Source organism: Lagopus leucura, unplaced genomic scaffold, assembly GCF_019238085.1.
Source record: "Lagopus leucura isolate 7727_CA_CO unplaced genomic scaffold, USGS_WTPT01 Super-Scaffold_100008, whole genome shotgun sequence".
Lineage (NCBI taxonomy): Eukaryota > Metazoa > Chordata > Aves > Galliformes > Phasianidae > Lagopus > Lagopus leucura.
The window spans coordinates 432612-500910 of NW_024962265.1; the positions used below are offsets into that span (position 1 = coordinate 432612).

The 68299-nt window shown below is 45.6% G+C and overlaps 1 protein-coding gene across 1 annotated transcript; it reads right to left on the bottom strand.

Annotated features, from left to right (window-relative positions):
- Positions 1–2440: 2440 nt before the first annotated feature.
- Positions 2441–13828, bottom strand: NET1 (neuroepithelial cell transforming 1). Its single transcript, XM_042872708.1, has 10 exons — positions 13680–13828; positions 9527–9634; positions 8570–8737; positions 7724–7786; positions 7196–7292; positions 7005–7081; positions 6232–6489; positions 5811–5981; positions 4534–4720; positions 2441–4199 (listed from the first exon to the last, which is right to left on the bottom strand). Exons 1-10 carry the CDS (start codon positions 13770–13772, stop codon positions 3796–3798), a joined length of 1626 nt encoding a protein of 541 aa, XP_042728642.1. The 5' UTR covers positions 13773–13828; the 3' UTR covers positions 2441–3795.
- Positions 13829–68299: the final 54471 nt, after the last annotated feature.

Sequence of the window (68299 nt, forward strand, 5' to 3'; positions counted from 1 at the left end):
TCCATCCATCCATCCATCCATCCATCCATCCATCCATCCATCCATCCCTCCCTCCCTCCCTCCCTCCATCCATCCATCCATCCATGCCTCCCTCCCTCCCTCCCTCCCTCCGTTCACCCCTCCACCCATCCATCCATCCATCCCTCCACCCGTCCATCCGTCCATCCGTCCATCCATCCATCCCTCCATCCACCCACCCACCCATCCATCCCTCCATCCCTCCATCCCTCCACCCGTCCATCCATCCATCCATCCATCCATCCATCCATCCATCCATCCATCCACCCCCCTCTTTTTCCCATGTCCCCATAATGGCCAAGTCACTTCTCCAGCTGGACCAGGGTACTAATGGGACCAGATGACCAAACTCTGCAGCAGAATACAATCTGACTTTCTTGTCTACAAGAAAACAACACCACTTTTCCCCATTTTTACCCCGGTGAGGAAGTAAAGCTGTGAGATTTGGATGGAATGTCACGAAACAGAAGCAAACTATGGGACAGCATGGGAATTGCATTCTCCAGACGGGACAGAGGTTGGGAGGAGAGCACCTAAGAAAAATCTCATCTGGAAAAACCTCTTGGCACGTTCAGGCGTTGCTGGTAGGAATGGGCTGGGCCATGGTGGAAACCTGTCTGGCGAGAGGCATGGTGTGTTTCGGGGAGGGGAGCCCTTGGGAGCTCCTCTTGTGCAACAAGCTGCTCCCTGATTTTCCATCTAACTGCCTTCTCTTGCTGTTCTGCTCCAGGATGAATCAAAACTGTTGTGAAAGAGCCCCTGGGAGGATGGGAAGAGGAGGGAACTTGGTGGAGGTGACTGGGAGAAGCAAACACCATCAGGCAGCTTCCCCATCAGCACCGTCCATTACCTTCCCATTGACCACAGCTGCTGGGAGAAGGTCGGCCTTTGATGTTGACCACACTTAACTGCAGCCTCATTAGTTCAACGGGGTAATTAACCTCGTCAAACTGCCTTCTGGCCCATAAAACCCCGTGGTTTATGGCCGGGTCCTATTTATCGCATCTGGGAGGACAGGAAAGCAGCTCTGGTTTCCCTGGGTCGCGTCCAAGCGGGGCTCGAGGGGTCGATGCTTTGATGGAGGAGGGAGACGAGGCTGGTGGGTGCGAGTGGCTCAAGTTCAAGCCTCATGAAGTGTTTTCCAGGCGTTTTCTCCTCTCAATGCCTGGCTGATCCATGAAACAGCAGCAAAAAAAAAGCCCCCAAATGAGTGGTTAAAAGCACCCAGACGATTACCCTGAGCCGGCGTGGCTTGCGGTGCGAGCACAGATGTGTGCGGCAACGTCTGGGTTTGCATTTGCAGACGAGGCAGAGGGAAGGGGAGGCTGAAGAATTTGTGGAAAAAAGAGAAAGTTGGAGGTGGAGAGCAAAACTGCTCTGGCAGGGAACCTCCATGGGGCCTCTGCATGAGCCTGGGCGTGCTGGGGCCGGTCCTACCTGTGCGGATGGGGAGGAACAAAGCCCAGGAGGGATTGCATTGGGGTGCAAGGTACAAAAGAGGATTTTGGAAAGGGTCTCTGGGGGTTCGGTGTGGTTTGGGGACGCAGTGCTGCTCCAGGTCCCCCTCTGCTATCCCACCGCTGCGTCCTCGCATCCCTTGGCAGCAAGGAAAGGAGTGGCTGGGAGCCCAGAGCAGCCAGGAATGCCCGTGTTTAGTCTAGTGCAGTCTGCACATCCAGCCCTGGAGCGCGCGGGTTCAACGCCATCAGGGAGAGGAACCACTGGGACGTGCTGGGGGGGGAAATGAAGTTCTTGGCTGCTTGGCTGTCTGCCGCCCGCATGAAGACCAGACCGACGTTGTGATGTGCAGGAGGCTCAGTGGGCTCACTGCAGGATTTCCTCTCCTTTGAGGTCCAGCCATGCACGCCCACAGCTCATAATGTCTTCTATTTTTTCTGCCAAAAGAGCCTTTTTGTCCACATCGTTTTGCTCCTAAACGCAGAGGGCCGGGCCCCCTCCAGTTCCAAACTTACTTTCAGTGGGCAAAAATGGTGTGCAAACCTCTGACACACAGCACCGAGAAACCCAGGGCAGCTGGCACGGAGCTGTGCCCTGTGCTGCCATACACAGTCAACCTGCGGTGTCTGGGGAGGGAGCAGTTATCAGGGCTGCTTCCTTCTACCCCAGAAGGTAGAGCAAGCTCTGCAGGCTCTGCAGTGAGTCACGGAGCTGTGCCCTGTTTTACAGCACACGGAGGGCGGTGTCAGGCCGTGTGCTGGGCCATAAACCATTCGCTCATCATTTCGGGGAAAAAAGGGAGAGGATTGTGACACAGGGCTGCTTTCTTGTGAATTCAGCGTGCAGGAGAGGCTGGGGGCAGAAGTGCAGCTGTGAGCTTATCTCTTCTGTCTGAGCTCAGCCTTACAGCCCCGGTGGCATTAACCCGTCCCACCCAGGCAGCGACTCACACAGACAAGCAGGAGGCCGTCAGGAATTTAATTGTACTTGGCACTTGAAACTGTACAAAGCCATTTACAGAGAACCGTGCGGGTTTCGTGGCTGTGTGCCCCCTCTTCCCATTCCCAACAAAACCAGAACCTCATCCGAGACTCAGGGCTCCCAGGTTGGTGTCACGGAGGGCGGTGGGATCAGCCATACTGCAGGAACAACCTTTTGGCTTTGATCAGAGCTGTCACCACTTCGTTTCCTACAACACTTTGCAGCACAGGTTCCAAGCTGGCATCTCACGGGAGTCTTTGGATCACTGTAGAACATGGCAGTGCTACCATTGTACACCTATATACAGCCGTATCTCTGTCTGTAACTCATCAGCTTCAGCTGCTTTCTTTTCTCTACGCTTTCTTTTCTCTATGCTTTCTACCACATGCAGTATCCTCTTGGTTGCCTCCAACCCTGCCTCTCACAGGCAGTGAGAGGCGTTTCATTTGCAAAAGACAACAGAACAATAAAGCTACTCCTGCTCCCTCTATTCCTTCTATCTGCTCTTCCCCCTCCCCAAACCCTTTGCAACGTGCCTAAAACCTTCCTACGCCCCGTACAACCCAGTTCTGTGAGTGACGTGAGAAGCAATTTGTACATCTCTGAACAAGAAGGATGGAGTACTCGAAAGGAAATGCCAAGTCTGAAAGACTGAAAGATGACAAGAGCAATACAAAAGTAAAAAAAGAAAACCACAGAAAAACGGAACAAAAACCCCAAACCAACCCGAAACAAAAACAACTAATTAAAAAAAAAACAACAACAAAATTAAATACGTGGCAGGTTATGTGAGTGAAAATGAGGAATGTACAAATGGACACTCTAAAATGAAAGATTCCAGTAGGTAAATTGAGAACCTGTTGAACCTGGGGTCTGTTTTTTTTTTTGGTGGGATGGGTGGTGATAACCACACACTGCAAAAGACAGAAAGAAAATGGTGATTTCAGCTTCGGAGTGCTTGAGGGGATTCTCACAGCACTGATAGGACTGCGAGGAGGGGCTCTGCCAGGCTCCAGGTGAGGCACAAACTTCTGCTTTAGAAGCCTCAACCACCACACGTGAAAATCTTCCCCAAACCAACAAGGTGTTCTTCACAAACCTGCTGTAAAGAGGTCAAAATGCTGCCTGGCAGTGGCAGAGCGGGCTCAGACTGCTCCCTTTTGTAAAAACAGACTCCGGTTCAACAGTGTTAACTGCATACCAGTAGCTGCCATTACAACATACAAAAAAAAGACACTTCTGTTCAGTAGAGCAAATCCAATCGTGCTCACATGACAAGGAAAATGTACACGTTATTTATAAATAAGCAGTTCCACCAGGATGGCACTGGGCTCCTCCCTACACCAGTGTTTCTTTCCGCTTGCTGCTGAGCTGCTTCTCCCTGGTTTTCCTGTGCCCAGACAGTGTTCTGTGTGTTTTCGTGCCCTTGGCTGCTTCCTCTGAGTCCAGGACGGAGCCGCACTCGGCTGCGCTCTCATCGAGCTCCATCTCAGTGATGCCTGACATGGCAGATTGCCTCCTCTGCGCTCTGACGTTGGGCACGGAGGGGTTGTTCTCCTCTGACTCCTCGCTGAGCTCTGGCAGCTCCTTCAGCTCCGTGGCAGCAGCGGGTCGCTGGAAGGGGGCAATGGCGGTTCGGATGCAGTTCACCCACTGCTGCTTGTGGAAGATATCGTTGGCCTGCAGCGTGTGGGACTGGCCTGGGGAGGGGTCTTGGAAACGGACTCGGAAGATATTTTTAGCTGAAGGTAAACATAGGAAAAAGCAGATCAGTCCTGAGCTCAGTATTTAGATTCCGTTATTGGACCCAATCTGCCCTGTTTTGCTTCAGGGAAAGCGTTCAGCATCTCCCCAACATCCTCCCCCTCCTCCGAAAATCCCCAGCACTGATACGTTGAAGTATTTTCTAATCTTAGCACCGACTGCAAGGCGCCATTTCAAAGCTTATGGCCTCTAGATACAACAGTGCAGAGCTCAGCAGTGACAGCACTGTGGTGGATCCATAGGGATCCGTGCCCGGACGTACCCTCCTGTCCTCAAACAACCCCCACACGGAAGGGTTGGGTTGCTTTGTACCTTTATCTGAATTGCCAAACGCTCCTCGGAAAGAACCTCCCATTTTCACATCGCCATCCTGCAGGTCTTCCAGGATCAGCTCCTGCACAGGGATGGGCTGCCTGTACACTTGGTAGGACTGACGCTCGTTGCGAGTGACCGGCCGAGTCAGAACCAGGATGTCTTGGAAGAGGAAGACGTAGAGTTTCTGAAAGGGAAAGCGTGTGTGAGCATGAGGAAAACATTGAGCTCTATATGCCAGGTGATTACACACCCTCTGCAATTCAAGGTCACATTATCTCAAGTCTCACCCACGTTAACTTTCAGATAGCTTTCTGTTGCAGTCACGTAGAGCTCTGACAGCGATGGCATATGCAGGATTTACATTAACAGGTTTACTGTCTTGTTACCCTTACATTGGATTATGATGTGCAGATGGCAAGGATAAAACAATGAGAACCAATACCTTTCCTGCCTATGTAAAATGATCCATAGAATCACAGAATGGCCAGGGTTGGAAGGGACCTCAAGGGTCATGAAGCTCCAACCCTCCTGCTGCATGCAGGGCCACCAACCTCCACGTTTAATACCAGCCCAGGCTGCCCAGGGCCCCATCCAACCAGGCCTTGAACACCTCCAGGATGGATGGGGCGTCCACAACCTCTCTGGGCAGCTGTTCCAGCACCTCACCACTCTCTCTGTAAAGAACTTCATGTCTCCTGTGGCGTAATGAGTGAATTCAACAAACCAATCAATCACACACAAAAAAAACCCAAAGAAAATAGAAAAAGATTTCATGTTTAAACTGAGGCTAAGTCAGGACAAAAGGCAGCAAACCCTTGAGTACAGCAGGGTCTTTCAGGGCTGCTGCAGAGGGAGATAAACTCCTGGCAGTTCATCTCAAAGCCAAACAGGCTTTTGCAGGAACGCTTTTGTTTGGAAGAACCGTGGCCAGCGTTCACAATGGGGAATGTCAGAGCACCTGAAAGTAAACAGCCGGCAGGAAATCCCTTCTGATGGAGTGCTGGGGCACGGAGCATACTTTCTACAGTAATTTTGTGCTAATTATTTTCCAGCTCCTGAAGGCCAATTGTCAAACTGTCAGCAGGAAACTTTCCCTTACACCCTGTAACGCGCTCTGCCATCAGGTCCTTTCTCTTCTGCTTCTAAAAACGTAGCTAATTGCCCAAACTAAGGAGATAAGAGCTCCTGGTCATGTTATGACAGACAGTTTCAATTGTTTCTGAGGGTAAGGTTTCAACGTTGATTATTAATTACCATCAACTGAAGGGACTTACATGCCCGTTTTTGTTCTTCAGCTCCCCATGGCACAGTAAAGCTTTGCTTCCTTCAATCCTCGGGTCCTTCTGCTTCTCATCCAGATACTCCAGTTTGTCAATGTAATACTGGCATTCCGACTCTCCCTTCTTTAAGTTGATGTCAGAGAGGACTCCTTGGATTATAGATATCTATAAAACAAAGCATTTAAAAATGATTCAATAAGGATTTACGCTTGAGCATCTTCCATCGAAGCGCTACTAAAGAAAAATCCCCATGATGGAACCCGTGTGGACTGACTGCTCCTTTGCTTTCAGAAGGGGTTACAGCCACAGGTTTAAACCACTCCACGAAACTGCTGAAGGTTTAAGAAAGCCTTCTTTTTCCTCCCAAATGCCACGGCACTGTCAGAAGCCCAATCCCACAACCGCTGTTACTTACGGCTTCTTCCAGAATCTGAATATCAGGATGGTCTTTGGGAGTGTGCCTCAGGATCTCCTTTAGGAGCAGTGGGTATTTGACCAGCCGACTTCGAGGGATGTCCAAGAAGCTCCAGAGGTCCAACTTGCGGCTGAAAGGAGACTCGAGGCAACGCTGCAGGAAGTCCTGCACCCTTCGGTCCTGTTTCTTCTGATCCAGCAGTGCTTTGGCTGCCAGCTGATTGCTGCAGTAACCTTTGTAGGCATGGAGTCGTGGTAACTGCAGGAGAACACAACCATGGAGTCAAACCAGGAGTCAAACTCTGCACGGCAAAAGCAAATTGCATTAACACGTCCAACTCAGGGAGTTCTGCTTCCCATTCTGCTTGCCAGGCTTTCCATTCTTGGCCCAATAAAAAAGCTAACAGAGCATCTTGTATGTGTAGCTACTCTTGAGTGAGGAGAACAGGGCGTCCTCCATGCAGTGCCTTTGAAGTTCAGATGTTTACTACTGTTAGCACTAACGAAATCACATCAGCTGCAAACAGCCCAGAAGATAGAGATATTTCTAACATAAATCACTAAGTAATTGTAGTCACACTAGTGCGAGCCTCCCAGATGAAACAGTGGCCCATTAAAGCTGACAGAGTCCCATTGTTTTCAGTGCAGTCAGGATTTCCGTTTCAATCTTTCACTCCACGCCACAAAAGCCTGTGAGCTTTTCAGCTTCTAGCTCTAAATGTTCTTTAATCTCACAATCATTTTCAGCCTGGTGCCTGACAGTTATGTACTTACCCACTTCACAAGGATGGGCCCGATCTGCTCCACCGTTCCATCTGGTTTTGTTGCTTCTCCTAAACTTGCCAACAAATCTGGAATTGAAACACACAAACAGAAGTTGCCACAATGCCCCAGCTAACTGTTCTGATGTGAGAAAGCACAGAGCATCACTCTTAGTCAGTACGTCATGTTGGCTTAGCTCTTACCTTCGTGCAGAGGAATGTAAGAATCCAAGTCCCCAAATATGTGGGTGAGTTCCTCCTCAGACATGATAGAGAGTTTCAGCATAGGATCATGATAAGCCTGTCAAAGAAAGTCAGTATTAAAATACATCCAGATCTTGGAAGCCCAGAAGCTGACAATATTAATACAATATTAATGGGAGGTGTAGGGAGTGCAGGACAGATCTGAAGTGGAGCTGGTTGGAAGAGTGACTTGGATCAGTGCAAGACACAACTCTGCATAGAGGTATCAAGGCCTACAGATGAAATGGGCTTTCCTGTCCCAACAGGAGGAGTTCCCTTAGTTGTACCCAGGACTGCAAAGCTACACCTGCTTTTGGATGAGCTTGCTGCAATCAAACCAGTATTGCCAGCACTGCTCACTTCAGCTTTCCAGGATAGTTTTCAAAAGGTGGATGCTGGGCCTGACAAAGGTGACGTGCAATGTTTGCAGGTGTAAGTACACTTCTTTATTTACAGTATGATTACTGAGTGCAGGAAAAACTCACTCACCTTCCTGGCAAGCTTCAGATCTTCAATCAGGTCCTGTTCTCCTCTGGACATCTCATATATTGCCTGTGAGGAGGGGGATAAAGCATTGAGAGTCATTTTTAATCCCAGTCTTCCTCTGAAAGAGCCATTCAGTTCACATAATGTACATCCTGCCTTGAACAGGCAGCTTTGCCTTCTGAATCACTCTATGCCACCTGGGCACGACAACCTCGAGTCAATCTGCCCGCTTTCCCAGCTTGGAGAAAGCTGCGTTCCTCACAACTGTGTGAAAGCTCTGCCACTCACACACAAGCCAAATTAAATATTAGCACCTTTTAAATCACTGCTTTTACACAGGCGAGTACGAAAAAGAACAAAACCCAGAAAACCGCAGAGGTCAAATCCCAGGCGCCTTTAAGTCAGCTTCTGTGTTGTCATTAGAAGATTTGTCTAAGAACTACAGGAAAAAAGCAAGCCAAGGCCTTGCTATTTGGCTTGCAACCAATTGTCAAGAGCTTTAAGAGAAAGACAGCTGGCTGCACAACCACCCGACTTCGGGTCTGCTGCAGAGCAACCAGTGTGGCTGGGGCTCAAATTTCAGCAATGCTGAGCACCCCCGTGGAAAGCGTTTGGCATCTCTGAAGGGTCAAAGAGGGGAGAGTAACTCCCCAGTGACTCACTTTGAGGGAGAAGCCCGCACCTTTTCCCGTGCCTAAAGCCGAAATAAATCTAACAGCTCAGAAATGAAGGTGGGGAGGAAGATACAACCACCCAGAGATGCCCGTTTCTCCTTTTCCCACCCAGGCAATGGACCCAATGGAGGCTTCAGCTGCCTTTCCCTGCCCTGCTGCTTAACGGGCAGCTTACCTCCTGGCGTTTGATTTCTTTGGTGCTCAGGGATTCTTTCATGTTGACATCTAACATCTCAGACCAAAGGACGCTGTTTCTTCTTTTAGGAGGGGTAGGGGCAGCAGATCTGCTACATGACTTCTGGGTACAGCTGGGAGATTTGCTGTCACTGCGAAGGGCAAATGACTACAGGGATGGAAGAAAAAAAAAACAACAAACCACAACAGTAAAAAAATACAGTTTGGAGCCAACATTTCAGGAGTGCAGAAGTGTTATTCTATGCCCCTCCCAATCTTTCATCCTCCTCTGTTGTGCAGGGCAGGAAAACACACCCAGACACTTTTCCCTCAGATAAAGGAACACTTTAATCAAGTTGCTGAGAAGGCCCCCAGAGCCCTGAGGTTGGCAGCCTTTTCCCTGTGCCTCTCTGCACTGATCCAGCAGCACTGAGGAGGAAGGTGGGCTGCTAAAGCGTGGGTCTCTTGCCAAGGTATGAGGAAGTAAGACGAATCAGAATCATAATTCTGCTTTTAATGGGGTTAATCAGGAGCCACTTGAACTTTGCTCTCCTGATCTGCCATGTTGTTACAACACAGCCTGAGAAGCGATCTTATCTGAGTGCATGGGGTGTGCAGCTCCTCAGACAACAATTCTCCAACCTTATCACTAAGCAGTGGGGTCATTTCACTTCTAGGCACACACTTCACGTACTGCAAGAGTTCAGCAACACATTTCTCCCTATGTGAATCAGGCTTTATTTTTCTTGCCTCCCTAAACCTTCTATCACCTGGTATCTAGCAAGCCACCTCTGAACTCCTGAACTCTTCTTCGTCCCCCAGGCAAGCTTTGTGTCCTTGCATTAATCAGACAGCAGATTTTCCTAACGATGCCTTGAAATCCCAGTGCCTGCTTCGCTCCCACACAGCCAGCATGGCCCTGTGTCTCCACAGAGGACCAGAAAGCTCTGCTTTTTACCTGTATCGTTTGCCCAAAGCGCCGAACTGCACCATTTCTTACAGGAGAGATCAAGTTGGCCAAGGATGTGACCCGTGCTAAAGGCCGAACCCGTTTATTGCTTGGCTCCTGTAAATAAAGCAGAGAACAAATTGTACTGGCTGCGACTCCCACTTCATTTCTCAAGCTGTCCGGGCAGGTTTAGAAAGCATCAACACCCTTAAGGAGTGGGAAACACTGCAAAGAAAGCATTCTGAAGTAGCCATTCATCTTAAATGGAAAGCAGAGGCTGTAAATATTTGTCTGAACTTTAGGGTTACAATTGGATTGCAAGGACCTTGCCCAGCGTGAGGGAGACAAGATAACACACACGTCAGAACTGAAAATAAGGCTCAAACTGGGACGGTTATGGGACAGAAATAGACTGAAGTGCTCTCCTTTACAGGGCAAGCGACTCATCTCAAGATGGAGCTGTGATCCGCTCCTCCCTTTTATCATGCTTTCCTTTGTAGAACTAATGTGCTTTTCCATTTTTAATTCTGTTTTGGAGAGAAAAGGAGCAGTCGGAGCCCAGCACAGCCTCACAGCTCTTCTAACAAATGGCAAACGACGACATGCTGAACATTCCTGCGGGGGATACGCACGCATGAAGCAGATGAAGTTTAAAACCTTTGGTTTCCCAAAGCTCCCCTCCTCCTCCTGCTCTCCCCCCCACGGCAGCTCATTGTAATTTTTCTCCTGCGTTGTTTAGATTGGAGAAACAGCTTCTGCTTCTCTATGCCACTTATCTGTAGTGTGAGCCCAGTGTGTGCTAAATGCTGTCCTAACGCTGCCAAGAAAGAGGAAATGGCCCCAAGAAACCTACTGGTGCTTAAATTCACTCGTTAAAACCATGCTGGTGACCCCACATATCCTGGATCAAAAGCACTGTGCTGTAAGAACTGTAAAGGAAAGGCGTGCAACTCCAAGAGGAACTTGGAGCTTGAGGCTGGGAGAAAGGCTGCAGAAGGTGCTCTTAAACATCTGGCAAATAGCTGGACTTGACTCATCAGGACAATCAAGCCTCTCAGCATGAAGGCAGGACGAGTTGATGGAAGCTTTTTCTTTGAATTGATCTCAGCTGAAGTTTTACCATAGCTTTATTAGGTGGTTTCGGTTTTTTTTCGTTAATTGCAAAGATAAGGAGCCCAAACCCTTTGCTTCTGTATAGCAACGGAAGTGACAAATGCTGGGAACTGAAAAGGGGGAATAGGAACACACTGAGCTGGATTCCAGTTACAAGGCTGAGGAAGCATAAAGGCTACGTATGTCAGATCTGCTTTCAGTAATGTGAGCCCAGGGCTGCCCTGCCTGCCTGCCTACAGGCAGCGTGAAGCAACAGAGGAGCTTAACTCACACTGAATTAAGCCTTCAAAGTTGGAGGGGAGAACATGAAAAGAAACCATTTATGACTGATGCAGAGCAGAAAGAACCTCTCTGGCACAGCACAAAGGCTGTTCGAGGCTGTGCTTGAAATGCTTGGGTAATCTCAGGGCTATGAAATGGGAAAAAGCTACCAGAGCACCCTGGAGCCCAGGCCCCGACCCTCAGCTGGCTGTAGGTACAGTGCTGAAGTCACTTCTCTCCTTCCAGCCTGAAGATACCACATTCAAGAAGGAGTCAGCTGGGAAAAGTGTTATCCAGATGGCTGGGAAGTCAGGCTGGGCACTTTAATTAACGACAGACACTTCTGGCCAGAGTAAAAGAAGAGGTAATTTAGTTCTATAAAACCATGTAACTGCGTGCTGGAATAAAGGGATACGAGCCAAGAGAAACTGCAGGAACGTAAGCAGACAATATACAGACACAAACCATCCACAGCTATGTCAAGGCTAGAGATATAAATAGCACAGCAAAGAAAAATGTGACACTGAAAATTAACAACCTCAGGACTTCGGGATGCTTGAGGGCTGCTTTACAGCTTGCTGTAGGAGGGTCAGCTGGGCATCCTTTCCAGCTATGAGACACAAGGACACACTATCTGGCCACGGGACGTGTGGGAATGCCTTCCCAGCACATCTGTGCCAGGCTGAGGGACACGTGCATATGCACACTGTCTTGCAGGAGGCATTCCTGCCTCTGCTTTGGGATGGGCAGCACAAAGGGGCTCCCTGTTCCCGTGGGATTATAAAGCAGCAGTTGATACTGAGCCACGCAAAGACAGGCATGGAGCAAACAAGAGCAGCGCTGCTCGTTTGGAGGATTTTGCATGGGCTGGTGAGACCAGAGCGTTGCTGTGCATGCGATGCACTTCCTCGGGGTGTCTGGCCAGCAGAAAAACCTCTGTGTGCTATAAATTCAGTTTAGCACAAGGCCATTTCCTATGTCTTAAAGAAAAGGTAATCACGCTTTGTGATGTCTCGGACTCAAATGGCTCGACTGCCAAAAAACGGCATCTGTTCCTTCTTCTCTCCTTCTGATTGCATCACTTGACCCAAAGCAGAGGGGGAAAATTCCTCCTCCTTAGGACCCTCTCTTTCTCTGAGGTCTGCATTTCAGTTTGGGGTTACGTCCTCCCCTTACAGACTCGGCTGCGATGGAAGCTGAGACTCAGCACAGTTCATCCTATGGATAACTTTGGCTCAGCACCATTTGTTTCTTCTCAAAGCTCTGTATGTGCAAACAATGAGCAGACTGTCTCCACGCTGTATTACTTACGGAAGCCCAGATTAGAAGGAAGCCTGCAAAATTTCCTTCACAAGTTGCTGGTGTTAAGCATTACAGCACCGAGAGATAGTTACAACCCCCAGAGCTCAGCAGCACTCTGCTTCCATTCACATGTTCTTCTATTTCCCCAAAAACTCTATTAAAATCATATATACCTATATACATATAAACTCAGAATTGGACTAGATGACCTTTAAGGGTCCCTTCCAACTCAAGTGATTCTATTTCACAAAGATACACACAAAATCTCTGAGTGCTCCCACTGAAGGGCAAGGCTTCCACGTTAAAGAGGAGCACTTGAAGAAGCTCCACTAAAGTGTGGGGTTCCCTCGTTAGCGCAGCTTAGAATCATAGAATCCTTAAGGCTGGCAGAGACCTTTTGAGGTCACCTCATCCAACTCCCCTGCAAAGCACAGGGACATCATCCAAAGCTCCATCACCTGAACTTCTTCACTTTGCATTGGGAAGACTTTGCCATCTTGCAGCCTCTACACCTGAACACAGAAACGCTTCCCCTCAGCAGCACGCACGCATGCAACCTTTACCTCTCTGCTAGGTAATAATTAGTGGTTTTTATAGGGATCATTTACTAGAGGACAATGTTCCAAGTGCCAGCCCCATGGCAAGGCACACAAACACGGTGACAAATCCAAAAACCATGCGTGGCCAAACTCCTACAGAGCAAAAGATGACCACAACCATCAGCTCGAAGGATTCCTGCTGGAAGTCACTGCCACCTGACTCTACCTGTAAGATCCACGTGCCAGCTCAACCCGAGCCATCACACTGCCATGGAGTTTTCCACCCACTGCCTCTGACCACCTCAATGGGGACAATCCAGCCCTGATAAGTTCAGTGGCTCCTGATAGCACTGTTGGCTTTGGGGGCTTTGCTCGAGCCCAGACCCCCCCAGTGTCACTTCCCCAAATTACACCTTCCAGAAATACACATTTTTTTTTTAACAACTAGAGGTGATTTGAAAGACTTTGACTCCTATTGGTTGATTTTACTTCTCTCTCAGGACCTGGTTTGCCTTTGATGCAGTGCAGTTGCCCAAATTTGGCTGTTTTAAGGCTGGATTTTCAGTCAGGGAGCTCAGAGCCCCCAAGCTGCCTTCTTTCTGCTGCTTTTTTTCTACTTCCCCATAATCTCAACAAAAGGCCCAGCCCAGGGCACCCTATGTCCGTGCTGGACTTTTTACCTGCAGATAATCTACTAGAAATGCAATTAACTTCATCTGCATAACAACGCAGCATAGAAATAACAACACTTCCAAACGAGTGAAGCAAAAGAAAGGAAACCCAAAACCAACACTTCCTTTTTCTTTTTTGGTTTGAAAAGCAAACAGCCGCCTTAATAAGGAAAAAACCCCGCCAGCCACCCAAATGCACCGTATCTACCTTAAAAAAAAACCCCAAACTCCCCCCAAAAACACACTCCCAACCCTCCGAGCCCCTCTCCTCCTCACCTCTTGCTCCCTGAAGGACTGGTTCTGTGAGTCGATCACCCGGATAGTCCTTTTGATAGGCAGCAGCCCCCCGAGCTCATCGTGAGCCACCATGGCGCAGCCCCCCGGCCCTCAGCGCACCGCTCCGCTCTCCGCGCTCATCCCCACTCTGCGCCCGCAGCCGCACCGCGCCCCGATCTCACCGCTGGGGGCGGGGCCACGACCCAAAGCCACGCCCACTCAGTGCAAAGCCACGCCCACCCTGCGCGTGGCCCCGCCCCCTCGCTCTGCGGTCCCCCTGCCGGTGCTCGTGGGGTGAAGGTTCAATGGCGTCTTTACCTGCGCTGTTTGTCTCCCCAAGTCAGCTTTCCCTGCGCTGTTTTTTTCTCCTAAAACTCCCATAAGAGAGGCTCTGCTTTAAGGCGGTGTGATGGCAGCTCCCTTCGAATGTCAAGAAGGGCGTGCCATCACGCTGTGTGATAGAAAGTTCTTTGCTATGAGAGTGGTGAGGTGCTGGAACTGCTGCCCAGAGAGGCTGTGGATGCCCCGTCCATCCGTGGAGGTGTCCAAGGGCAGACTGGATGGGGACCTGGGCAGCTATGAAATGTGGAAGTTGGTGGCCCTGCATGTGGCAGTGGGGTTGGAGCTTCATGATCCTTGAGGTCCCTTCCAACCCGGGCCGTTCTGTGATTCTGTGATCTGTGAAAGTGTTTTGGAAAGCTGAGATTTTCCACTCTCTGTGCTGAAAAAAAAAAGGTGAAGCAAAACATTTGGGTAGTGAAGCACCGGCACAGGTTGCCCAGGGAAGTGGTGGGTGCCCCATCCTTGGAGAGACCCAAGGTCAGGCTGGACGGGGCTCTGAGCACCTGATGGAGCTGTAGGTGTCCCTGTTCATTGCACGGGGTTGGACCAAATGATCTTTAAAGGTCCTTTCCAGCTTAAATGCTTCTGTGATTTCATGTTTTCTGGTCTTATTTTCCTCTTCTTTTTGTTCACCATCTCACAAGGGCAGTGCGACATGCTCCTCCTGATGGCAGCGAAATCATTTGCTGCTGCAAATTGTGTTGCTTATTTTTTTGTTATGGTTTTTACCCTCTTGTGTTCAAAAAGCTGAATTCTTGTCTAGACCTGTGCTTTGAAGTCTGCTCTCAGCTTTCAAGGCTCTGCTGGCACCGCTCTGCTAGCCAGGGGCTGAGCCTCTCCCCCTCTGCTAACAGGGCAGCCTGTCCTGGCAAGCCTGGCTTTGGATGCAAAGGGTTTTGTACTTTTGTTTGTTTGTTCGAGTTATATTATTCCTGGCACTGCTGCAAATCTCCAAAGTAAAAGGTCTCTTGAGCTGGTAAAAACACACTGAGTTTATTTGGTGGCTGCGTGGCTGCTCATAGCTGCTGTTTGGAGGGGGAAGGGTGGCAGGAGGATACAGTGATAGGACAAGGGGGAATGGCTTTAAACTAAGAGGGGAGGATTTAGGTCAGATGTTAGGAGGAAAGTCTACTTAGAGGGCAGTGAGGAAGTGGCACAGGCTGCCCAAAGAATTGTGGGTGCCTCATCTGCAGCTCAAGGCAAGTTGGATGGGGTGGTGGGCAAGCTGATATGGTAGGGGGCGACCAGCCATGGCAGGGGTGGGGGCTGGGTGGGCTTTGAGATCCCTTCCAACCCAACCTTTCTGTGGTTCTGTGATCTTTAAGGTCCCTCCTAACCTATGATTCTATGATCTCTAAGGATATTTCCAGCCCGACCATTCCATAGTTCTGTAATCTTTAAGGACCATCCAGGCCATTCTATGATATGAATATTTGATGTGTTGGGATAAACCTCAGCTGAGAGTGGGATGTTTGGGGTCATCCAACACAGGATTCTCACAAACTCAAGGCACGGTGAGTTCCTGCAGACTCTCTGATGGGGCCAATCCTGTTTTTAAGACAGCAAATAACCAACAGGACTGTGACTCTGGCAAACCATTCACTGAGTTTCATTAGGGTTTTCGGGAGTATCTAAATGCTTGCTTCCCCTTATAACCTAAAGACAGAGGTTTGTTAAACTCACTTTAAAGATCCAGGGTCTGTGATCTAGGGGTTGAGAGGAGGGAATGCTTATCAACCTAGACGGGCAACTCTTTCTTCATAGATGTAGTTGGGCTGTCAACTAAAAATAGGGCACAAACAACCAGGACCCTGGAGGGAAGGCATGGAGCAGTTGCATGCACAAAGGCAGCACTTACACGAGTCTTGTTAGGACCAGAACGTGATGTCCTCCTGTGTCCTGAAGCACTTCATGCCATATTAAGTGGTTTTTGTGACGTAGGAGTTAAATTGTTCCCCTCCTTCCAGAGCCTTTGGGGAAGGGACAGCTCACGGGCAGGGAGATCCCTGTTTCACCACCTGGTGAGTGTGGCTCATCCGTGGTGATGCAAGCCCTGGCTGATGCAGACTGCTGAAGTCATGTTATGGAAACTTAAAGCTCTGGCCTGACACATTGGGGCTCCCTGTTTGCCTCCTGGTATGGCACGTGCAATGGGTTATGTGCCCTGGACAATGGGTTACATGCCCTAGAAGATGAGTTATTGCCCTGGATGAGGTTATTGCCCTGGACGACTGCCCCTTTGTTCAAAGCAAGGTGTGGTTAAGGCTTTAATACAACACAGTGAACAGCAAGCATTTCCCAGCTGCCCCTATAGCAGATGGGATGATTTCTGTACATCAGTTTCAGGGTAAAATCCAACTGCAAGTAGATCTGTAATGGGTACTCCCTGAACAATGTGCAACACTGAGCATGCAGAGAAGGGAGTAAATCTGGAGAAGCTTAAAGATAGCAAGGGTGGAAGGTGAGCTTGCACAAGTTCCCAGGCTCATGCTGTTCTCTCAACAGCAATGCCATCAGTATGACCTTCAAGCAGCTCAGAGCGTGCTGTGATACCTGTGCTTTGCTTCATTGCCTCTGCTCCACTTACAACACAAGCAAGAGGCAGTGAGCAAAGCTGTGGTACTCCAATGAAAGCCAAAACAAATGAAAAAAGAAAGGAAAATCATTCCTTGTGCAGCAAAAGCAATGGAGCCTGACTTACGGATCTGTACCCTACACAAAATCTAGCCCAGATGGTATTTTTCTATCCAACCCCTCTGGGCTCTGGGTAGGGTCTGGCCCACGCTGCGGATCTGAAGCCACGAGAATGCTGCCTGGCTGGTCTCTGCATGGGGTGACGGAAAACAGACGAGTTCTTCCTGCTCTCCTGCCATTGAGTATTAATAGCATTCCTCACCTATACTCAAATGTGAATTTTCACTTCTAGGAGTGAAATACCTTGGTGACTCCTGTCGTGCTATCATCAAATTAGGGTGTCAGGAAGAGTTTTGAGTGACAGAGGAATCACCTGGATCTCACTGATGCTCATTTTTAGCTTGGGTTTTTATTTCCATGGAGAAGAGTGGACTGCTGTTTCACTGAGAGTTTGCCTGTAGTCCTGGGCAGCTTCACACTTACTACTTTCTTTGCTCCTGTGCTTTATTCTAGGTGGGGTCGCTACTAAATAAAAGTTACCTCGGGGGATACTCACGTGTTCTTTTGTTATTTTAGCCCCAAAAATGTTGTCAAATACATTTTAGATTAGAAATGATGAATTCCAATTTCCAGTGTGCAGTTCCTGACTGATCTGAGTTTTCACTGCTAAAAAAATACCCGGTTGCTTAAGCAACATGTGGTATCTGGCTAGAGCCAGGGGGTACCAAGCATGCCCTGCAGACCTCTCATGGCAGCAGGAGTGCTGCCCTATGGCTGAATACATCCTCCAGCCCGTGTCCGGGGTGGCCAGCACTCAGTGACCTGATATCTGCCTCTTCTTTTGTCAGCACTCAAGGAAATCACGTGTGACAACAGCAGGCAGATGCAATTAATAGAAAATCTTAGCAGATCTGAAGGTGACTTTCGGCCTATCTCCAAAGGAGGTTATTACAGCACTCTCAATATCCTCGCACCTCAAGTCTGCCCAGGTTACACAGCCCAGTCATCAGCCAGGACACTTCAGGTTGCTTTGTTTTATACCTAACCTTACGAGAAGGATGTTTGCTGCTGCAGACAGGAGCCAAAGACAAAAGATCTCAGTTCTGCCACTGCCCCGGGGTGAAAAAGACCCGAGCTGGTGCACAACAGCAGCCCAGAGGCAGGGGGCATTCCTCAGTGGGCACTTTTCCCAGTTTTCACAGGTCCCGGATGCCTCCAACGTGACTGACATCTGGATTCAATTTCTTCAAAGAAAGAACCTGCGACATTTTAATCCCTTTGGCGGCTCGAAGTCTCGCAGAAAACGAAAGCATCCATTACATTCGTGGCGTATTCATTTCCATTGTTGTGTGCGTACAGTTTGAGATGTCGCTTACTAGGAACTGAAATCCAACTGAAAACTACCATTACAGCTATTCTTAATGTGCCATATATAGCATAACACGCAGAACATTCGAGGACTGGAATAAATAAGAACTCCACGGGCAGTCTTCTTCCTTACATTTTCACGTCCTCGGAGCAGTCAGACCCCCGCTGCTGTACACAACATTGTTTACTGTCCATGAGCTGTGTTTAACATTCCACTCCCTGATATTTATATTCAGAGTGGAATTCGGAGCAGTATTCTGGAAAATGAGCAAAAGTAGGCTATGACCCATCCAGACACTGTTGGGTCATCTGAAATGTTTATGAGCCGGTCTGGAATCTAGCATTTATTTTGGATGGTGGAGGTCACTATAATTAGCTGCCATCCAACTCCATCATTAAGTAGGAAAAAAAAACCCCATCCCACAAAGCAGATTGCATTTTTACTGAAACACAACCTACAGCATTTTGCAGAGCTTGCTAGAAAGGGTTACCTCAACTGAATGTTGGTGCGTTCAGGCTAGCAAAGCAATTTCCATCTTATGAATATGAATGCAACACCAGAAAACACAAACCTTCCGAGCCTGTGATATTATTAAACACAACATCTAACCTAACAACAGGGTAATGGAGCGAGAAGTTGACTTCAGCTCCCAACCTGCTCACGTGCCAAATGTTGTTTTTCAGTTGCAAAGCGCGGCCAATGCCAGCGATGTTCGTTTTGATCAAAGTCTGTTTCCAAATACAAATTGGTAACTTATGCATGGGCACGTTCCTGCATGAATCAGACACGCCAATAAAATTCCCATAAAAGTCCTCTGCAGCCGTTGTATCTTTGGGAAGGAGAAATGGAGGAGGGAGAGACTGTTTGTGTTCTTTCTTTAAAGCTTGTGGATGTATATTCTGAAGAAAGATGTTACAGCTGCAGTTTCTTGCATTATTTGGTGATGTTCTTTTGGCTGTGTTATCTCTGCCTCAAGCCAAGCTGCTTCTGGGGATTCCGACCATGGAAAGATACTTACTGGTGGCTCTCGGTGATCTGGACCGAAAGAATGCAGACATGTAGGGATTCTCTCTCCCCCTTCCTCTTCTTTCCAAGTCATTTTCTACCTTAAAAACATTCGTGGTTTATCTGCCTTTCCTGGGGAGATGGTTGCTGTCAGCTTTATCATCACAGCCTCTCTCTGCTGCCAACACCAGTACAGCTCCAGGGCTTGTTTGGGCTGGACTCCTCTCTCATCCAGGATGAGTAATATTCACACAGCTGGTCCCAGGAGGTGAGTAAGGCTTGGAGAGGCCACAACATGGAGGTTCATGTAAGGGTCTTCACTACGATTTCACTTCCTCTGCGGAATCCCTCCTCCTAAGCCTTAAAAAGACATCCTATAACCACCAGAAAACACCATCCAGACCAGGCGTGATTCTTCCAGCATTACTCAGCCTGGCTTCGTTTTGCCTCAGGTAAAATACACTATCACATCCGTGTATTCCTTGTCATGCACTGAAAAGTATTTATCCAGTTGCTAACAAACATCAAGATATACACACACCTTCAAAAAACACAGTCCCGCTTCCTCCCGTGAATCATTCACCACCTTAATTAACTGTGGGGTAATATGCAATCAATTAGCAAAAAAGTAGCTCAGAAACCCACCTGAAATGCAAAAATACCTTTCAGTATCACAGCATGAAGATCTGCTTAACAAATTCCTGTCCTCAATTTCTTGTTTGGTTCCCTGCACTGCAAATCTCCCTTCTGCCTGACCCAGACAGTTATCAATAATGCAACTTGTATGGAAATGATCTGGGGAGAAAATACCTTCATTTCTCCTGAATGATGTGTGTTACTGGCACACAAGAAGGGCTGGGCTCAGCACTGAAGGAAGCAGATGCTCTACCTGCCTTCTCAGGTTATAACTTCTCACTCATATTTTGGTAATCTTTGGAGTGTTTTAGGCTGTATGTCAAAGAAGAAGCTTAGCAGGCCTAAGAGATCTGGTTTATTGTGGAGCAGGACTCTGGGGCCAAGGAGTAGGTGAACAAGACAAAATAAACAGGAATAGCCTGAGCATTGCAGACCGTCTGGGCTGGTGTCATCTCCCCTGTCATTTTGCATATCATCTTCCTGGTATGTGGCACAACTATCTACAGTATGTGAGTTTTAAACATTATTAAAGGACTGCTCAACTGCAGGTATACACATTCAAATTAAATTAAACCTTCTCTACTTATATTGGAAAAACACTCAGTGGGTAGAGTGCCAGGTTTGGGTACTTCGGTGCTCCAAAACAAGATCATGATTCTACACGAGGTAGTTTTGTCAGCACAAGTATGTCTAACAGGAGAGTAAATGCAGCATGCAGGCAAAACTTGGTGACAAAACAGCAGCTTGTCAGCTGAGCTATATTTGCTGGGTGAGATAGTGGAGCTGAAATAAGAGATACGTGATGGAGTTAGACACTTAATATAGACAAACTCTGAAAATCAGTTCCCATGTATAAGATGGGGGTAAACAATGTATGACCTAACCTACACATAACATCCTTAAATTATCTCGAAATTCTTTTGAGACCTTCTTTCATTAATGAAACAGATACATCTGTGTCTGCTGGAGCTAAATTTTAGCCTATGGGGTCACCCTCATAAAACCTAGACAGAGCAAAACATAATCTGTACTACTGCATAAGTGCGTGATGAGCCTCTAAAGTCCCAGTGACGTGTTTTGAAAGTGTAACTATAAATAGCTGATAGTATTGCTTTTAAAACTTTTAATAACCTTGAGGACTGGAGTCAAAAAAAAGCCTGCAAAAGACAACCCAGTCCGTACCATTAACGTATTTTAACAAGGCTAGAGTGTGTTTGGTGGGTGTGCCTTAAGCTCTTAAATATCCCCCAGAGCCTGACCCTTTCAAAACAATAAGGTAAAAAGTCAGCTAGAACAAAAGCTGCAGTCTGAACTTTGACTGTTTTAGCCTAGGGATTTCCCTTCTTGTTGGAAGGTTCCAGTTAAAACTCTTAAAAGGCGAGTACGCAAACTATTGTTGATATTTCAGTTTTGCTTTCAAGCGATTGCTATGTGGGAGAATCTCTCATTTACCCAATTTTACCCAACACCCAAAAATACAGCCCAATTCAACAGAAGAAAAAAAAGAAAATCCTCTTCCCTGAGGGCAGCTTTCCTAGCTATCTGCATCAGAAAACCATGAAGACCTGAGAAAGGAAACAAGCCCCAAAACACACTCACTTCAGAGGCATCAGCGCTGCTGTGTCAGAGCTCTCTGCAGATAATCTTTTCCCTTCCCTACTAGGTAATGACAGTATACACAGCGATGGTCTTATCTGGAACAGAAGATCTAGTCTAGAGCCGTGGAAGCCCAGAGTTAGGACAGTCAGCCATGGAACATTGCCAGCAGTAGCCAGGCTAAATTAGGCTCATAAATAATGCACAAATGCAAAGTAAATGTCAGCTACAGAGGATGAGCTGGTCATTAGGTCAAGCAGGAAATTCCCCACTAACAAATCACTTTTAACTCCAGTTTATTAACTGTAAAACCCACTTGTTAACTCTCACCTTAATAGCTCCTATTTCTCTTCCTTCCCCTCTTCAGATAAGTGATGGTGAGATCTTCGGGGTAGATGGAGAATTGGAAGCAGTTTCCCGTTAAGGAAACCAAGCTTGGGTTGTCCTTGGTAAGAGATACAATTCCTTACCCTCAACTTTTTAAGTCGCTTTAATCCTCAGCTTTACAGACAATTTACCACCCAGCCAGTCCAGCTTGTTTGCAATACAATGAAGTGCATTTGAAGGGCTTCTGCACAGTTTTCCTTCTGATGCTTGAAAATGCTTATGTTCTCCCTAAGTGCAGTTTACACACATTCATTTCACACAACACTAAAACTGAGGTGGATTTAGGATTCAGATGATTAAAAGAGGAGATCACAAGCCGTGTTGTGGATATCCACAGCAGAACTCAGCCCACCCCAGAGGTGTAGCCGAGAGCTAACACAGCTGTACCTGTCTCTGAGCTCTTGATGGTGAAATGCAAGCACAGAAAGTATGGCATTACCCAGTATAAGCCGCTGGGGTTGCACAATACTTAAGAGCAATGTGTTTTCCTTACCTTAAAGTCAAGGCTGCAAAGACTGACAACATCATCGTCTTTGTCTCGGCGTTTCCTCTTCTGTAAGAAATGAAACCAAGTTATAGCAGTGCACTTGATTTGCAAACAGAAATTAGGCTCTGTTTTTTGCTATGGTCAGCGATAAACTTCAGCTTTTTGAAAGAGTTAGATATCGAGGGGGTCAGACTTGCTGATCATTAGGATTTGAGGTCTCCAGGAGGACACCGGATGATACCGTATCTAATTCTCATCATGGTTAATCATCAGCCTGGCAGGGGTTCACGAGTGAGGGATCCACAGATTTTGTCCTGCATGAAGCAGTTTAGCACTAGGTTGCTTGAAGAGCTGTACGCACGTATGTGAGAGCTTTTAGATCTCCTATTTAATTAATTACAGTGGACAGGGCCAGCAGACAGCTGTGGCTGAAGCATCCCTGTCAAGGATGCAATGGGCTAAGAAAATAAGCGTGTTTGTGGAAGAAAGATGAGGCTTTTGGCTGGGGTGCTCTCAGCTATTTTCCTTTCTGAAGAGCACAAGCTGGTGGAACCATGATCAAAGACATCTGCACTGAGCTTCCTGATGTCTCCCACTATTTCTGTACTATCTGGGTTTCAATGTTATTTTTACACTATCCAGATAATGGAAAACTAAACATGGATTCATCCTGTTAGACTGTGCCATCTTGGAAATCACCCCTTCTGGAAAAAAACATGGGTGATGGCATAAATTGTTTGGTCACCCACAGAACAAGTTGTTGATTTTCATCCTGTGTTTGACCCTCGTCGATCAAAATTAAAGGATGAGTGGAGGCCACCTTCTTCCACTTCACTAAGAACAATGGAAATCAAAAACAATGTTGTGTTTTGTCCCTGCCTATGGGGGGGAACTAGATGATCTTAAAGGTCCCATCCAACCAAAACCATTCTATGATTCTGTATTGGTCTAAATGTTACTGGCCTGTAACAGATTAGACATTGACCTGAAGTGAGAAGAGCTGCCTTTCAGCAGCTGCAGAGGGAACCACCACCACAATTCTGCTCTGAACTTCAGCAAATTTCTGTTCCTTGTGCTCTCCCAGTCTGACAGGTGCAAATAGGCAACTTCTTTTTTCTTAGAATAAGCTATTCTAATAACTTAAAAGTTACAGCTTTAATTGGTATCATCACTGTAAATGTATTTGACTGCAAGTGTTTAAATTACTTTTAAACGTTGATCCGTCCACCTCCCATGGTTTCTCTGAAAATCTTATGCTGTTGAGGGGACGTCCAGTTTCCCTGCAGGGTTTTCACAAACCTGTCCTCTGGTTTCCTAGTCCCTTTAGATCAGGTTAGGCTTTCATACCATTCTTAGGCTCTAATGTGTTTTCTCACCTGTCCTCCTTATGCTGGCTCTACCATTTAACTATAAAGTTAAATACATGTATTTAAGGGTGAGATATTGAAGCTCGCTGACAAGTTTCTTTTATTTGGGGTTCTGGTGTGGTGGTCTTTTTTATTTTTTTTTCCTCTCAATTGATCAAACTTTGCTCAATAATTGGATTCAACGACAAAGTTCTCCAATTATTTCAAGCAGTGTTTCTGTTTTGTGTTTGGGAAGACAAGATACTGCTTCTGTTACGTCACAGAGCCCCTTCCCTGACACTTGCTAACTGCAGAGGAAAATTATTCTCATGTTAGACTTCTGTCTGACCAAACTGTAGTGTTGACACGGAATTAATGTCCCAGCACACTCCATCCTTTCTGAACAGTATTTTGGCAGGCTTGAGAACGCGTGGAAACGCAGACATTTGTTTTTTAGGTTTAGTAAAACATTCAGGGTTGGTTATTTATCAAAACCTACAATAAAAGACTGCTATAACCACACCTTTTTGGTCTGCAGATTATTTTTCCCATATGTAAGTCAAAGATATTAGCATCTATTTAACAGAAGAGAACTTGCAACAAAGACACCACGCCTTTCTGGTCTGAATATTATTCGTTCCTTATGTACTTGAGTACATTAACATCTTTAACATACAGCTCCAGACCAAAGCCCAGACACGAAAGGAAGGCCAAGGTTTTGTTTTTAAACTGGCTAGACTGATGCAATAAGTACTGCATTGGCTGGACCCCATTTCCTTTGCCCAATATAGTTTTGTACAAAAACTGAGACGTTTGAGTAGGGAGCCAGCTGTATCATTCCTGTTCGGTGCCAAAACAGAAACAGATTCCAGGAAAAACTGCCTCTTCAGCCTGCTCCAACCTGGGTGTTTAAAGCCACACGACAGAAAAGCAACGGCCCTGGCCCTGTTTTCTCACATTTTTGAGACGGTCGCAATCAAAGATCTGATACGTTCTCCTTCTCATGAAACTCGAGTGATGTGGAAAAAGTTACTTCGACGAAAGTTATTAAACTGTAAAAACCGTGAGACCTGATTTAGGCTCTCAAAGAGGTATTGTAAAGGAGAAGCCTTAAAAAAGCAAATCAGGAGGGGAAATCTAAATATTCATAGAACCTTTTGAGTTCGAAGAGACCTTTAAAAGTCATCTGCTTCCCTTGCAGTGAGCAGGGACACCTACACCTCCATCAGGTTGCTCAGAGCCCCATCCAGTCAGACCTCGGATGTCTCCAAGGACAGGGCTTCCAACACCTCTCTGGGCAACCTGTTCCAGTGCATCACCACCCTTATTGTGAAAATCTTCTTCCTTGTATCCAATCTAAATCTCTCCTCTTTTAGCTTGAAACCATTTCACCTTGTATTATTTTAGAGAAACCTAATCAGTGCCGTGAGCACGAATGTTAATTACATTTCAAGGATTCTCTTTAAAGCTCCAGGAGTGCTTTTTAAGAATCTGCTGGTTTTCAGTTTGTAAATCATTCTAGTCATTTAGTTTTCCTCACTCAGTACTAAGAGTTTTTGCGTGAAAGCAGAATGCTTTTTTAAATAGGGATCAGCCTATTTTTGTGTTCATTACTGACCACTTGAAGTTATAAAACACCAGTAAGGCACTGGGTGAGGAAATGCATCAGGACTGTTAAAACAACAAAGATCAAGTGATGGTTTCTCATAAGTGCATCCTTCTTAATGGAGAAGAAGAAGGGAAAGCAGACCTTGAGTAACAGTGTTTCCAGTATGAAGCCATCCAGAGAGGTGGTGGGTGCCCCGTTCCCTGAAGCAGGCTCTGGGCACTGTGACTGTGTTCTAGGTGTTCCTGTTCATTGTAGGAGAGCTGGACTAGATGACCTTTAAAGGTCCCTTCCAAATCAAACGATTCCATGATTCTGTGTTTTGCCCTAGATTGCATTGGTCTTGTCTTAGCATTGTGTAGCACATGCATTGGTCCCTCTCTTTAAACCCACTCCATCTCTGCAGGCATGAAAACAACCTTAAGGACTGTATGACGTTTGGCTTGGCTACCCACTACTCCTGAGACTCAGGCCAGGTATGTTTTACAGGCTGTTGGCTGAAGCACTGCACAAACTAAGGTAGGAAGAGATGCTGTTTTGCTCAGTACTCGAGTACTTGGTGGTGGCTGTGGGGAACAAAATGCCTCGTGTGTTGCACATGGGAGGGATGACAGGGAAAAGGGCAGTTCTCACTTGCCTATGGGCTGCTGCCAAAAGAAAGCTTTGGTCAGTAAACGTCAGCGTAATTACACCAGCAAAGCCTCTGAGCAGAGACCTGGTCCCAGGCCACGTAGCAAGGGTATGTCTGCTCAGCAACTGAGATGCACTCTCCTTCAATGTTTATTCTCTCTATTTTCTTACCTGCCAATGGTAGGTTTATCTGTCCAAGATTAACTTCCAGGAAAGCTGGGATCTCCAGATAAGGTCTGGAGCTCAGGGGTGCTCACTGTAGCTATAAATAAAGCTATTTGGGCTCGGAGGGTGACGTGGAAGACCAGGATGATGAGGGACATGATGGAGAAATGCAAATAAGCAATCAAATCCTTCAAACAGTTTCTTTGCTTTTTGCAGTCTGTGTTATGACTACAAAGCCTAGCAAGAAGTTCTAACTGTAACAGAGAGTTTAACTGAAGATGAGTATAGCCAAATAAAAGCACACTTAAAAAACCATAGAGAGAACAAGAATGACTTGAAATTCAGTCAAAATACTTTTAATTTCTGATGATACAATACAATATTTTTCATTCTGAAAGAATGCAATTTCTAGGGCTTGGTAATATTCAAATGAATATGTTTAATGTAGCTGTAGTCACCAGATGAAAGTTCCTTAAATTAAGTGAAAACCATCAGGTCTGGTTTTTTCCATTCCCACGCTGGACTGGTGTTTGTGCAGCCTCAAAATTGCACATGGCTGCCCTTCAAGGCGCAGGCAGAAAAGTGTCTGTCTACATACGTGCTTGCATAAGAAGCTCCAGCTGATTTGAGATTGGATTTCCTTCATAAAAGGTAGTCCTGCCCTTTTCCCCCTCTGGAGATGCTGTCACACCCTTCCTCGTGCTGACACTGGCACGAGAATAATACAGCTTGTGCAGTCATCTGGATCAGCTCATCTAAAACATCTTGTTTTCTTTTTGGTAAGGCAAAGTTTTTCAGCCAGGTCATTTTTGCTGGTCAATGATGGGATCACTGCTTCTAGGGACAGTAGGGTCAGGTCAGCTTAGGTGGCTCATGGAAATGAGCTTTAAGATAGGATGGCATTTCTATACACAGCACCTACTTCAGCTGACTAATCACATTGCAATCCTCAGTGCATGAAGGGGACAGACTTAATGAAGAAGCATAAGAGATACCCAGTAAAAGTGCTCTGCATCATTCTCCAGGGTGGTCTGTCTTTGTCTATCAGCTCTAAAAGCTGAAGCTAGATATGAACCACCTCCCTAATAGGGGATACCTGTTAGAGAATGGAAAGCAGAGTACAAGTCTTACAGCAGTAAGACCACACATTTGTTTTAAGCAGTCTCTATACCAAATAAAATAGATTTTTGTATTTAAGAAAAAGAATCTTCACTTCTACAGCATGATTTACATCTCGCATTGCTAGTTTGGTTAGCAGAATTTGTTTTTTTCCCTTTTTTCAGTTTGGATATTAGGACAAATTTCTTGTCAGAAAGAATGGTGAGACATTGGAACACACTGCCCACGGAGGTGGTGGAGTCACTGTCCCTGGAGGTGGACAGAAGTGGCACTGGGGGATATGGTTAGTGGGCATGGTGGTGATGCACTGACAGTTGGTCTCGATGATCTTAGAAGTCTTTTCCAACCTTAATGATTCTATGATCTGCTGAAACACATCAGAAAGTAATCATAATCTCCATGACATCCTGTCTTCTCTTCACCTATGTGTGAAAAGCACCCTCCAGGAGCCCGAGTGGCTCAGATGTGTATGTATAGCCAGGGAAAGGGAAGAATATGATGATTTTCTTTTCTTTCTCCAGGAAGCGGGACCTTCACATCCCTATTCCTGATTTTGTTCATGTGCACCCACCAGTGGTTTACTTACCAGGGTGAAGTCCCAGTGTGGTCCTGGAGTGAGAAATGTGAAAGAGCTGCCTCGTCTCAGTGGGCACCTGTGAGCAGAAAAAAAGGATTAAGGTAAATAACTTGTGGTTTGCTGCATTAATAAACTACATCTGTTTTCCACAGCTTTGATGGTATCACAGGCCCTCAGCTCCAAGCCCCAGAAGTCTCAAAGGTAATGACATAGAACAGTCTTTGGGAAGGAGAGCCAAAGGGATCGTGAGTATTCCCTGTGATAATTGCAGGAGTTAGATTAAAAATCCTGACTTACTCCAAGAAATGACTCTGTGCAGCAGAGGCAGGCAAAGTCCTCCCACTGAGCCCTCTTTGACCACAAATCTAGCAATTGTTTTAAACCCAACCAAGAGGAAGGATAAAAATAATAATAATAACAATAAAAAATAATAATATTCTGACCTCATTTTCCAAGGTTAATGAAGCCGAAATGAAAGGAAGCACCAAACGGCACCTTTGACAATGCAGCCTTGTAGTTTCCCATAAAGTTACAACCAGGAATTGAGTCGTGGTCTTTCATTAAGTCATTCTCCATCCAAGAAAGTTAAACCACCAGAAAGTAATACATACAATGGACCGTTTGTATAATCCATGCTCTTTGAACAATGGTAAACGAATTGCCTTATGCAAGTCATTTATTGTACTAGCATGGAGTTAAGCAAACAAGTTACATTCCAACTTTCACTGTCTGGTGGACTTAAGGTATGTTTCCAGTAACTATTTTTTAAAGCTTATTCTGGCTGTAGCATGGAGAAACCTTTTTGTCTGTCACTGAGTTTCTGCATGCAGAACTTTAGTCCCAAATGGACCACACACTTTTTCTCAAAGACGGCCAGCTGCCTTACTGAATGGGGAGAACTTTTCCCCCTTGCTGTCAGACATTCAGACAGAAAAAGCATCTCCCTGCCAGCTGCATCTTTCTTCTTCATGCTGATATCCCACAGGACTTTCAAAAACCTGGAAAGAATACAGGAATGCAAATCCTTCCGACTTTCAGGGGACTTACGCACCAGCATTGTTCAGGCATTGCTGAAAATTCATCACCCAGAGCACGAGTAGCATTTAACGTCAACAGCTCTCCATATCAGAAGAGAAAAAGCACTTGTCTGTAAAAGGTTTGTGAGGATGCAGTGTTCCGGATTGGTATTTGGAAAATATAAGTCAACCACCCTGAAAATACTTCAGCACTTCGATGAGCACCAAGATAAATGTATTGTGAGCTGCACCATACTGGAAGAACGATGTGAAGGAAAGCAGGATGCTTTCAGTGATGAGACAAACATTTTATGCAGATGGTATACACTACGGAGGTGAGTTTATATTAGCAGATTCCTCCCCAAAATGATCCTTTGCTTAGCATCCTTCTAATAATGCAAGTGACTTGATGACTATTTTACCTGCTGAGAAGACATCCAACCAACTGCTAAATGCCTAAGCTCGTGTTGCACTCCTGACTCCAGGAAGGGCAACAGATTTTGTTTCCTGAGATGAGTGTAGAATCATAGAATGACTTGGGTTGGAAGGGACTTCTGAGATCATAGAATCACAGAATGGCTTGTATTGGAAGAGACCTTAAAGCCCATACAGCTCCAATCTTCTGCTGAGGGCTGGTTGCCACCCATCAGATCAGGCTGCCCAGGGCTCCATCCAGCCTGACCTTGGGTTGGGAGAGACCTCAAAAGCCATCCAGCCCCTACCCCTGCCATGGGCTGATTGCCCCCCACCTGATCAGGCTGCCCAGGGCCCCATGCAACCTGGCCTTAAGCACCTTCAGGGATGGGTCATCCACAACTTCTGTGAGCAACCTAAATGATGCAAGGTACCAAAACTGGTACCTGGTACCAAAAAGATGGAGCCACTCTGTGCAAGAAGGGCTTCTTCACTCCTCACCTGCAATGAAGAAATAGGTCTGCCAGACAAAAGAGCATGGAGTAGGAACAACTCTTTCCTGCAGGTTCTGGGGAGGCCGATGTCCCCTTAGGGCTAGTTTAGGGAACATTTCAGTTGTGCCAATGGTTTGTGCACAGCAGCCACAATGTGAAAATGCAAAGTAAGCAGCATCAGTGGAAAATCACAAAGCTGGAACATTTAAAGTGGTTAGAACACTAAATATGCCATATGTGTCATATATACTCGTGTATTTAGATATTTAAATATAAAGATATCTATAATACCTAAAAAGCATAAAATATAAGTATAAAAAACAAGGCTTTTCAAAATATCATATGCACGTATTACAATTTACGTGAAGCCAGAGGAAATTATTCCTTAGACCACACCACTTTCAGGTACTTTATGATCAGCCAAAAGCTTTTAACACAATCACTTTGTCTCTGATACCTCTCCAGAAAGGAAGGTGGCATTTCCAAGGGCTGCATACCAGTACACTGGATGGGGAAGAAATTTCTAGAAGGGAACATTCTTTGGGATTTAAAAGAGTACGTACTGCTCAAGAGGAAGAAATCTGGGAACGAGCATTGGATTTCTTTGAAATTTAAAATAGAGCAATTTTTTTTGCTCACGAGAAAGCAAAATCCTCCCTGTTTAATCACAACCTGCTTGGCTGCCAAGAACAAAACTTGATTAAACTCTCCTTGAATACAGATAGAAAAGTAAAGAGGTGAATAGTCTGCAAACTGCAGCTATAAAGAGCCACCAGAATGGACCAAGCCTCAGGCTCTGATGAAGGCATGAGCTTTCATGCTGGGGAACGTGAATATGATTTTATTTCGTGACTCTTGATCTCAGACAAGAGAGTCGGCCAAGTGGTGAGCTGGAAGCCACGTGAGGCTTGTAAGCTGTTCAGAGCTGCTCCCAGTCATCCCAGTATGGATGTGGGTTTGCTGTCCCAGCTGTGTTGCCTGGGGTTCTTTGCACTGGGGGAGAGGTGGGATGGCACGCACGGAGCTGCCATGGAGAACCAGATGCAGCTTGGCCCACTTGTATGAGTGCACTCAGTTCCAAATGGGGATTTTATGAGGTTTAATCAAGTAAGTTTGGCAATAGCAGCTTTTCAAAAAGCTCAAATTTAAAGGTATTCTACACAATCATCACATCCTTAAACCTCACAGGTTTAAGGAAATTGCTGTAAAGAAATTGTGTAAATTTCCATTTACACATCTCCTTCCAATTATGTAGCTGTTATAACAGGATTTCAATCCAAAGCAGTGTTTAATTTTGTCCTGTGCATTATAAGACAGTGTGCCTCACAGGACTGCCTATGCAGTATTTCATTTTCCCCTCTGCTCATGCTGCAGTGTGGATCATTTAGCTGATTGTGTGAGGTGCCTCCCATGCTGACCCTTGCAAAAAAGCCTTTCTTAACGTCAGTTGGGAATCCATGCAGAAAACAACCCACAGAGACCATCATACAGGTATTAACCTCTCTGCTGCTATTGCCCAATATCAAGAGCACACAGCCACTGTTCCTTCATGAGAAGGAGAAATGGTCGGGTATGAGAGGCACTGACTTGCAAACCTTCTCAGCATTCTGAAATGAGTCAGAGGTGAGGAGAAGAGTAGGACCAAGGTTCAAAAGTCTGCTGACAGCTTGGTTGTCCAACAGAGATGGAGAGAAATGTCTCCACCTCCCAGTCCATCATCTAAATTTCCTTTGTTGCTCAATCACCACAAAAGGCAAGCAATACAGAAGCATCCACCCCAATGAGAAAGTTCCCTTCAGTTCTCCAAGTGTCCAACGTGTATCTTCTGCAGTACTGGAGCAGGTTGCAGACAGGCCGCTCTTTCCCTCTCTCCAGTGGTCCTCTAAGAGGAATCAATCAAGAGTGGAAGTCAGAAACTGCTCCTTCCCATGTGCCAACACCTACTGCAGTGCTGGAATATCCTCATTTCTTACAGGTCTTGGTACCACAGACATTTCTCAACTATCTTTTGTTAAAAGGAATAAGCCTTTTGTTGTGTAAAGAGTTCTTACTGAACCTCCTTCCTTTTCAGGTCTTTGGTAAAGCACAGGGAGCTGTCATCTGCCAGGAACTGTTGGGTTTGGACACCGAGGGCAACAGACCTTGGTGCTAAGTGGAAAAAGTAACTTCAGGAGAAGTAGCTTCCATCATCTCAAACTTCATTACACCTATTATCTGTATCCCTTCTTGCTAACCAAGTCACAATGAAGTATCATTTATGCAGAGATCGTGGGGACGACTGCCTGCAGAATTTTATCCTTCAGCTTTGCCTGCTTAACCCTGCAAAGCTCTCCAAAAACACAGAGCCAAATTTAGACATCTGCATGATTACCACGTGCATTATGTGCAAATGGATGAGTCACGATTGCAGTGCTCAGCTGGGCATCCCTCACAAGGTCCCTCAAGAACTTGAAGACAGCACTGGTGAAAGCAAGGTCAGCGATGATGGCAAGAGCAATCCTGGAAGTTTTACCTAACACATCTCACCACACAGCAGGAGAAGAAGCAGAGCAGTGTGATGGAGCGCTGCACTGGAGGTCATTGCTCAAAACATTGTGTGATTAATGGAAAGAAGTGCAGAGCGGCTTTGATGTAATGTTTTAATTCCTGAAGACAGCAGAATAAAGCATTGTGTCGGTGCCAACAGTCGGATGGAGTTAATTGCTGTGTTTACAGCAAAATGTTGCAACAGGCCTGTTGTAGAAAGAACCATAGAAATTACTGCTGTGTCACCCGAACGAAGACTAAATTTGGGTTCCGTCACTTCCTGAGTTTCTTGAAAAAGATTCTTCTTGATAGACCGTGTCTGCCATCATTTTCTTGTTTATGGCAGGATGAGCAGATACGCAGGGAAAGAGAGCCCAGCCTCTTTCTTATCTTGTCAGGACTCAAGACAAGCAGAAGGAGTTAATTGCAGTTGGCTAATACATTTCAAAGTGATGAAGAACTTTGGAGTTACGAAGAAGATTGCGTGAACAGACAAAATAATTTTCTAGATGTAAAACGTTGCGGCAACACATTGGCAAAGCAAACTTCTCCCAACCGAGGGCAGGGAGGGGCAACAGTGTTGAGACTGTACAGAGAGAACAAACAATTCTGTTTTGGTGCCCTCTGTTTGCTTTGAGAAATGAATGTTCCAGGCTGCTTACCAGCAAGTGATGACACTGCCATCTTGCCAAGAGAAAATCTTTTCACTGCTTGCTAAAATCCAAGTTGCCATGCTGGTGGTCCCTAAAGAGATCAGTTATGAAACATTCTTGACCTGAAAAGAACGTGTGTATACTTATAATATTCTCAAGCTGGTCTGCAAACAGTTAGAAAACCAGGTACTTAAATGGAGGGAAGCTGGGGAAGTCCTGAGCACAAAACTTGTTTGGCAACATAGCAGGAAAGGCAATGAGGCCCCAATAATCTTAATAGAGGAAGTTTGGGTGATTTAGTAGATAACATATTGATAAAAGCCACCGGGCAGGCTCAATTGTTTCGCATGAAGCCAGGCTAAGGAAACAGTCATTGTTCAACACCCTCCTTGAATAAACATCAGGATCCTCTCACTAGTGTAGGTTGGGATGGATGCAATTGTGGCAGGGAGCTAAAGTTGTCCTCAGAATTTAATTTGAAGGTTGACAACACCATTCAGAGGTTGATAAATTTTGAAGCTGAGAAGGACGAGGTAAACAGCGGTGATACAAACACCTCGTCTTCAGTTTGTCAGCAAGCAAATGCTTCTGTCAAACAGTTTACGCTGTGTGGCTTCTTAAGCATCTTTTGCTTTGCCTTATCCAGATATAGGTCTTCTTGTTTTGACTTTTGCTTAAGTTTTTGAGGAAGAAGGGGCAAAAAATTAATAAATCAGATCTTGATGTAAACAGAAATCCAAAAGACATCCACAAAAGGCGTGCTAAAATGGATTCCCATTTTTCAGCCTACAGGGCAAAGCACAGCAGAGCCGCACTCATCAGGTTAGGGCAACTTCCCTTCAATGGTTTTTGAAACATTTTTCTCCCCTTTTACTGTAAATCCGCACAGCCCAGTCAACATCATTTGACAATCTGCACTCTTTTTTTTTTCTTTTGGCTTATTTTTGATGACTTATCCAGGAAACTGCAGAAATGCTTTAATCTGGCAGTTCTCTTCACTTTCTGAAGTTCCAAAATACATTCTTCAGACTGGGCAGCAGTTGTGTGTTTCCTTCCCCTCTGACTTCCAAACCATTTTTTGGGGGGGGGGAGGGAATGTTTTCAGTGCGAGCTGTTCTTAAATATAAACCACTTGTGCCAGCTAAGGACCGAGATGGTGAATATTACAGCAACATGTTGCCCAAACAAGCAACATCATTTTGAATGGGTGAGCCCCATTTTGAACAACAAGCACAGAAAGCTCCACAAAGAGCCTTTTGAATTTTAATGTAAAGCTTTTCTGTAGGAAAAAGAAGAAGAAGAAAAAAGAAGAAACAGCCTCTGGATCCCTAACTTAATGTCGTTAATATTTCCACTCCCAACAATATCCAGAGGCCTTGGCCAGTGTGAGAGGCCTCCCAAGCGCTGTGCAAACAACTGCTGACTAAGGGCACTTACTGTAGAGTTTGTCACGGTTCCTTATCTTGAAAAGCTCCAGGGTGAAAGCCTTAATTGGAGAAAAACCTATTGACAGACATTTTAAATATCTAAAAGCAAGACAGAAGGACTCAGTGCTTCAGTGGCTGAGAAGAAAATGGTGCGATGAACTCCGTGAGGAGTTCAAGTTTGCAGACTGCTTCTCCGTCATTAATGCTGCCTCATTAATGCTCTCACTGCACACAAAAGGAAGTGGGATACTTATAGCCGTAATTATACGGAGAGCAAAAGAATGACGGGTTGCTCTCTGGAAATGTGGTTTAGAAAGCTGCAATAACTTTCTGGCAGCAGCAGCATCACACTTTGCAACGCGGGTGCAATTAGGAATTCTAGCAGGCTCAGCTTTCAAACAGACAAGCCATGAAAACGCGGGGCAGCGGAGTTAAACAGCGATCAAAACCACTCGAACCCATCCACCACTTGGACAGGAGCAAGCAGTGCTACTGCTGAGCTGAGAACTTCTTGTACTTTTGCAGACGCTCTGGAATAGCCATTACTTTCTTCTTTTCTGTTGGAACAAGCCCTGCTTCGAAAGGAAGCGCCTTCAGACACTCTGGGCAGGTTTACACTGTACAAAGAACATTTAATTTTAAGTAGCTTTATGAAGCTCGGTGCAGACTGAAGGGGAAGGCTGCTTTTCCATTTTAGAAGCGTTTGCTCCTCATGGGTAGGAGTGGATTATGGTGGCTATTTGTCTGAAGAAGCAATCTGCAGCAGCACCAAACATGAGCAGATAAGCGCCGAGGAGATTAAACACGCGCTGATATCCTTCCATAATCACACGTCTGACCTCTCCAGAGCTGCACACTAACAATCTCTCCACAGCCAACACAGCAACATCTAGTTCCATCTGAGCACTGAAATGATATCTTTGCACCACAGACTTCCCTTATGACCCAAGCATCTTCCTTCCAGTTTGCCTTCAGACTTCCCTCCCCGGCTGCGTATCTACTCCAAATTAAAGTCAGCAAACACTGAGCTCCTAGCAGTGCTGCTGAGGCTGGCAGCCAGATTTCTCTGCATAAGAACAAGAAGGATATTTCAACAGCACATGGTCAGGTCTCCTCTCTCCAGCAAACCTCACCCCAACTGCTCAGATTACTCCAGCTCGGCACACAGTGGCATTTTCAAAGGCTTCTGGTCTGATGACACACTGCAGCACAACGTCATGAAAACAATAGTCTTTTGTGATGATTATTTGTAAGAGCACCGTTGCTGCCATTGAGTTAACAAGGTGACTGAACAAACATTTGCACTGGCCAAACTGAGAGGTAGCAAACATAAGCCTGGAGAGGAAAACCTTTGGTGCTTTGCAAGCTGGCATGCTGAGGCAACTCTGTGTGTGCAAAATCAATCTTCAACAGTTGGGGCCTAAGGTCACCTCTACATTTGCACACCAGTGTGCTGAGAAGGCAATGGGAACACCTTGAGAGAACCTACACTGTTGAGGAAACAAAGCCTACATGCCTCTATTGATCTTGCAGGGCACAGGATGGTATCTCTATATTCATCGATGTTAACACCCTCATGGCTTCCACACGTGGCCATTCTCTCACCCTGCATTTGCCCTCACTTCCATCCATGCTTCCAAAGTGAAGACCAGCAAGAATGGGCTCTCCTCTGCAAAGACCCATGGCAGAGCTGGCTCTGAAAGCAGGTATTCTTGTTTGCAAGCATGTAACAGAAGACTGTGGCAACTACCCATTATTAGAAAGAGAAAACTGTATTCCTCTTCATCACACCAAATGAAAGCTACTGATAGAACAAATGTCTCCTGATACGCTGCGTGTAGTCATCCCGTCCATTTCACAGAGCTATTTGTACTCTCATTTCCAGAGATATGATGTAAATGCTGAAGCAGAAGGGGGAGGAGGACTTTAGGGAGAAGCTGTGCAGCTGCTGACAAAATATTTTGCTTGTCAGCAGCCACGCAATCGCTCTCACTGCTGCGGGGTCAACTCTGGCAGAAGAGTGCAGTGCATCCTCAGCCCCTGAGCCACTGGGTTTCGTGCACCAGGCCCCTGTCAATCAGCTCTATCAGTCCTGCATGGCTTCTCAGATGAATGATGGGCTGGAAGATAATCCTAACAATTAAAAAGCAGGAACAGAAATACAAGAGCACCGACCCCGCATGCCGAACCTCGGCTCCCCTTTTCCTGCTGTGCACGTGGCTCATCTGTCAGCCCATGACAGGCAGGCAGTTGTCCAGGCTTCCCTGTCAGTCCTGCAGGGAGGCTGACACCTCTGGCCAGGCATTTGAAGCTGCTTTGGCCATGCCCTGGAGGCGCCTCTCTTTCTGCGTGACTATAAAGGAACCTTGGGTGAGGCTCAGATTTAAGCAATCAGTTTTTTGGGGGGTCCAAAGTTAAGTGAAATTAAAGGGAAAAGTTTCTAGCAGGAGCTCAAATGCAAATGTCATATAAAAGACTATCTACACCTTTTTTGACTCACGTAGTCATGCCCTAGATGTGCAGGCTTAGAGAAATCTTTAGTCAGGCTTTATCTTAAATAATTCCCATCCCCTCCAGCAGTTTTGGTCCCAGATTCAGTAGTGAGCTGTATTCCAGAGAAACTGCCACTACTACAAAATGAAAGCAGGCTTCTCGGTAGAGCAGTGTTAAACTTTGCATCACCAGGTAACAAAGAACAAAAACCCCCATCAATAAATGTTTGGCTGCCTGGACTGCATTCAAGGAGGAAAGGGAAAGGAAACAAATGTTGTAAACAATACACAGTTTTACAGGAAAGCATCCTCTCATAGAGACTAGATTTGAAAATACAGTGTTTTGTGTACAATGGTGAAGGCCACCATCTCTGAGTGCTTTATGAACCACTTACCCTTTCTGCTTAACTTCACCTGATGCTCAGTTCCCACAAAACCACACACTCAATTCTCCAAGTGAACATTACTCTTTTTCAGCATTTCCAGGCAGGGAGCAAAAGGTTCCAAGTTCAGCTGAAATGAGTTGTACTTTAAACTGTTTCCATTGAATGCCATCCCCAGAGCCCCTTTCCCTCTGGTACCTATTTTGAATGCTCCCAGGGGAGAGCAGTCAGGATGGAGGAATTCCAAGTGCCCAGAAGCCATGGGAGTGAGCTCTGCGTCCCGCAGCCATGCCAGCCGAGGAAGGCTGCGTCCCTTCAAATCCAGATGGCTATTTTGAGTTCTTGTGGGAACCAAGCTTGATGCAATAAATATTACAAATCATCACGAGAGAACGCTCGGGAAAAGATACGTTTCAGTGTTAACAGGCAGAAACTTTTTTTTTTTTTTTTAATTCTAAATGGCTCTGTGTTTTTTCTCCTTTAAGCAAGCAGTTGCTGCAGCCCTTACTAGGAAAGCAGTTACGCCAGGGCTGGAAAAACAACACAGCATGACAAGTTACCAACAACCAATGCACTCCATATACATTCCCCACGCGTCCTTGCAACCTGCAGAAATACAAGGTAATCTGAATGACAAGGTAGGCTTGTGCTCAGTGAGACAATTATCTGCTTAAGCTGCACATGTGCATATAAAAAAGCTATGAAAGAACACTGCAATGCGGTTGCTTGCTTGTTTCTATTCCACAGGATGATATTGCAGCTCAGGACTCTTGTAAGTGGAGGTGGGGGATTGATGGCAGCAGTGGAATTGCTATGTTTGAAGGGAGCCATCCTGCCCTCCGCTACAGAGACTCATCAGCACCAGAATAACGCGTTTGTGATGATTTATGGTTCACAACAAAAGCAGAGTCACAGGATGACTTTGGCTTGAGCTCATCAAACCTCAGGGGCAGTTCTGCAGAAGCTGTGCAGCACAGGGGCAGGGCACATCCCTTTTCCTGCCTATTTCAGTGGAAAAGAGCCCTTTCCAGCCACGGAAAGAAAAAAAATGGAAAGAAAAAGAGCCCTTTCCACCTCACACAAACAACTGACCTGAGGGAATTCTTACCAAAAGCTGTCAGAAATACAAGGTCCACATAGGGGAAGATGAAACTATCTGAAAGGAAGTTGTAGCAAGGTGAGGGTTGGTTCTTCTCCTGGGTAAAACAGTAATAGAAAGAGGGGTAGTGGGCTTCAGTTGCACCAGGGGAGATTCATGTTGGATATTAGGAAATATTTCTTCTCTGAAGAGTGATGAAGCATTGGCGCAGGCTGCCCAGGGAGGCGGTGGAGTCACCATCCCTGCAGGCAAACAAGAAATGTGGAAATGTGGCACCGAGGGATGTGGTTCACTGGGCATAGTGGGGATGGGCTGACTGTTGGACTTGCTCTTAAAGGTCTTCCCCTACCTTAAAGATTCTATGATTAACTAGACCAGGCATAGGAAGAGTTATTGAGATGGTCTGAAAACTTCTGGAGACTGGGACAGCGTGGGAGAAAGGAGCATTATAAATGCCAGTTCTGATCCTAATAGTAGTCCCTCAGTGCCCAGAACAAGCACATCGGGTCAGAGGGACCCTTGGCCTGAATCAGCTCTTATGTTCTTAGGAAAGTTTAACTCCTCATCATCTTCAGCAGGGCTATAAAAAGATGCCCTGCACTGCTTTGGAGGCTGAAGGTGATTAGCACTTATCCCACACAGGGGAAAAAAAGAACAGGAGAGAGGGCTAGATTTGGGCAGGCAGAGTAAGCCAGCAGCAGTTTAGGAACTTCATTTCCTAGACTCCAAAAAAAGCCAGAGCTGTAGGAAAAACAGAAAAGGAGACAGGAGAAAAAATAATTGGAAAAGAGTGAGAACTGAGGAGCTGGGCAGGAAATGGCTGCAGGGTGGAGTTGTGTAATGTAATGTCTATACAATTTCAGGGTAAGTCTGTAAGAGAAACAGACCTCAGTAGGTGGGTGGTAAGGCAGCACTGAGTGACTTCATATTTTAAATATTTAAACATCATAAGGACTTGAAGGTGTACTTTACTCTTACAAAAGAGATTGTTTAATGCTTTTACTTTTTGAGGGGACAACCCTTTTCATTCTTCTCTTACTAAATGCAAGAAAAAGTAAACACATTTAGCGCTGATATCCCAGGCAGCTCTGCAAGCCAGTAACAAATTAGCCTGTGCTGAGTTGACATAGGCCAGTAATCACCCCAAGAGAATTTATTTTCACAAGCAGGGTTTGCACTGTTGTATTAAATCAGTTTAAGGCACTTCATCTAGTGCACTTTCTGTGCTCAGGCAAGACACTTTCTCCTTTCACAGAGACTACCTTTCCTAACTCTGTTTCAACCTTTAGAAATCTTTTTCCTCCCAGTGGCTTCACTTCTCACACAGCATATTTTGGGCTTGTCCTTTTCACAGGAGCTTCAGCAGGAGGCTACAACTGAAGTTGGTCCAACGGGCTGGCACCTGTGTCTGACCTAAGCTTGTAGTCAGAACCCTGATGTTAAGATCACAACAGTGCTTCTCGGTCCTCTGTAGCTACTGAAATATGTTTAGGAACATCTCACGATGCTTTGTACTGAGGCCCTCCAACCCCTTGTGCTGTTGGGAAAGCATTAGAGGAGCAAGTTCTGTTTGTTAAGTTCCAGTTGGTGAGCCTTCCTATTACCCACATCTAGCCCGTTTTACTCAGGTTGTGCACAGATGGCAGTAGAGATCAGGTTAGACAGCAGTGGAGAACAGATTAGACCAGTCTAGAGCCCAAATTCCCTTGGAGGAGATGACAGCCACTGATATCATTTGGATATCTGACCATAAAGGTTTAGGAGGGAGCAGCCAATAAGGAACAGGGTAACGAAAGGCCTGCAAGGAGTGTAAGAGCTTGAAAATCAGACAAAGCAATAAAAGATGAAGGATTAAGAAATGTAGTTACTACAGTAGAAGAGGAAACGTTGCCTGCAGGGATTATTTTATGGAGGCTGGCAGGGAAAGGCTGCATCTTGGGGGCCAAGGAAGACACATAAGCTGGCATGCTGAGAAGGGGAGGAGAGTTCAGACACAAGGCTCTAATCTCTTTCCATGGGAGAAGCATAAATACACCTGAAGTCTGTTTTCAATTCTTAAACACAGGAGGAATGCAGTTTTAATAAAAGCATTGTAGCCGCTTGCAGCTATAACAGTAAACAAACAAACCACCCACACACAAAATAAATCTCAGTGCAAGTGAAACAAACAGCACTTCACTAGAAAGAACATACAGGCTTTGGAGAAGAGAAAGTCTGCCAGACGTCCACAGGAAACCCGCTATTAAAACTCACTCAGCACAAGCAGTGGTTATACATGTTCAGCAGAACATTCTTGGACAGTTAGTACAAAGATTGCTGTGTCTCTTCTAAAGATTATCCCAAAGTTTTTTTTTTTTTCTTTTTACACAAAGAAAATGGAGTTTGGTTGCAGAATAATCTCAAATCTGCCCCCTTACGTGTATGAATTAGTACTGCAGCAGCCTCACTACATGGAGACCACAAAGTGCTGTAATCCGTGCAAAGAGGTGAACACAAATGAAATCCAGGGTCCAAAACCAACAGGGAGTTGCATCAGTCTGCTGAAATAACAAGCAGCAACACAGCACATCACACAGGTAAACTGGGTTCTGAAAACAGGGCCTGATGCAATGATGAAGATTGCTGCACTGACAACACGGTGCCTGTCAACACCTCACCCTTTGTAAAGAGCACTTTCTCACCTGTTGGCAGAACACAAAACAGTTTCCTGTGACTGATTAAAAACCCCCATAGGGAAAGCAATGGGACACTGACAGCAGCTGGCAGTCTTGTAGGTGGGAGAGGCAGAGGCCAAGCTGTGTCGTGGTTGATTTTGCTGAGTGTCAGCTCTTCTGCACTGGCCTTGCTCTGTCGTTAACTGTTCCGAGTTTTGAAGCTGAGCCCTTTGTGAAACAGCCGTAACAAAATCAGCTGCCCAGTCCCACCGCAATGCTTTTGAGAAATGGCTGCGTGAAGTGCAAAGTCCCTGGAAGTAATGCAGATGGCATCAGGAAAGGACTTTGAGTACAGGCCACTAATTAGTTAATGCTTCATAGTACTCTGGGTGATATTTTCCAGTCAGTTCAAGGGACTTATGAACAAAACTGCCATTCAAAAAAAACAACAAAACCCAAACCACTCATAGGAATTAAATCACTTCAGCTCACTGGAAGGCCTTGTTTCATCTAGGGATCTACGCTAAGCCAAGCACCATAACTGACTGTTCTCACTGAGCAAGATACAGAAGCAGTTCAGTCTTAACATATTTATGTGTGCGGGGGTGAGAAATCAGCTTAATTGGAACTTCATGCAATAAACTTTTGTGGTCTCTCTGATGCCGAAGAAAAATGTATTCTGGGTTGTCAGAAAGGAACCTGGAACCATCCCGACCGCTTTGCAGAAGGGCTTTTAAGTGAAGATGCAGGTGATGAACACTCCCTGCCCTTCTGTGTGCCTCCTCCAGACCACCCACACTCCCAGATTTATTCATTTGTTTTGGTTCTCTGCTCGCTTTTCTTCCCCACAAGTCATCTTGGAGCTCGTAGAGCTTAAATGGTTTAAGAAAAGGACCTGGTCAGCAGGCAGCATGTCATGAAAGAAGATTAATTGTGCAGGAAACAGCAAAAAAAAAAAAACTGTCATCCTGTAGTAGGCAAGAAATTATTTCCCTTCACCCTGGGTGGGGAAGCATTACACATTTGACTTGGTACAATGAAATTAATTCCAAATGTAGCCCAGCTGGTCGACTTACTGTAATATTAAACTCAAATATAAACCCTTAAGTTGTACCTTGGGGTGAAACCAAAGGGAGAGCTGTTTCCCAATCCAGAGGTGACATCTAGAGGAGGAGGATTTCATTGCATCCTCAGTGATGAAGTAAAGCTCTGCCTGATTCAGCCCCAGCAGTTCTGGAGTCTCTAAGCTTGTACTAGAAAATTCCCAGTGTGTGTGCTCTAAAACACAAGGATGACAGAGCAAGAAGAAAGCTCTTGCTGCACACCAAAGGAAAAGTGTATTGGATAGCATCAGTGGTTTGCAAATGATGCTCTGATGCCTCTGGGATCAGAGCCCAGGAGGGCCCAGAACCCCCAGCAGGGGTTTATTGGTTTATGCCTTCCCCAAAGCAACTTGCATCCATTGAACAGACTCAAAGACTCAACTTTCACACACTTTATCTTTCCAAACCATTTTCTATCTCCACACATCATGAATGATGTGTTATGCTTCAGCCATGGAAGTGGAGATAAAAAGACATCAGTGAAGCCAAGCATGAGCCAGCTCCATAGGAAATCAGGCTACACCACTGCCTGTCCTTGGGACTACTTGCTGAAACATGCAGGAAACCTGAGCCAACGTTGCTGTTACTCCTACACGTTAGGCAGGGCTGACTCAGATTTGCAATTCTAATCACATTATTGGCTTTAGGCCTTTTTTGTTGTTGTCTGTTTTCTACAGCTTCACCAAAACAACCATTGGGAATAAAGATGAGCAGCAAGCCATCCAAATAGAGCAGGGATTATGCTATGAGTGTGAAGTCTGCAGCCATGGGCTCACACAGAAGACCTTACATCCCTTTTTATGGGTGTAAATACCTCTTTTGGAGAACTTGTTGGGAAGTACTGAGGGTCCTGATCAAGGAATAAAAATTATCTTGTCCACGTGGGAGCATCCATACATCTGACAGTCAGGTCTGATATTATCTGTGTCTTTTTCCTTCCTGTTAAAAGGCTACTTATTGGGAGGGTCTCCATCCAGCTTTAATTTCTGGAAAGACTTCAAAGTAACCCTAAATAAAATTGCCTGAGGAGAGCAAGACACCAGGAAGTCAAGTCCTGTGATCAAGCCTGCCTTCCTGTCCATTTGCAGGTAAAGTTGAAGGTTTGGTCAGGTAATTGCTTGCAATTATGTTAAACATTTAATAAGGTACTTCCCCTCTCACCAGGATGTGGTAACTGTGGGACCACCAACCCTATGGCACTGGAGTTGAGCAGATTTTGCTGGCAGGCTGTAATTCTCTGCGGGGAAACTGTGGAATTGTTTATACTTCTCACAGCGAAGGAAGGAGATTCTGCAAGCGAATCAAAGCTGCAAATGTTAAACTGTTAAAAGAACAAGGCTGTATTTGGGCATGTGAATGCTACGTGCAACTGCAGCTGCTTCCCAGGGACTGCTGAGGTTTGCCCTGCAGAGTCTACAAGCTAGAAGCAAAGAGTATGTGCAGCTAGGAGGGTAAACTTAATGGCCATTTAAAATGCTATTTGAAAGCAAGTCACAAGCCACTTGTGTTCTCCAACTCTGAGTATTTTAGTAGTATGGTTTGGGTTCAGAAGACCAAGTTCCTTAAACTCACACCTGCAGTCTTCGTGGTCAGGGCTTGTCAGGAGGTGACAAAGTCATGCCCCAATGGGACATGGCTCTCACATGAAAACCTGCACAAGGCAAAGCTTTGTTAGCTGTCCATGATGACACATGTAATACATTTAGTGGAGGCTCAGCACTACATGGCTCCCTCCCCACTGCATGAGGTATTTCCTAATCTGGAATATTTGATAGTTGTCTTTTAGCATGTGGCTGTCATGTTTATGTAGAACCAGAGAATGGTTTGGGTTGGATGGGACCTTTAAGATCATCTAGCTCCAACCCCCTGCTATAGGCATGGATACCTCCCTCTAGACCAGGTAATTCTGATTAGCAGATGGAGTAATCCCTGCATTCACCTACATTTCAGGTTTCTAAAAAGTCCTTCAGTTGCAGCAATAAAAGGACACCAGCTTCACCATTACAGACATCCTCACTCAGTAAGAACCCACCTTATGTAAGATACATTGGGGGAAAAGGGCTTTTCCATCCTCATTAACTGTTTTACTCAGCAGCATCAAGTCCATCACCAAGTTTCCTCCTCACTTATGAATTATTTCTCAGGGAAATTTTCATTGTAGTTTCGTTTCTCACTGCAGTGCTTCCCAGCACTCATCCATCTTTCACTATTATTGTGTTTCTTTCTGGGAAGAGTTCTTCCTTCCACAAATTATTCACAGGGCTCTTATCACTGCTTTCCTTTCTCAGGCATTTCAAAACGTTCCTTTAAGTTTCAGTGCTGCAGGGCCCTGACACTCACCAGAAAACCCCACACTTCCGCTGCTTCTTCAGAGCAAGAATGCAGTGATAGCAGACTCAAAGCTGCTTACATAAATGAAAGTATAAAATACATTGGCACATCTGACTGGAAAGGAAGAGAAGGGAGAAAAGGAAAAAAAAAAAGAGAGGTGACAACAAGCAACTTTAGCCAACTGATAGCAGAGGTAGAAAGAAAGCATTTATTCTAAGGAGCTTTTCTAGTATCCAAAATAAGTCTTTACAAGTCAGGTTGGAAAGGACCTCAAGGATCATGAAGCTCCAACCCCCCTGCCTCATACAGAGCCACCAACCTCCACATTTCATAGCAGCCCAGGCTGCCCAGAGCCCCATCCAGCCTGGCCTTGAACACCTGCAGGGATGGACGGGGCATCACAGCCTCTCTGGGCAGCTGCTCCAGCACCTCACCACTCTCAGAGCAAAGAGCTTCCTCTGGACACCTCATCTAAATCTTCCCTCCTTCAACTTCAAACCATTTCCCCTTGTATTTCCAAAGTAGAAAAATCAAACTGTAAAGACAAGTTCTCAGTATAAGTAAGGTCCATTTGAAATCAGGTGACTCTAGGTCTACACAATGTTTACAGTCTAAGCTATCTTTTACCAGCATGCCTCGTTCACATACTTACAATCCTAAATTCTTAAGCTGTTTGTCACAAGCAGCAACATCCTCTGCTACTGCCAAAACAATATAAAGATACCTCTTCCCACCAGAGGACCTCCCACTTCCCACCAGGGGACCTCGGCACGCGTAGGACATCTACTTTGGCACTTCTGAAAAGTGGCCTCAGATGTTTGCTCACATCCTTCCACATGTAAACAGTTCCCAAAATTCCAGCCCTCGGGAAGAAGAAACATTTTTTAATCCTCTTGGGCTCGGTTTTACCTCAAATGACTTTGGCAAGACCAATATCCCAGAAAATTGAAACCAAAAGCAATTAATGCAACAGAAACTGAAAGTCTTGAGGTCTGCTATGATGTCAGACTTGAGCACCAGCATTCATCTCAGCAGGAACAATGCGAATACTTCACTGTGTGCTCTGCTCTGGCATTTGGAAGCTTGACCTGACAGTGAAAGCTGCAGTGTCCCATAAATTCTCAGCAGCACTGGCTTGCTTTTCTCTCATCAGATAAGTGAACACTTCTTTAATCTGTACATGCTTTTCCTCCTCTCTTCCTTGCCCTTTATTTTCTTGAGCCTTCACTTTCACATGGTCTGAGGTCCAGGCCTGCAGAGAGCTGGCAATGCTATGGCTCTCCACTTCCTTGAGCTGCCTCACGTTTCCATCCCTCCACTGCAGAATATCAAACACTAAAGCCTATCCACAAGACAGACAATTTCATAGGTTAATAACAATTCTGCCTCTACTTGACATGCTCAGCACTCTATTAAACTCACTCAAATCCCATTTCTGTGAAGAAGCAAAGAGCTTCGAGGCTGTCAGTTTTCCTCACTTCTGCAGTTTGCTTAACCATGCAAGCAAGGAGCAAAGCCTATGGCAAACAGTGATCACTGCCTTCCCTAGGGATGTTTTGGGATGTGTTCAGCAGGCATACCAAGGACATGAGGCTTGCTGGCTGCCACTTGGAAACCCACGTGCCATCATGTGAGAATGAATGACAGATGAATGGCAGCTGGTGAAATAGTCCAAGCTCAACAGTTCCAAGGCAAAGCAGCTGCACCTTGAGTCTCTGTTGGTATCACAGAAAGAATGAAAGCACCACAATGTTGGTCTGAAGCACAGTATCCACACTCCCAGTTAGAGCTCAAGTTCTTACTATCCTTTTTTATCCAGTAGAGATGTAAGTAAAAGGGCTGCTGCATTTTTGGAGTTGAGAAGATTAATAAAGCCAGGTCTTTTTTCCTTCACAGTAAGCTGTTCTTCAACTATAAATTTTTCTCATCTAAGCTCATAAGTCCTCCATATTAACTGCATCATTCTCTGCACTTCCCAGCCCACTTTATAGGATTCCTCTTCTACTGCATCACATGCATTTGCCTTCCTTTAAAGACTCCTCAGAAGAGATCCACTGCTATCTTCAGATAAGCCTGTGCGTGCCACCACTGCTTGGAAGGAAGGCTGCCAGCCTCCTCTTGTTCTTGATTAGCTGATATCTACTATTTCCCAATATAGTCTGGGACTATCTGCTGCCCCCCAGGGCAACAGAGACAATAATCCAAACTTGAAATCCCACTGCCTGCCCTTACCTGTTGTCTCTCACACTGGATTTCAGTCCTTTAAGAAAAACCACCTTTACATACTGACATTGCTGTAGTGCTTTGCTTTTTTCATTGTGGTCCCTTTCAACCCAGGCCATTCAATGATGAACTACTAATTAAGTGAAAAATAGAAAAACGAGCTCCTCTCCCCATCACATTGGACTGTGCCACTTTTGTGGGCTCAGCCCAACCTTTGCCTACACTCAGGCCAGAAGCAAAAGCAACCAGAAAAGACATTTAGAATTAAGAACATTTCTTTTTGAGGAAAAAGTACCTTCAGCACGTGGAAAAAGATTATTTCACTGGGTGCCAAGGCACTGATGGGATCTTCCTTATCATCAAAGGGCTATGTTTACAGAAGAGATGTCTTATCTTTTGACTGTAGGACTGAAGTTGTCTGGGCTGCAAAAATCTCTCCTCCTAACCCACCATGATTTACTTATCTGATGGAAGCATCCTGGAAGGCATCTGTGACAAGTTTGCCCTGAAAAATATTAATTGCAGCAGTAATAGCTTGGATTAAGCAAATGAACATTGAGGATAATCGTTTATGAGTGAAGATAATTACTTGGTAAGTGTAGCGTGACTTCTGTTTTACAAGACAATAACGAGTCAGGCTATCATCAGCACATAGTAATTAAGAGACTGGTGTTAACCCACAATCAGCGTTCAGATAAACGGAAGCTGAGAGTGCTAAAAGCTACCCGAGGTTTCAATAACTGGCTGGTGGCATTTGCCATGTATTTTGGCAAAGCACAAGCATCATGCTTTAGAAAAAAAGCTAAGTTTTGAATGATTTCACGGGTTTTTCTTTCGTCCCTCTGCTCCCATGTCATCTCCTCTGTGAGAAACCTCATTTCCAGCATCTGCAAGCACTGAGGTGCACAGGGAGCACGCACAGGAGGCGAGTGCTCCACAGGTGTTATCAACATTTCTTAGATATGTGCACAGAGGCCACTGAAAGCACACACAGTGCTTACTTCAGCTCGTTATATTCATTTTGTCTGCGCTTTAATACACTCAGAATGGCCTAACAAAGAGATACAAGTGTACAGGGCTGTGACCAGTCAGGTATGCTCAGGTTTCTTTGCTCCTTGCAGAAGAACACCAGTACTCTTACATCAGCAGGTGTTAATTGGTGTCCAGTAAGGTCAGGATTTCAATCCAGTTTGCTACAGGAACATACAGATTTTATTAAACCTTCAGACACTCAAGAGTGCAGGGAGAGTTGAAAAGCATAAAAAGCTAATAGGTTTCACTGAAAATGAGTCTATCCAAGGCAAAAGTACAGTGCCACAATTTTATCACTTTAAATACAAAGCCCCAGTTTTAGAGATACTTTGTTCCCAGCTGTTGAAAAGTAGAGCTCCTGCACAAATGAAAACTGAAGAGAAGCAGAAGTAACAAAGTAAAAGCTTTTTAGAAGATGAAACCCTGATTGATTCCTGTTTACCACTGCCCAAGTGTAGCATCTCCCACCTCCTATGGGCTGGGCATTGAAGCACAACTGACCGAAGCCACTGCATGCTTGCATACCAAGCCCCGAACACATTGAGACCCAGACACTCACAGTCTGCTTTGGAATAAAAGCAGTGGTAATATGAGAGCCTCTAGACATTTTCTGAAGGCTGCACTGTAGCTTCCAATTATGTTCAAGCGATGCATTTTAATCGCTACCTTCTTCAGTGGAGTAAAAGTTTCCATTTGTGCTAACTTTGATGTGATAATAGGAAAGAAAAGTGTATGTTTGCACTCTGCATTATTATTTTACCAGTCCAAGAAAGTCTGACGGAATATAGGCTTTAATCACAAAAGAGATCAAGAGCAAACATTCATTTCAGAAAAGCCATAATTAGAAAGAAGAAAGAGGTATCACCATCAAAACACTTGGCATTAGGTCATAGGCCAACAAACAACTGACATTAAACAGGCTAAATGTGTAGTGAATAAACACAAGCAGGTTGAAGACTTTACTGCAAACCGTGCAGAATAAATGGGTGATCACAGATTTCGAAAGACTTCTTATTATTCAGCAAGGACTCACTTCAGATGCCTCTTTAAAATCCATCCAAGTTGACAACCAGCTTCTTTGCTCCTAACTCAGCTATTAAATCTCTCTACAAAGCTCCCTCAGCAGCTGCAGCAAAGGCTCTTGCTTTATGTGACTGCAGGCTGACACCAAAAAATGCATCCCGCTCGCAGTCAGAACCCTAAAGCAGAGTTCAGCAATCCCCCAGCCATAAGGAAAGGTGGTTTGGTCAGCAATCACATGTTTTTTGGGGTGTTGGTTCAACAGAAAAACCCTGCAGTCACACTGAGTGAGATTGCTGCAAGGGAAGCAGCGGAAACAGAATTGTTTTGGGGAACACAAGCCCCCATCCACCGCCCTTTGGTAGGGGGTTCACATTTGCACCACCCATGAGAAAACACACATGGGTGCTGTCAGTCTCCAACACCTGCTGCTCTGCCAGTCCCATCCACTCACCACACTGCCAGCAGCTGTCTGTCCTTGCTTTCTCAATCCAACAGTGGCCGGCCTCCTTCAGGCCTCAAAGGCTTAATGTGACACGAAGTTGACAACTGAGCAGCTTCTCCATCTTCCACACTAAATGTGATCTACATAAAAAGCACTTTCTTTAATCCTTCCAAAGTCAGCAGGATAATTGGGATTAATGCCATTTGAATAACAACTGAGAACTGATGGTTACAATTAAAATGTTTACAAGTACATGAATATGCATGTTTCCCCTTCCCACTGCAGAGTTCGACTCAAGTAGCACGTCCTTGTTTTAATACTGAGACCTCAAAAGCTGAGCAAGGATCAGCCGACCACAGAACCACATTTGATCACAGGATCAGCTGCAAATAACAGTGACTCTGTACTACCAAAACACGAGACACAGACACTAGAGCAGGGGAACGTGAGTTAGGACTGAAATTAAATGATGTGACAGTCCACTTCTGTCCTCAGCACAGCAGTATTTCAACCCTGCACAATTCCCTCCGGCTGCTTTTGCAATATGAATGCCATGGACTGTTTCTAGATACCAGAACAGTTAGAATCTGCACAAAGATAAGAACATTTTGCAAACTCCAGGCTTGCCTGGGGTTGGAGGGTACCTGTCTCCTCCCCTCAGGGTGCTGAGCTATGGGTCTTGCAGCTTGGCAGAAGAGGTATGAGAGGTGCAAACTGGGGTTAGATAGTGTGTCTGGGGCAAGAGAACACTCACTGTTTTATCTGCATTGCCTCAGAAGAGATAACATGCCCCTGAGCCGTCAGCTTTACCTGGATTCACCTCAATACGAGATAAACTATGAAGTCAGGAACAGGATTACAGAACAAACAAAAACCCAAACAAGATTTCTTTCATCCATCCCAGAAGCCTTTTTGCAGTTTCTTCGCCACTCAGCTGTCAAAGCCAAGGACGTGAAGTTCATAGAAACATTCCCCTAGCACTGCACTCTGATTCCAGGTCTGAAACCAGCTGGCAATAGAGCAAATAATCTCGGTAAATGTATTCCTCTCTCTCACCTCAGCACTGCTCTGGGCACGTTATCTTCCTCTCCCTCTGTTCAACAGAGAAATTACCTGCCCTGCTCATACCTTAAATCCGATTGACATAATCATGGAAGAACTACTGCACTATTGTGGTTGGAGTAGATGATTTATGTTGGACTACATGATCTTAGTGGTCTTTTCTAACCTTGATTCTATTGCTGAAGGAAGGAAAGACCTAAAGGGAAAATAAGATGTTAGAGCAATCCCCAGATCAGAGCTCTCACATGAAATACCCACAGCCAAGTGAAGTCACCATCTATCACACTAACTGTCTCCTCCCTTTTTTAGACACAGCTGTGGGATTACACAAAGGGCTGATTACAAATACTCTATCCAAACGGCACCCCTTCACATCTCCCTGGTCACAAACGCTTTTGGAAACAAAAATTGATGCTTTCTACAAAATATGGTGGTGAGATGCTAGGACAGGTTGCAGTTGCCCCATCCCTGGAAGCATTCAGTGCCAGGGTGAGTGGGGCTCCGTGCAGTCTGGTTTAGTACTAGATCAGTTGACAACCCTGGCACTTCAAGACCCTTGAGGTTCCTTCCAACCCAAACAATTTTATGCTAATCCTCAGCAGGTTTGAGACTGCTTGGGAACATCACATCCATGAGGGTCTACGAGTAGAAGAGCAAAGCAGTGTGTGCAAAGGGGCACATCTAATAAAGGCTATTACCTCGCCCTCAAACACTGCTGAATGTATTTCACGCATTCATAGACTTTCAACGAGAGGCCCCAGGCCTGCAACCGGAGCTCCGGGTTTGCCTGGAGATATTTGACTAAAATCAGCCTGGTGGGCAGAGGACTCCTCCTCCAGGGTCGGGTTACAGGGCTGGAGACAAAAGGCTTTTTCATGCATGCCTGCACAAGTGTTAAGGCAAATCAATAGAGGATGGAGGTAGCCAAGGTCAGATTGGTTGAAAGCTTTAGAACTGAGCCCTGTAGCAGGAGCATTCAGACATAAGACACAAACTTGGCTAAGGTGTAAACAAAAATAAAGCAGAGAAAACAAACCTATTTCCAGATACTTTTTTTGCTCCCTCCTCATTTTCCACTTCACCACAGTTGGGGAGATTAAGCAATTTAAATGATGTCACTTGTGTTCTGCAGCAAGGTGGCTGGATGGGGTACTACAAGATATGGTTTACAGCTTGTGGCAGTAATGGAGACAGGAGGACAGTTGGGCTAGATGATCTTGTAGCTTCCTTCCAACCTTGTGATTCTCTCCATTAGTAGAGTAGCAAAACCACAGCAAACAGGTCAAGAGATGACAGTATTGGTGAGAATCCATCTAGGGATCAGGTCCAGCTTTGGGCCTCCCAGCACAGGGAGCATCAGTAACTAGAACACATCCAGACAAGGGCAAAAGAGAACGTGCTACAGCTGGAACACAGAATGGATGAAGAAAAACAGAATGGGCTTCCTTTGCATGAGGAGAGACTGCAAAGCAGGCTCTAGCTATCTGAAAAGTAGAGAAGGCAAAAAACAGCTATCTTGTCTGCACACAGCAGAATGGAAAGAGTCACAGCAAGGAAAAATTCCATTAGATATGAAGAAAAATACATTTGCACAATAAATGTGGCCAAACTTTGAAATACAGACCCCTTAGAGGCAATGATATTTGTCTTTGGATGATTCTGATCTCACCTGGCCAATGCTCTGAGCAATTTGAGCTGAATTTGTAGTTGGCCCTATTTTAAGGAAGGGCTGAACTGGAGACCACCAAGAGTCTCTACTTGTTATTAAACTCTTCTGTTATTCTCAAGCCAGCAGCTTCATCATCTTGCCCATGTCTCAAGATGAAGACTTAATACATACGTGTCCTTTCCACATCAACTCCTTTCCCAATTTCTCCACGATTTCTCTGAGTCTCTCCACACAGACAATCCTCACAAAGGAATGTGTGACCATCCCAAAAACAGAGCCAGCCAGCGTGTTTCGCCACCTCACCAAGACACTGAAGCCTTCAATTACTCTGCATTTTTCAAATGTAGTAATTACAAGCTACAGTTTGATCATCAAGACAATACTGCAACATATTTCTATGAAAATGTGTGTTTTAAGGCTCATTGAAGCATTCAACCATATGAAACACTCCCTGGGTACTAAAGCCAGCCATTATCAAAACCAACATTTTAACAGTTATAACACCAACATTCACTTTGCTTTCATTTAAACCATAGAGCACACCCACACAGCTTGTGAGAGATTTCAACACATTTCAAAACAAGGGTTACCTTCCAAGGGCTCAAGCAGGACTGGAGGAAAAACAGGAGTTTTTCTCACCACTCCAACCCAGGCAGGTTGCAGCAGCCAGGCAGGGTTACAAAGAACTGCAGTCTTGCAAAGGGCACAAAGAACCAGAGCAGTGGGGAAAAGATCCAGATCACAGGCCCACTGCCTCTAAATCTGTATCTATCTGAACATGAATTTGCTTTCTACATCACCAGCAAAGTTGGAAGAGTGATTTCCTAACCCTGAAAACAATAAAAACACAAACCTGTGCTGATCAAACTGAGTTTGTCCTGATAAAAATCAGGAGTTGAGTCACTCAGATCCACGACTGCCTATAAACACATGCAGGTATCAGGGTCAACACAGATAAGATCATCCACAGGTTAACTTAAGACATAATGGTTTCTTTCACAGGGTGGTCTCTAGAAAGGTCTCTCAAGTCCAGCACATCAAAATAACAGTAATAAACGGTACACAGAGGGATTTAAAAACAAGAGTAAAAGCCAGGGCTGACACTGGATCCCTTCCACACCCAAAGGACAGAGTTGGTCTAGTGTTATGACTGGAGGAGATCCTGGAAGCTTGGCCCAGCCCTCCAAGAGTGCTGGTGATGGCCAAGGGAGATTGACCCCAGCCCAATGCTCCCTAAAGGACCAAAACAGAGCAATCCCAAACTCTGTATTTAACAACACCCACTACACCCAACAGGAGCCCTGCAGAAATCAGTATCTGAAATGGGTGATAAAGAGGCAGAGGGGGAGCAGCGTGACAACAGATAGGGGAAAGAGAAACCCCACCCCAACATTGCACCAACACCCACCCTGAGGAGCAAAGAGCCTCTCTTCCTTCTCCAAGACAAATAGGGGCTGCAAGGATCCCACAAAAGGTGGTGGAGAATAACATTTGCACAGAAACCTTTGAGCAGCTGGGGACACAGGCTGAAATGGGACCAAAGTCCCCTTTTACGGGACAGAAATAGGCAGGAAAACGTGTGATAGCCTAAGGAATGCCCCCTCCCACACACATTTAAAGCGTACAACGGAGCATTGGGGAACCCTATGCCCAATTACAGGGCACTCAGGGCCCCCCGAAGCCGTGGACACAACCACCTTATAAGGTGGGAAAGCCTGCAGCAGCGTGGGGAGAAAGCCCGCTTTGTAAGGTGTCAGAGGTCCCGTAAAGCCGTTGGAAGGGAATTCCCCCATTAGACAGAAGGGCGCAGGGTTCCTTTTACAAGGCAAGGAAGCGTGGAGCTCCCCGAGGGTTGAGGAAACATCCCCTTTACATGACAGGAAGACAAGAGGAAACCCCCTTTTCACGGTACGCGCACACCCAGGGAGAAGCACGGGCCGCAGCCCCTGACAGAAGGACGGGGAGGGATGGCGGCTCCTACCGGCTGCAGGACGCGGCCCCACCGGGGGTGCTGTCCGCCGGGGGCGAGCGGCCGGCGCTGGTCCCAGCACTGACCCTACTCCTTCTCCGCCGAGGGGGCTTCTGGCCCACGGGCTCGGCTTCCATGGTGAAGAGTCAGGTTGAGGAACGAGAGGAAGGGGGAAACCGGACGACACCGCGCCGCTTCCGCTCGGCGGAAAATGGCGGCGGCGAAAAACAGCGGCGGCGGCGAACCGGCGGTTTGAAAATGGCGGCGGTGGAGGTGGCAGCCAATCAGCGCGTTGCTGGGAGACGCGAGGGCGGGACGAGCGAGAGGGGAGGTGAGAGGAGTGGTTGGGGGGAAGACTGTCGCCGCCGTTGAGCACAGCGCCCCCTTGTGTCCTGCGCTGCATCGGGCAGCTTGGAGGACTTAGAAGAGGGGAAACTGAGGCACGGAGTCATTCCTCCCCCAACCCCTCCGTCCTCGTCCCATTCTCATCTTTTGACAGAATCACAGAATCATCACAGAATGGCCAGGGTTGGAAGGGACATCAAGGATCATGAAGCTCCCAACCCCCTGCCACATGCAGGGCCACCAACCTCCACACTCAATACCAGCCCAGGCTGCCCAGGGCCCCATCCAACCTGGCCTTGAACACCTTCAGGGACGGACGGGGCATCCATAACCTCTCTGGGCAGCGGTTCCAGCACCTCACCACCCTCTCTGTAAAGAAAACTCCTCGGAAAACGCAGAGCCAACACCTCACAGCCTCGAGGAGGGTAGCAGTGTCAACCCCAAAGGCAGAAATCACCTGAGGAATAGAGGAAAAATGTGTCCCTCCTGAATCTCAAAAATATACCTTAAATAAAGAGGATGAAATATTAAAAATATGCCTCAGAAATAGGGTGAAATATTAAGAATATACCTCAGGCACTGCCTCAAAATACACACTCAAGTGGTTTAAATGTGGGATGCAGCCCAGCGTGGGTGAGATCCCACAGGCCATAGCCTTTTAGAGAAGCGTGCAGTGTCCCAGCATGAAACCGATGCGTAAACTGTTTTAAACGGGGTCTGAAGCTGTGATAGTGCTGGAGAAAAGCAGATGTCTTGGCTGCAAACCCCCATAAATTCTGCCTTGGGAAGCTATCATGCACCTGTGAGCTCCCACCCACCCCACTTCAGCTTAAAGGGTATTTTGAGCAAGGTGCTCGAATGGGAAAATGTGTCCTCCTTGGATGAAATCTCAATTTTCTTCCATTTCAGCCCTTCCCCTCTGTGAAAAGTGGCTGTTAATGGTGGGGCAGAGTCTGTCCTGGAGTGGCAGCCCCAAAGGGTCCCAGAAGAGAGGAGAGGTAATGGTTTATCTTCACTTAGAAATTGGAATGATCTCCTTTGGAATGCCTTTGGACCAGAAAGTTTTGGCCAAAAAATCTCCCTTTAACAACGCTGGCACCCCAGAGTGCTGTGTTGGAACCACCTTTTGCAATTTATCATGTTCATTCCAGGTGCAGGTCGGTCTCAAATTCTGTGCAGCAGTTAGACGAAATGCTTTGAAACCCATTTAAAACCCCACATATGTGCCAGGTATTGGCTGTTTTTTAGTCAGGAATCAGAAATGGATTCTTCAGAGGTACTAAAATACAAACCCAAACTTTTGAAGTGGGGTCTGCAACTTGATTCAGAAGTCGATACCCCTTCTTTAAGCTGAACAGAGAAGCCTGCCAAAGGGTTAAACATAACCATATGCAAGGCAAAGGTTTGGAGGTTTTAGAAAGAAGTTGTACTTCTATTTTGAAATGTACTGGTGGGAAGGGAGGAAGACTGAGCGCACGCAGTACACCAGACTTAGAGTATGCCAGAGTAGTCAGACTCAGCACTGATACCATGCCAAAGCAAAAGGAATTAGATGTGCTTATTCTATTTTAACACAGAATTAACATAACAAAACTGTGAAGTTTCTTTATTTGTCCAAGCCTGAACAGCTTAGCAAATTTTACTGCCCCACTCAGTATTTCTTTTACACTGGTAGGCATTCATCTGAACCAGACCAATTCTTTCATTTCTTTCCAGTCCTTCTCCAAAGCTCTGTCTCCTACCCTAGAGATCTTTTTCTCCTCAGCGGAGTCCTGGTTTCTAGGTTTGAAAAGCTCCAAGTCTTTCAGAACCTCCTGATTTTTGCATTCTGCAGTGGCCTCAGCCACATCCATCCCCCCAGCAGTGGGCAGCAAGCCATGGTCAAATGATTTTTCCGTCTGGTTGGAGGACTTGGAACAGGCATTTGTGATCTGAAAGGTACTTGGGGCGTACTTCTTCTGCTAAAACTACAGGTGTGGAGGTCATGAGTGCAAGGCATATCCAAAGATGGGGTCACCAGGCAGAGTCAATGCTCTCTTGCTGAAATCAAGGACAATATGGGGAGAACACCCATGGCAGGGAGGTTGGAACTTGATGATCTATAAGGTCCCTTCCAACCTAAGGCATTCTATGATACAATTACACATCATTTCATAGTACCATCATCAGGTACAGGTGAGATGCTGAGTATCCAGCTTGCAGTTGACATGGCTTTATTGCCCCGAGTCCTTCAGGGTAAGGTGGAAGGTCAGCATGGAGCTATATGTGGAAGGTGACAAGTTTTCCCATCTTCCAGGAGAACTGCAGAACTACAGCTTGGATCTGAATGACCAAAGCTTGGAATTTTAATAAGCATAAGTGGATTTAGGATACTATGTAATAACAGCTCAAAGCCAGGCATTAAGCTCAATGCAGGTTGGTACATCATCCTCTTTCTTGGCAGTCAGGAGATCAGGACAGAATCTCCGTCTTCCTGCAGACAACATCCTGACTTTATGGCCACATCCCCAGTAGTGTCTGAGGCATTTTATATCATTGAAGGTTGACTAAGGCAGCCCAGTGCATGTCAAAGACAAATTAGGGTTGAAGATTATGCCCACACAGGGTCTCATGAGCGGAGCAGAAGTAGAACTACTTACCAAACACACCTCTCAGGGGCTTGCAAGGGGGTGATGAGAGTCCCACGAGTGCTACAGGACCCACCTGCTAGCAAGTGCTGTTGGGTTTGAAAACTGCATTTCCAGAAGCCTGTGATGCTCCAGGAGAAATTTTAATTTTGATCTTTGCTTCACACTTCATCTTCAGGGCGATAACATATTTTGCTCAAAGGGGGGCTTTTGCCTGCTGGTTTTTTTTTCTCCCTGTTCTCAGCAACGAGTAATAGGGACTACACCAACCTAAACGCATAGCCTGTCTCATTTTGGAAAGACTTTTTGGATTAAGTAGAGAACCAGTGACCCATGTGTTAAGGACTTATGGTTCTCAAACAAGAAAACTTAATTAAATGAAGATTAAAGCATGCTTCATTGACAGCAATCTTTTTCAGGATTCAGAGCACTGAGTTATTTTTCGGAATTTTATACCCTTGGCAACATTGCTCATTTAAGCACTTACACTACTTTGAAAGTAGTTGTCTTGAGGATTTGAAGCAGCTTAGACATTTACGATGCAGTAAAACCTTAGGCCATAAATTGCACATGATTAAGGTGTGTGTCACCATCACTATTTAGAGCCATTAAAAATATTACTGTATTTTCATCTTGAAAAACCTAGAAAATAAATGCCATAACACTACAGGAAAATTGCCCTTGCGTTCCAGGTAGTCAGCAAGCATAAAGATAAATAGCACATGTGGTTCACAGTCACAACAGGAACTCTGCCAAGTGACACAGTCAGTGTGTGAAAGCTCTTCCATAAGGCTTAGAAGATACCCTAGCTGCTGCTGTAAGCCTCGAGTGATGTGTTTCCCAACTGTCACACACCATACAGAATTAATTCCTTTTAGAATATAAAATTAAGTAAATTAATTTGGATAGTCCAAAACACTCTGCTCTTCCATTCTCACTTTCTACAGACATTACAGTTGGACCTCGTTTGTTTGTTGCCTCATCCTATGAGCTGGCCAATGTGAAAAAGAAAAGAAACGGCTCTAATAGCAATGAAGCCTTGCGTGTGTTATTACAGTGCATTCCATCTTTCAGAAAATAAAAGAAAAAAATGTTTTGCTTTTACATCTTCAAACCAGTTGTTTACACGGGCTCAACGACAGCATTTATCATTGTCAGAGATTTAGGGCCATTAGAGAAGCCACATGAACTGCAAGTAATCAGAAATGTCAATCATGTGTTGGCTTTGTCTGTGGCGATTGGAAGGACCCTTGCTCAAAACTTCGCACAGCAGGGGAGCAGGTCTTCAACTGCAACGTTACAATGTCCTTTTGACAGTCTTGTGAATTTATTTTCAATACCACTCAACCAATCCTTTTCCAAAAAAGAGTGGAGAGGCTTCCAGAAATGAGAAAATTTCATACCGCCAACAGTGGAATCGTAGAATCATAGAAGATCCCAAGTTGGAAGGAATCCATAAGGATGATCAAGTCCAACTCCGGAAAATCAAATGTGTCTACATGTCTACACAACGTTCAGATTAATCTTAATAATTCAAATTAATGGTGAAACTTAATTCTTCCAAATCTCTTGATGCAAAGCTTCAGTTTTCCATCCCACTAAAGGCAGTGCTGCTAGCTCTGAAATTGAACAAAGGGAAGCACGAATGCTGAGTTCTTAGATGGCTTATGAGCTTTCCTTGATCTTGGAGTTGAACTCAGTGATCCTCATGGCTCCCTTCCAACTCATAATATTCTATGATTCTTTGATTTTCTACCTCTACCTTCCTGTGGAGCCAAGGTATCTCTCAAATGACTCTCACAGAGGGAGGTGTTCAAGAAAAGCATAGATGAGGCACTGAGGGACATGGTTTAGTGGCCATAGTGGGGATGGGTTGATGGTTGGATTAAATGATCTTAGTGGCCTTTTCCAACTTTAATGATTCTATTAGGGTCAATGAAGAAGTGAATCCACGCTGAATTGGGGCAGTTTCACAGTATTAACAATAACGTCCTAGTGAACAATAAGGGATCTGGCTCAGCTCTTCATTTGTTTTAAACAAAAACCTTGCAAGACTGGCAGTTGGGTCAGCCATTAAGAGCTGCTAGGTTACTCTGCAGAACCAGATAAAGTCACATCATTGGCAGGGGAAAAGACACAACCTTTCACCAAGGAATGTGCACATGCTCTTGCTGGATGAGATGGTTTCGGCTTTACAGCCAGGGGAATGCAGGAAGTTGGTTACTTGAAGTCCTGCAGAGCAAATTGAAAGTAAAAGTGCCCATGAGCTGATGCTAACGTTGGACAACATTCAAGGGCACGAGACGAATTGATGGCAGGGAAATGCATTGAGGGTTGTTGAGTATGTGGAAATCACACGTGGTTTGGAAAGTCCCTGAGCTGAATTAAAATCATCAGGGAGACTACAGGGGATGTTATATGCATTTTCCATGCCCTGTGCACACCTCTAAGCAGCTGCTCGTGGGTATGGCTAGGAGCAGGGCACAGAGGGGCAGACCTTTGCCCCTCTGAAACTCATTAAAGATTAGAAGTCCATCTTTCTCCAATTTACATTAGAAGAATGCTTTTCCTTAAAGCATTTGCTTTGTTACTTTTAATGCAATTAAAGGAAGAGAGAAGAAATAACTCTTTGCAACTGGAGAATAAATAATAATATATTCTTGCTACAGCTCATCTCCACCACTAAGAAGCCCCTACCCCACAGCTGGTTGCTATCTGCTTTAGGGAATGCACAGCTGTGCAGACACAAATAGAGGGTGCTTTCTCCACCCTGGGTTATGGGAATAGCTCTGAGGCAGAGCTGGTTGGGAGAATTCTGCTGGAAGCTTGCTCTGCTGAAATATGCAGTTCCACTCCAATTGAGCTGTCTCACAGAATGGGGATGGGTCTGCCAGGGTTTTATTTGGAAAGAAAAATGAGAGGATAGGGAGGGGAGAACCTGGAACGTCAAAACAACCCATCGTGATAGCTCTGAAATGAAGGTTTTCAGTTTTAACCACTTTTTACTGTACGTTTTTGCATTGCAATGGAGAATGCTGAGATTTCCTACTGATACTGAATGCTTCTCTTTACAGTTTGTTCTTGTAGTAACACTTATTCTTTTTTTTTCTTTTAAAGCTATATCTGAAGGGATCCCTTCCATCCAATTTGCTCCTTTTGTCTTGCATTTCAAGGATGTGTTTGCAGATGGTGTTGGCCAGGAGTAGGATACCATGTAAGCAAAAGAAGTACAGTTGTATCCCTCAAGCAGAAAAGCAGGGAAGCAGCAGTGTAAAACCAAACAGTGCGTGAACAGAGGCACACACAGTCAAATGCTAGAGATATCCAGGCTAATGCTTGGATAAATCATCTCTGCTTATCAGTAACAGATGCCTGAGCTGAGGTTGGGGCCTCAGTGCATGATAGATAAAGGACAACTGCTATCGGGAGCAGCACTTCAGCTTCAGCCCTGGCAAACCTAAAATAGGGTAACTGTGGCTAGAGGCCTTTTTTAAAGCCTGGAGGGAGAAGCACAGTGTCCAGAGGTCTAGGAGGCCCAGCAGTAAATGGGAGCCATTTGGGAGGCTCTTCATTTGCTCACCAGATACGGCGCTGAAGACCATGTAATAAAATTTGCTTGGCCACCAAAGCCTCCTCAAGTTCTCAAATGTCTCGTGAGATGTGCCAGCCAGCCACTGCCTGAGCTTTGTGAGCTACTGGGTAGGGCGAGTTCCTTCCCAATTGGAAGCTTGGTCGTTGTATTTGGTGTCGTGGTTTTAGTGTCTTTATGTCTCTGGATGACAATGGAGAAAGACAGAGAGCTGCTGGAGAATGGGATCTCGCAGTTCAGGCTAATGGAAAGGATGGAGATCTTTAGGACTATTGTTCTGAATATTTTTGGCCAGCCTTAAATTCACTTGAAAAGACAACAGCCGCCTTCAGAGGGATGAGGGTGTGGAAAGTTGGCAGCTTTCACTCCCCTGCAAAAGGCATAATGAGAGCCAGTGACTGAAAGCTGATGCTAGGCAAGTGCACGTGTAGAATGGAGCAAACTGAAGTAGGTGAACAATTAAAGACAGGAGCAAATTACTCCTAAAATGGTGGATTTCAGAGCTAAATAAATCTCTTCTGTTTTTTTTTTTTTTCTTTCAGTTTAGCTAATTAACCAGAAAACACACTCACACACACAAAACAAACATTTGGCTCAGCCTGAAGCAAAATGAGGATTTTTTTTTACCCTTCCTGATGATTCAAGAGCTTGCCTAGAGTGTGGCCACAGTTCTTTCTTCCACCTGAGGACTCCTTCTCTTTTGGGACAGCGCTTGCATCCTCATAGGTAAAGATTTGCTCCATAGAGGCAAACAGCAGCTGGTGCCAGACTATGTGATGGGGACAGCAATAAGAGGACCAGGATGCAATATTTAGGACACTGGAGTGGGAAAAAAGAGGCAGCAGCTGTGAGGTCTGCCTATAAAAAGGCTGAGAGCTGCTGCAGTGGGTCTACAGGGGGGTTGGCCTCTGTCTTTCTCATTGATGCTGTTCTAAATATGTCCTGGAGCTGAGACTGCAGGCAGGTTGTCACCACCAGACTATAGTACTACTCTTCTTTACTCTCCATTTCCTTAGAAAGATGGAATTTAGCCACCCAAAAATGTGGACTTGTGAGCAGTTTTGGGTTGATCCCATCATCCAGCCAATGAATACTTTGTTCTCTGAGCTGCTGGAGCTCCTCATTTTCTCATTTCTTATTGAGAAATAGATGCCTCTTGAAAAAAGAAGATCTTGTCTGACTGGCATGCTTGGTGCACACGTTTTGGGAGCTGCTCACAAACAAATAGCTTCTCTGTCCTCAGAGGCCACTTTTATTCTCAGCAGAGGTTTGGAGACCACAACGCTGACAAACGTGTTTGCATGATGCTGTATCTAACAAAAGAACCCAGCCTGACCCAATTAGGTCTGAATTCTCCCACTTCCAAAACAGGCACAACCGTGCACTCGACCTGCTTAACTCGATTTCTCTAAACCTTTGGCATAGCCCTCAGCAAGAATAGGATGAAGCTCCCATCTGCCCTCAGAGACAGAGGCTGGGCTAAACACACCAGTGCTGAGCAGAGCTGTTCCATCCATGCCTCCCAAAACTCATCTCTTTACCCATCAAAACTGCAGCCTTGTGCTCATGTTTTTGGAAGAGTGGGAAGATAAACATCCTACACTTTAGGCTCCGCTGAGCCCATATATGATGTTGACATTAAAAGGTTACCTTATTGCTGATGATGTTCTAGCCTGGTCTAGTATTAGATATGGAGTTTGGTGGCCCTGCATGCAGCAGAGGGGTTGGAGCCTGATGATCCTTGAGGTCCCTTGCAACCCAAGCCATTCTATGATTCCACGATGCTATGATTCCATGTTCCTATAATCATCAGATGCATGTATATCCATAGTGAAAGGGTGAATTTTTACTTCCTACAAATACCTTACACTCATCTTGGGGATTTAGGGATTCAGGTTGCGTGAGGACTTGTGCAGGAGAATTCTGAATATATTCAAGGAAGAAAATTCCTCCATCTTTAGGTCCCTGTTCAATGCTTGACTACCCTCAGGATACAATGAAAGGATTCTGCTTTTCTTTCGGCAGTGAACAAGCTGCTCTCTAACCCTTTCTTGATATGTCCTGTCCTCCAAACCTGACCAGTTTGATTTTGCTGCAGTGTACCAATGGAAACATTGGAGAGCATCTCACAAAACACAGAGAAACTCACTGCCCTTGGCTGCATTCATATCTGTTGCTGTCTGGGACGTGATTATCCCGCCTGACCCCAAGAGCTGCCAACTTATTGCAACAGTGGCTTAACCAAAGCAGGTTCAGGAACCTTTTAATGGCTGAATGAAGAGGTAAATAAAGAAGTTCCTATGATGTGCAGGATACAGTCAAGGGCAAAACGAGCACTTTGTGTCTAGCAGATGGGACAAACGGGGGATCTAAGCCTGAACCTTAATGCCATGGAGGTACAAAAACCAGTGGATTCCCATGGAGGTTAGTGGAGATATGGAACAAAGACCAAAATAACAGGACTGGGTCTGAAACCAGACAAGATACAGCATATCACCAACACTGCTCTGAATAATGGCAAAGGGAAGATTGTTTCTTCTGGAAAAACTAAATTACATGGGGGCACTCAAACTTCCCCAGTTTTCTTCTTTCTAGCCAGACTTTGACATCCATCACCCAACTCTGTGATGCCTTTGGGAACTGGGTCTCCAGCACTGTTGGGCTCTGGATCTTTGTCACCCAGATCTGTGATGCCAGTGGGGTCTGAAACTCTGGCACCACTGGGCTTTGGATCTTTTACACCCAGCTCTGTGATGCCTTTGAGGTCTGGATCTCCATCACACGAATCTGAGGTTGGAAATAGCTGATCCTTAAGGCCCCTTCCAGCCCAACCATCCTTTGATTCTACAATTTTGCTTTTTTAGTTTTATTTTTTCCAGTTGAGGCAGTTTAGAAAACAAAAACAACTCACGCTGCACTGTGCCCAAGGCAGTTTAATCACAGGAATCACACCGTCCAGACACTAACAGATCATTTATCCTTTGCTCTTTCTGGGAATGCACAGGAAAAGGATCTCTGCTCCTTTAAGCTAGCAGAAAGCTTCTTTATATTCAGGTGGAGTCAAGCCTTCCTGGGCTATAAAGTTGCAGGGAGAGGCAGGGTAGCAGCTGTTTTGCTTAGATCTTAGCAAGTCTCCAGTCTCATCATGGTAAGAGCATGCCTTACGTTTGTATTAGCCTAAACTTAAAATACTGACTGTTTGTTTTCCAAGTGTGCCGAGCTGAACAGCTTGCTTGCTCTTTTCTCTCGCCTTTCTCTTGTGGATGTTAATTCCAAGCAGCTTTGTTTAATTGCCAATTACCTTCTGGTTTATTGATTCAGTGTTTGCTCCTTATAAGGGAAAAGTGAGGGATGTGCAGAGCAGCTCTTTCAGTGGCCTCTTGCTGCTTTTTTCTGCTCTGAGTTTGCAGCTCCTGGGATGGGGTCTGTAGAGTTGTGACTGCCTCTTTAATGCAAGATGGGTTTTACTCTTTTTTTTTGAGGTGGGGGGGGACCAGTATATCTTGAGACACAAATATATGATATGCTAAAATTGAAAGTTTGACACTGTTGGCCCCGTTCCCAAATTGAACACTTCATCTCTCACACTGCTGTAGGGAACTTGTACAACTTGCAGAGACCTTTAGGGTTTTTTCCTTAGGAGTGAGCTGCCATGTTGCCTTTGTCTTCTAGAAACCCTTCCGATTAGATATTAAATGAATGAAATCCCTCCTCCCCCTTTTATTTTCTTTTCTCTGTTTGAATCTTTGCTCTTAGGAGTTTGCAGCTGTAAAACTGAAGTGGACTGATATGGTTCCTTAAAAAAACAAACCTGTGACTCCAAACAGCACTGGCTGAAACTTTTAGTGAGGAATGACACAACTGTCACTTTGTGAATGCAAAAGGGCAACTTGTTGGAAAATCTGATGGTGTCCTTTTGCATGTTGCAAGTAGAAAACTTCAAAGTAGCACCCAGTGAGGCAGCTTTTGAACTTTTCCTTTTATCTGCTGACTTTTAGGACTCTGTCTTGGTTACAAAACAGTTAAAAATTTATGTGGGATTTCCAAAGGGAAAATCAGCTGGACAACAATAGGTTGCTTATAGCCAGAGTCTGTAAAATGCAATTTATCTGGATGCTAAAATTGGAAGTCTGGGATCTCAAAAAAAAAACAAAAACCTTCCAGCATATGGGAGTGGGGATTAAAAAAACCCAAACCTGCAGAATATGAGATGTCTTTTTTTTTCCCCCCCCTCTCTCCATTCCCTATGCTGAAAATGCCAGTGCCCCTTGAAGCAGGTGCTGGGACTGCAAGCTGGGAGAGGACAGAGAGCAGAGCAGCTGTCCCAGCGGGTCCTGGTGACCCATGCAAAGTGTGGTGAGGAGCTATTGCAACCATCTTGCTGGGAGGGATGGGCAAATGGCAGCCAGCATTTCCCAAATAGTGCAAATATCAACTGAGAGAGGAAGGGCTTAAAAACAGCCCCCACGCCCAGCCCAGACCTGGATTAGATTGTTCTCCCAGCTGTGGGCAAAGGGTTTGCTGTCTGTCTGCGAAGAGCGTTCATCCAGTTGGTGTCCAACCTTATGGCAGTTGACCTGGATGCACGGTGGCCATCAGTCTTGCTTGACTGCTGGGAAATCTCTTGGCACATCCATGGAGACAAAGAGGGGAGAAGTTGCCTTGCATCTGTCTCCTGATGACTCTTGCAGTGCTATGAGTAATGGGTCCCCAGGGCTGTCTAGCATTAGGGTAGTGCCTTTGAGGGCAGTCATGTCTGTGACTGTGCATACACAAGGTGTCCTCTCCATCAACACCAGGAAAAACTGTTGGCCATTCCTGGGTGGGCTCACCAGCTCCCTTCAATGGGAACCCATCAACACCAGGAACGATGGCACTGCTGGCCATTCCTGGGTGAGCTCACCGTCTCCCATCAATGGTAATCCCTGCGCTATGGGTGGCTACAAATGGGAGCTGAGATGTGAGCTGTTGTTGCTGCAGCAGCACTTTGATCTCAGGGTGGTGGAAACAGCAAAGATGCCAATTACTGAGGGGAGTGTTCAACCATCAAAAGTATCTCAAAGATGTCGATGCCTCCACTATCCTGGAGGTTGCTGGGATGCTCCTGGAGGATGACCTGGTTACATCAGGACTCTGAGCCTCTCCCCAGGTGCTGGCTTCCCTTTGTTTTTGCCTGGAGTGACTGCTGGTTTCCTCTGGCTTCGTTTCCTGGTGTGACTCCATGCTTGGCTTCTCCCTGCTCGTTGAAGAGCTCTTTAGCTCAAGGAGCCTGGAGCTGTTGTCCTTGGGTCCCCGTTGCCCTAGGACCCACTGCTCTGTAATGAAACCAGTTGAGCACTGAGCCAGCAGTGCTCAGCTTCTTCCTGCCTTGGCATGAAGCCCATCACCTCCTTCCTTCCTTCTCCCTTGGGCTGGGAGAGTCCTTCCTAGGGATGCTATGTGTCCAGCAGCCTACAGAACACAGTCTGATCCTTGCTCCAAGTTGTGGCAGTGGGCGGAAGCCACCTGTTTCCCTCATCATCTGCAGCAGCAAATGGCTCAAAAAAGAACCACAGGGGCTAATGCTAGGCCACAGGATGTCTTAAAAATCACCTTAACAAACCATTTCCCCTTGCAGAGGGAGTGCATTTCCATCCACATCGGGCAGGCTGGCGTGCAGATGGGCAATGCCTGTTGGGAGCTGTATTGCCTTGAGCATGGGATCCAGGCAGATGGGACCATTCCTGGCTCCAAGCTGGTGAAACCTGTGGAGCCGCAGTCTGAGCAAGTGGATTCTTCTTTTGAGACCTTCTTCTGTGAGACAGCGTCTGGGAAGCACGTGCCTCGGGCAGTGTTCATAGACTTGGAGCCCACTGTCATTGGTAATAATGGGTCGAGTGGGCATTGTGGCACCATAAAATGTGAATCTTGGGCAGGGATTGCATTTCCAAATGGACCGGGAAGTAACAAACCCATTACTCCTCATATGCTGACTTGTCTTCACCTGGAATAAGTTGCTCAGAGATCTGATGGGTGCCTTGTCATTCAAGATCAGGCTGGTGCAGGTTCTGAGCAACCTGATCTAGCTGTAGATGTCCCTGTTCATTGCAGGGGAGTTGCATTAGATGGCCTTTAATGGTCTCCCCCAACTCAAACAATTGTATGAATCTCTCTTTTTAAGAGACCTGCATCTTAATTCTCAGCAGATATAGAGAGGTGTGGGTTTGTCAATCTCGTAGCTGTGGGCTGAATTGCACTATCCTATGACTTATTTGGCACATCTGGTTTTAAGACTGCCTCTGCAGCTTCTTTGAGCAGATGGGTGTTCTAAATTTCATGCTTCTGTATATTTTGCTACAGCACCATTTCTGCTTCCCTTTCATCCCCATCTCTGTTAGTGATCTCAGAGGGTTTGATTCAATTTGGCATTTTGATTTAATTCAGAATACCTTCCTAGACAAATGCTTATTTCTCTAGAACCTGGTGGAAACAATCTGGTGGAAATTGCATCCACTTTAGATTGCACACCCAACCTGCCTCTGCCTTCTAGGCTTCTCCTGTAGGTGAATGTGTCTGCTCTTATCTTAACATTTAAGATGTGACTCATTATTTTATTTAATGGAAGGAATGTAGATTTTGTTTTGGTTCCACTTAATTTTAGGCACCCAATCAAGGCACTAAATTGGGAACCAAGTCACTGAGCCAACAGAATATGAAATGTATCCAGCATTTTGACTGAGTGGGTCTAAATAACCTCTGGGGGTGTCTCACAACCTCATTGACTGAATGGAGCCTGGAGAAATTACTCCTAATGCCTGTCTCCATTAGATGCCTGAAGCTGGGAGGGATGGATCTGGCACGAATGTATTTTGTTGTACCACACTGATGTCCAGAACCTGTAACTGTGCTGCTCTCCATGACTGCTTCTCCCTATAGATGAGATCCGAACTGGCACCTATCACGGACTCTTCCACCCAGAGCAGCTCATCAGTGGCAAGGAGGATGCTGCCAACAACTATGCCCGTGGCCACTACACCATTGGGAAGGAGATTATAGACACTGTCCTCAGCAGAATTCGCAAAATGGTAAGAGGAGAAGAGCCTTTCTCTTAAAACAGCACATCATGATCAATGATGTTTAGCTTTTGGAGTAATAGACTCAAAGGGCTTTTTTTCTTCTGAGCTCAAGAGTTGCTGATGGCTGGATTAGGTTACCATAGTGGTCTTTCCAAACTTAATGATTCTATGGTCTTGTGAGTGAGATTCAATAAAGTGAGGGGCCATCTGACCATGTATACCTACAATTAACACTGCATGTTATACGTGTATTGGGGACTGGAATGAGAAAACATTAGGTGTAAGAGAGAAAAGAGAAGGACTTCTGACCAGAGGGATTGTAAGATTGCAGAGATTAATTCCAAATGGACAATTGGTAGCCAGGCTGGGAAGACCTAACTCCATGTTTGATAAATGTGAAGCAAGTTTCTAACACTGCACTTGGATGCTAAAATGTTTTTAAGATCTCTTCCAGGGGTCCAGGACACACAGGCTATTTCCTTTTTCCTCTCAGATGCTTAGATGTACATCGAGCATTGATGTACAATTGAGTAACTTGGTCAGTTACCATTTGATAATGTGGATATTCTGCATCTACTTAAAGATGTAGAGCAGGTTGTAGCAGAATGAAAAAAATGAGTGAATTCACTCTAGGGATTGAAAGTGCTCTAGATGGAACTTGGTTTTCATAGAATCATTAAAGTTGGAAAAGATTACTAAGATCATCTAGTCCAATCATTGAGCCATCACAACCATGCGCGACAAACCACGTCCCTCAGTGTGATATACACCCTCTTCCTGAAAACCAACAGGTGTGGTGACTCCACCACTTCCCTGGACAACCTGCTCTCCTTCCTGACCAGTCTTACTGATAAGAATTTTTTCCTAATGTCTAACAAGAACCTCCCTCGGCAAAATTTAAGGCCACTGCCTACATTTACTGTTGTTTAGCTAATTATCTTCTGGTGAGAAGATGCTCCAGGTAGAATTTATTGCTGTGTTATTTGAAATAATCCTTAAGAGAGAGGTAAATATGCATTCTTCCACTGTAGGCTGACCAGTGCAGTGGCCTCCAGGGGTTCCTGGTCTTCCACAGCTTTGGGGGAGGCACAGG

Coding starts and splice junctions, on each gene's coding strand:
- NET1 (XM_042872708.1), bottom strand. CDS start 13,772: ATGGTGGCTCACGATGAGCTCGGGGGGCTGCTGCCTATCAAAAGGACT. Junction 7,787..8,569: donor AAGAAATCAAACGCCAGGAG/GTAAGCTGCCCG, acceptor CCCTCCTCACAG/GCAATATATGAGATGTCCAG. Junction 7,293..7,723: donor ATCTGAAGCTTGCCAGGAAG/GTGAGTGAGTTT, acceptor TTTCTTTGACAG/GCTTATCATGATCCTATGCT.